This window comes from Numida meleagris, chromosome 14 (assembly GCF_002078875.1).
Source record: "Numida meleagris isolate 19003 breed g44 Domestic line chromosome 14, NumMel1.0, whole genome shotgun sequence".
Lineage (NCBI taxonomy): Eukaryota > Metazoa > Chordata > Aves > Galliformes > Numididae > Numida > Numida meleagris.
The window spans coordinates 999,452-1,071,540 of record NC_034422.1 but is presented as its reverse complement, the minus strand read 5'-3'; the positions used below and the strand labels follow the sequence as shown (position 1 = coordinate 1,071,540).

Genomic DNA, 72,089 nt, shown 5'->3' with positions numbered 1-72,089 from the left:
TCATGTATATCTTTTGTTATTTTTTCTCTGACTGGTTTGCTGCTGCAGCCTGCAACGTGGACAAAGATTGGTTTATTTCAAGTATGGAATGTTTTCTTACCGTGAGAATTGTACCTGCCAGAGAAAATATTAGACAGAAACTGATCAGACATGGTAAAATATCCAGTATTTATCGCACTGTTGTTTACACTTGAATACTCTGGTTTTTAGGATTTGTTCTGGCTTAAAAAGCCACAAAAGAAATACTAAATCCTTTCTCTTCCAAGTGTCCTGATGTTTCTGATCCATGAAAGCTGGGGTGATGCAGTTTGACTGCAGGTGTTTTCAGATCTGCTGGTGTAATTTTTCATCTATGAAATCATCAATAACCATGTATAAAAATACCTCAAGTCAGAATACTGCCTGAATATTGCAACTTCCTTTAGAGGAAGTGGTATCAAAATTTTATATCTGCATGTGAGTGCATGTATACCTGCACCTTCAGAAATTTCTGTTTCATTTCATAGAGGCCTGATGAGAACGATACAGCCAAATTTCCCAGCTGTAAAAGTATTTGCAGTAAATTCGTTTTTTCTAAGATATTTTACTTAGTATTTCAAAACACTGAAATACAGAGCATCTCAGTCTGCAGAGATTTTACTGAGAAACATCCCACCTCTGACTAAACTATAATGTGATGTATGCATGATCTTTTTCCCAGTGATTACTTACTAGTTCATTTTGCTCCCACACATGAAAGCATCGATGTTCACTCATGTGAAAGGGCTTCCCTCCTCTGTCAGAGGAATGCTTCCAGCAGACTGCGTTGTCTGTCTCTACAGACTGATCAATGGAAAGTTTAGTTAATTTCATTCATTGTAAAGCTGGAAATTATTTGGGACAACCAGTGAAGAGATCTCAAGGAAATGTGTTCTGAATACATTCAGTGTTTGAAACTGAGGCCTGTGGGCATCCTTCAAATAGTAGAAGTCTTGGTTTTACAATTGTTATGTGGACTTCGTGAAAATGGATCCTGTATTATGTGCTGCAGCCTGGTTCTACTCCTCATTTAATGGAAAATGTTGCCACCTGAAATAAAACTAAATGTTTATTCATGCCTACATAAACCTAAGGTCAGAATTGACAGCAAGATAGAATAAGGAAAGTAGTGCGATTTGTGCTTTTTTTCCTGAAAGATTCTTTGAGCAACTTTCCAGGATGGTCCTTCTGTTTTTAAAAGCCTGACTGATGTCAGTTGCGATGGGCTGATGTACGCCACGAACCACTGATTATGTGTGGAAGTTAAAAATGATTGTGGGTTTTTTCTCCGGATGCCAGCTGATGACGGCTTGTTTGTCAAACCGCAGCACGGCGCAGACAAGTCTGAGCATTGCTGGGTCCCACATGTATTCTCTGATATTTATTGTGTTGTGAATTAGCAAATTAATAAAGAATGTATTTTTTAGTAAATGTTTTTTGTTGCTGTTAATTTCGTACGTAGCTTCAGCTTATGCGTGTATTTTTTTAATCTTAATGTCGCTGCTTGTGATAGAAGTATATGTAAAGGAAACTAGACTCAGAGCGATTAACAAGGAGACGCTGGTACCTGCCTGCCTCCGGTGCATAAACCAAATAGCCACTGTTCCAGGCTGGGGACCTTCTAAACTATTTTGAATTTAAATTTGAAACAACTCTAGATGAAGTAAGTATGGTTTCAGATACGCTCTCCTGTTAATTGCTGCTAATGAGGTCTAACAGGTATGTTCGCAGTCCGTGTGCGTTGACGTGCTGCGCGAGGACTCATCAAGATGTAACTCGGAAGCTTACTGGAATACAGTGCGGAGTATTATGCAGGGCTAAACGATTCTATATTTAGCTGGTTGGGTTTTAGACTAGAAAATATAGTGGAAAAAATACAGCAAAGCCATCTAGTAGCTGTGGGTATGGTTGATAGGTAAAAATATTTTAAAATTAAGAAATGCTAGCAACGTATGCTTAAAAATTCTGAGAAATTTCTATCAGAAAAGAAGGGAACTACATTGATCGAGTTAATCTCAATTTTATTTCGCTTTATTTGAACATAATGAAATAAAATTGAGATTAACTTTTTTAAACTATCTTTTGATGGGAAGTTCCCATTAAGCTGAGTGATGCTGAGCTTCTGGAACAGGCTGTTTTAACATTACCTCTGTATCCTTCCTGGGTTTCATTTTGGAGAAGAAATATTGACTTAATTGCATTTAAAGTTATTTTTACTCTGTTCTAGTTTCCTGGAATATGTCACTGCAGGTTCTAATTACGATAGCTAGGAACGCTGGCTAGAAAGGGAACAAGGTAAGCATTGCTCTTTATTATTTTTTCCCTCTTTATTTTCATACCCTTTTAATCTTGCTGCCGACAAGAATAACAGACAAGTGTATGGACAATCTTAATAAGTTTATAAAATTGGGAATTGAATATACTGTGTTACTTATAGCTAATAATAGCTTGTTCTTAATGGTAAGTTATTGTCTACAATTAAATTTTGCATTTTCTCATATAAGCATGTACTGTTTTCCGTGAACATCTCTTAGAAAATGTTTCTGCAGTTGTTATTATGACTACAGACAATGGATCTATGTTTTTAACAGAATAACCCTGCTAGAAAAAAAGTGTATTTCTAATGAAAACATTTAAAAATTATGCAGTTTCAAGTTTGAAGACTTCTCTCTTCAGAGGCTCAAGCTTATCCAGCAAAGTCGGCAACTTCGTGCCCATCTACATTGCTGCTTGTCTAAACCCCAGCCGAATCAATGTACTCAATGTTAGCCATTAATTTCAGTGGGTTGCAAGCATATGTCTAAAGTGCTTTGTTAAAGAGGAATCAATATCAGCATATGCCAAAATGTCTTTCATTATTACAGTTGGGGAACAGACTGCAATTACGATTCAAAACATAAAAGATACAATAGACATATATGATTAGGCAATGAAATATGCCTTTAATAAGCATAGCACAGACAGTTTGTTTTTGCAATAAGTAAACTTATATAAAATTCATTGACTTTTTCATTCTTTCAGATCTACATGCTCCATTTTAAGAGAGGTTTTTTAGTTTTATGCACAAAGTTTTCCTGATGTTCTTCCAGCAGAAAGGCTGGAGTTGCATGCATTTATTCTAGTGCCAAACCTGAATTTTACTAGGAAAGGAGGAAGCAGAAGAGCAGACCTTTTTTGTGCTGGGGAGACGGGCGGTGGGGTAGGGCGTTTGTTTTTGTTTTCTGGGGCAGCATGAAGCAGATTTGGTTTAATTACTCTGTCTGGTTTAAAAAAAAAAAAAAAAAAGGAATATTTCTGTCCACTGCATGTCAAAGAGCTAATTATGTTTCTGTTGTGGCACTCAAAGTCAATATTGTCAGCTCTTCTTAGTTCTAATCCTTTACATTGAATTTTGATGGGCCAGGTGAAATATTCCCTTCAGCACCTTATTGCAATTCTTGTCAGTCATCTTGCCATGAAAACACGCTCATTGCAAAGACTTTGGCAACACTGCATCTGATTTCAGTCTTTAATCTTACATGTACCTTAACAAAACACCATCCCAACTGCTGACATTCTGTTTGGGATGTGAATGGGATTCTGTTTGCTATGGGGAAACAAAAGAAAATGATCAAATCTTTAAAGAATAAAATGGGACTCTTAGGCTATTGTAGCATGAAGGCTTAATGTTATACCATTGATCTAGGAAGGATACAATTAGGATGGTGAATTGGTCCACAAATTAAGCAAAAGATTTTGTGTAAGTAAGAAAATGCAGGTGTCTATTCATCACATGGTTGTAAAATGTCTCCTTTCAAGCACTACTGCAGTGAGGAAGGTTGTTCTTTTACCCATAGACTTCCTTTGCAAGGAGCGCTGTATCGTAATGTCCATTTCCAAACATGGTTTATGAGTTATTTGTGTATGCCATTTTGTTTGGTGTCATTTCTTACAGACTAGACCTAGCACACCTAAAATCTTCTGGTTCTACAATGGAAAATTAGCATCATCCTTGAGAAGCTGGAATAGAAACTAATAAGGCACATTTCCAGAATCCGATTGCATCAGTCAGATTGGTATAGGATGAAGAGAAAAGTGAATATTCCCTGGGGGGATTATGTGAAATGGAGACCAGTCTTGTTTGAACAAGGTGCTTTGCATTGTTAGCTAGGTAGAGGTATTGGGAGCTGCAGCCTGTCAGAACCAGCATCTCCAAGGAGGGGGTGGGGGAAATTTTTTCCAGGCAAAAATCTCATCATTTTATGATCGAGCATATCCGATGTATTAATACATTAATTTAGGGAAACCTCAATGCTCCACAAAAGATGAACTGTAAACATACTCACCCTTTCTCATTTTTACCCTCATTTTCTGTCAGAGTACATGAAGACCAGAAGAACTGTTGTGGGATTTTTTCCTATCCTTCTTACCCTTACCATAAAGCAGGGTGGGAATCAGGCTTGTTCTTCCTTGTTTTGGCAGAAAACAGAACAGCAAGATTCTTCTTAAATCTTTTACAAGGGGACTTCTTTTTCCCAAGGCTGCGTTAGGAGTTTGAATTGGATAGATGGTAGCAAATCTAAAAAGGACTGTGGGTACCTGCTCAATCTATGTCTCTTAAAATATCACATAATTCTAGAAACATAAGAAAATACTTAGCTAATATTTTCTAAGATAATGAGGGGAATAAAACAATAGAAAAAAAGACAGCTTTTAGGTTTTAAACTTGGAGGGGGAAAAAAAGAAGAGTGAAAATACCTAAATACTTTCTTTTCTTTGCAGCATCCCTGTGAAACAAGGCTCAAATATATTATTAAACTGTGTACATCTACTGAAACAGAACCAGAACTGAATGTGACCAAACAAGATTTTATTTGCGTAGTGTCAGAGCAGCACGTTATCCAGCACCTTCTAGCTTTATGCAGGAGGTTGAGCTATCTTAAATCACATCATTCCTTGAAGTTTCTAACACAATTAATGAGGCACAGAAACCTTTATCTAAACACTTTTGTTAAATGGGAACAAAAGATTGAGCTTTGGCATTTTTATTAAATCCTGATAATCTTTCTTTGTCTCAGAGGATGAAGAGGAAGTGCATTAATTTTCACATGAAGGCAAGTTGTACAAACACAGCTGAAAACATCAGAAAACCCAAGCATTTTCCTTAAAGAAATGGAATCAACGAGTGTTCTACTGAAAAGAGTCCTAAATAATTGGGAAGATGTTGTTAGGCACAGTAGTGTGGGCAGCATGGCACTCGTACTCTGACAGCACGGTTAAATTTGGCTAGCTTAGGTGAATGAATCCTGATTCCTGTAATGTAGAAAGCAGAGATTACTAACCGTAAGCAATTTAAAGAACGCAGGCTGTTTGGAGTCTTAAGAATTGGATCTCAGATTATCAAAGGATTTATTTAATTTACATCAGACTGGGATCTAATTAAATCATGAGAGGCATTTTGATTTTTGTCTCTTCGGGTTCTCACTGAATTTATTCCTTAGGAATATTTATTCCATTTCCATTTCAAATGCAGGAAAAATAAGGAGAATTTTCTTTACACTTCACTTGCATTGATTCCAAGATTTTGATCTTGTCCTTAATTAGAGTTTTAATTGTGTTCTTCTCTACTCAATTCTTTTAATGTCTGCTTTTCTGCACTAACCTCATTCTATTTTACTTATTTACGTTTTGCCCTGTTTAAGTGTTAAATGAGTGAATTCCCTTTAGCTGGGGTAAGAGTCCAAGGTATTCTTGAAGGAGCGTTTCAGGATTTTCTGCGTGCCTTTTCGTTTAACTCACTTCTTTTTTCCGAATCTGGAAATGCCACAGCATCAGAGAAGGCAGTTCTAAATAAGATTTCTCCTTAGCTGTGGCATAATCTCTACTGAAGAATAAGAGATCAGCCATTTGTGAGTGTTTATGTGGGGCCTTTCTGAAGGGCATCACCTTTCCTTAACCACAAAATACATCGGATTCACAGGTTGTGACAAGAGTGCCTCAGGATTAGCGTGACAGTGGTAGAATGGAGCATCAGATGAAATTTGCTTGTGAAATGCAAGGCTCTCTTCACAGTCACTGTGGTTACTGAGAGCTCTAAGGTCTTGCTCTTTTTGCATAAAGTAGCAAATTTTCAAAGCACGAAAACTACCCTGGACTGTCATAAAATTGTGTTTGGAGCTTAAATGTCCTTGTGACGCCACCTCATTGCCTTGCTTTCTAGTTCTGGAAGTCCTAATATTTCTCAAGTTCATAGCTGGATGCACGTTTGCTTTAAGCTATCGAGTTGATATGTAAGAACAACGGAAGAGGGTGCTCGCTTGGACCTGCATTATTGATTGAAGCGCTCTCCCTCACTGTACTTCAGTGAAGTGTAGCCAAGAACAACAAGATAAGAATTAATAAAAGTGACAAGGGAGTTTCTCAGACTGTGCTGGTGCACATTAGCCTGGATGAAGAGAAAAAGAAGCTGATACTTGAGTCTTTTGAGTCGTGAAGGGTCTGGTCAGTCCTTGAAGGGGAAGTACATGAATGGCCCAGTTGTCATCGCATTTTATTTTTCCTCCAACTTTGACTAATGGTGCATTTCCTCTGGCCTCCCACAGGCTGTCCATGGCTGACTTGCTTTGTCACTCTTCACATCTAGTCCACTGCCTTTACTGTCCACCCTGTTCCCATGGCAGAGACCCAGTGTCCTCTAAAAAAACGCACAGGCACAAAACATCTGTCATTCTTCCCACTCCTCTTTCAAGCGACCACTTCCCATATTGTGTGGCCTTGCAGGCTCAAAGCAGTCTGCCTCCCCTCTTCGTGCCTGGAGTACGTGCTTACTCTCTCCACTTGATAAGGGAGCTCCAGCATGCTGCCTGTAAAAATAGTAATGGGCATCTCCCCGTTGAAAACAGCTCTGCCTTTATTGTGTTCATGGGGTGATAAGTTGTCTGGATCAACAACCAGTTGTCCATTTTACTTCTTTGCAGCCAAAGTCATTAGGGTCAAATTAGGTGTGAGCTGTGAAATTAATCACTACAAGCACAAGCAACATAGTGTGCTATGGACAAAGGAAAAAAAAAGTCGTTTAGAAGTGGAAAATATTGTAGGGCATGAAGAACCAAAGCAGTTGGGAAGGGGAAGAAAAGAACAGCTGGCAATGCTGTACAAGGTTGTTTATCTAAGCCTATAGGCTGGGCTGGATTTGTTCTCCTGCACCTGTGGACCATGAAATCGCAGAACAAGGTTGTTCTTTAATGTCATTTGAGAGTCTCAATTAATCCACACGCAATGTGTCATAGGGAGAGGAAGATACCTGCCTTTTCCTTGCATAAAAGCACTGTTTCTGGTGCATGAATTAGTTGATAGTATTCCTTGCACATCTCCAATGTGACCCCACCAGAAGCATTTCATGGGACTTGTAATAATTATTCACTCTGGGAAAATCTGCATTGCTACTGATGCAGACTGAGTTGTTGCCCAAGCTGCATCTGACAAGTGGGCAACACGCATAGTTTAGTTAGATATACATTTGTTTATGAATACTACCTCAAAATAATAAAGTTCATTTCTGAATGTTTAATAAAAAAAAAAAAAAGGGAGCTATTTTCTTGTTTTTAGGGCCTGGTTTATGGAGATACAATCTGAATCACTAATCTGAATTACATGGATCTAGTTCTCATTGGAAATGAAGTCCAACAGATCTAAGTTACTAGGCGGAATTTCTAAGATGGGAGTCCAGTCCGTTCTTCCGAGGCAGCACTTGACAATTTGCATATAAGCTATACCTAGGAACTGTGTCCTATGAATCATGCTTTTTCCTTAGCAATTGCCCCTCCCTGTAGAGCAGGAATCATGGTGCTGACTGGCAACAAAAGAGATTATGTGGGAGTATGTTACATTTCTTTATTGAATTCTACCAAATTCTACAAAGCCTGACACACTGGGAAAAATAGCATTCAGAGCAGTGATTGCCTTCATCTTTGCCCTAGTACAACCACTGTTAACTGCTTTCTCGAACATTTTTTCAGTCAAGCCTGTATTGAATTCTTGCGTCTCGACCCCATGTAGTTGTGTGCAGGATCATTCCTAAAGACTTCAGCCCCGGTGTAAAGCATCTACAGGAGCTTCTCTGCATTACCAAGTGGAGTCATGCTGCAGCTGGTGTAGGTGGCTGCTGTGTTGTCTGACCCAGGTGTTATACATCAGAGCAGGGGCTGTGCCAAAGAGCGTAGTTCCAGTGTGTTCTCTTGAGCTTTTCGAGACCAGCAAGATTCCACCTAGTTTGCCCAGATAGAACAAAGAGCATAGCTTGGACTCACTGTGTGAGGACACAGCTTCTTAGCTGGGTTGTTGCCAGGGCTGTACACACAGCAGTATTTAAGCAAGTTGATTAGAAGCAAGCAATGTAGATAAACCTTCAGGTTATGTTTCTAAAGAGCACTACTGCCATGATCTTCCTAATCTTGGTTTCTATTTTTCCAGATCTGCTGTCCAAGCTTGGAAGAAGGAGTACGCAGTTCATAGGACAAATGTATGAAAGCAAAGCCTGCTTGATGTACCAAGAGCTCTTTGTAAATTTGATTCTAACTTGAATTTGATTCTAACTTGAGAAGCTATAGAGCTGTGAAGGGGCAAAAGGCAGAGGAGATAGTGCAGCACTCACTGAAACACTTTGATTTTGTCTTTTGAGGTGAGAAGCCTGAACTTTGTATCTAATATATAAGCTGAAGGTGTGCTGGATTTGCTTGGAAATGCTGCAAAGCTATTCTCATTTCCTGTAACTGTTGTAAGACTGGCCTTTTTCCATAGCTAAACCTTGGTTCTTAGCTAGCCAGAATGAAATGGCAAAAGAAATTCCCTCTCTCTTTCATCTTATATTATATCTAGCAAGGCAAGAATCAATACTTTGAACCATTAATTCCTAAGCTTGTGGCTTGATTTCCTGCAGCAGAAACTGTTTTAAGGGTTTTGTCTTCTCTTACCAAAGCTAATTGTTAATTGCATCTTCTTTTCTTTAGCTACTGCCACAAGGAAAGACTGCCTTCTGTGCCGATGACAGATCTGCCCTTCTGTTATCAGACACTGCTCTTTTGCTATCTCAGTTTCATAACAATTACCTCTGCCTGAGAGCTAGTGCATCAGCCACATTGGGCAAAGCAGTCCTCTGAGAAGGAGAATGATGGATGACAGAGCGATTCCCTTCAACATGACTGGGGCGCTGAGGTTGTGTCAATTTTTTCTCTCTCCTTATGTTCCCCCCCCCACCTTTCCTTGCTCTGCATTCTTAACATGAATCACAATACTTCTGCATGAGCAGCATGCACAGATGTCACTTTAAAAAATTTATGGCACCGTTGTGTGTCACTTTTGTTGAAATTATCAGGAAAGTAATGATTGCTACAGGTGGCAGAGGCTGCTGGATGGACATCATAAGGTATATAAGGAGAAAAATTGACTGCCTTTGCCAATTTTCTAGTATTTACACCACCAATACTGCTTCCTTTTTTCCCCACGATGCTCACATGTCATTTGCTACAGCTCATGTACTGGCCTTTCTCATCTGCCCAAAAAGGCAGCAGGCCTGGCGCTCATGCTGTGCTCGACCCTAGGGTTGAGTCTGCAGTGACGCAATTTTACTGGCACAGAACTTGGAAGATGTTGTACCAGAACAAAACAACAGTGTGTCTGGAAGTATCTTGCCCTAAAAAGCATCTGCAGGCAGTACGGATTTCCTCATGGAGATGGGTTCTTGTGACTGGATCTCAGCTGTATTGAGAATCAGCTTTGTATTCGTGTCCTTCCCTGAAATACTCTCTAATAGTTGATTTAAGCAGTCTTTAGCTGAGATCATGTTTCTAGTCTGGGATTCCCTTTATACATCTTTCATTAATGCAGGGATTCTCTGCAATCAGAGACCAGCACCACAGAACAGCTGGATCCATTTTGGCTTGACAAGGGGCATTGGGCATTTTTTTATACACGTATTTATGGCTCTCGTGAATGTTCAGAATGCTTTTTATAAATATTAAAAATAATCAAAGGCTCTGGAAAGAATTCATACTGCATTGCCATCATCTGCAAGAGTTCTTCCATCTTCCTCTAGAATATGTATTGCTAGTTGACACTGGGAACTAACTGGTCCAGTCTGTGAATTTCTAGCTGCAGCTAGAGGAAAGGGAGGCTACAAAGGGAATTGCTATCTCTTGATCATCAGAGAGAGCAAATATAATACAGGCGGCAGTCTGGCTGCCCCTGGAGCAAGTCAGAAGCAAGAAGCTTTCAAACAGGCACCTCCAAAAGTTCCCTGGAGTTTTGCTCTGCCTGCTGCACCCGCTGTGGTTATTTGGTAGGTTACTTGCCCTGCTTGTCTTGAGGTGGCTAGAGTTGAAGCATATGTTTTCTATTTGGAGCTTGGAGGATGCCCAGGTCTGACTTGGCATGCAGTCTGCACTGGGCATCAGCAGTACAGATGTGGAAACCACAAACCCGATTAATATGAGCCTAGGGTAAAAACTCAAATAAGCTTATAAATAAAACCAGACTTGCAGATTATTTGTTTCCATATTAGTCTATAATAGACCCTACTCGATATGTTTGTTTGGTTTGGTTTGGTGACCGACGTAGGTATTTATATTTCCAATAAAAATTTAAATCAGAATAAAACAGACCAAGTAAGCTTAAATTATTTGCGCAGAAGATGATTGCAACTGTCTGAAGCGTGTAATTACTTACATGAAATGTTAGCCTGCTTTGAACAGAGATGTGACAAATTCCTCACTATTTAATTTACCGTTCCTTCATGGCTCCAAGTCCTACGTTTATATATAAAAATGGACTCCTAAACGCAGTCTAATCCTCAGTGAACAATCCTGAGGTGTCAGATAGCTTGGTGGGTCAAATTCTTGATGCAAACACCATCTGTGTGATCTTGGGTGAGTCACTAAGCGATCCCCACATCTTAGCTTGAAGTAGTGATCATGTGTTAATGGCAGAGGGTGTACAAATATCTACTGAAACTGGTGCTGTTTTTAATCCTGCCAGTCTCCTGCTCAGCTCTGGATATGCTAGAGAGAGAACTCCCATTGCTCCATCCTACTGTAAATTCAGCTGCTGCACTGGAGCTAATGAAACTGTTCAAAGAAAAGCGTTCCAGGGAACCATCTGAGAAGGTTCTTCAGAAGTGCTGTGGGTGTTTCACTAAATGGTCCTGGGACCTCCTGGCCATTTATCCAAGGTGAGATCGACTCGATTCACCTCCACTGAAGCATGCTCAGTTGTAAAGAAATATCTGTGGTTTAGCAGCAGCAAGACGTCTGGTGTATTCTGCCTCTGCTAAGGTGCTTAGGATGGGACATCTACCCTAAACATAACAAGTCTTCAAAATGAGACTTGTTGTACCAAGGCTTTGTATGCATCTATGATTGTAGTATCTACCACTGACTGGCTTTCAGACTGTATCAAGAGGATGTAATTGGAATTATGCTTCTGTCTCCCAGACCTCCTTAACAGACATCTGAGGGAAATAAGCACTTCCACATGCTGTTTCGGATCTCACATAGGCTATTGGGGGAGCATGTAGTTCTTGCATCCTAGTCCTGAACCTTGTATAAGTATCTGCAGTGACTTTTTAAAGATAGTATGGCTTTAAGATGAATAAACAGTGCTCTCTTCCCATCTTTGCATTGCAAAAAAATAAGGGGAAAAAACTCTCACACCCTTTTTTAGGTTGTCAGTGCCAGAGAAAAGACACCAGCAGATATTCCATTCAAATGTCCAGTTTTTCTTTCCAATTGTTTTGCTGGATCCCTTTTTATTTTTTCCCTCTTCTACTAGTTGAATGATGGTCTCTTCTTAGGAAACAAGTTTTCAGCTTTACAATGGTCTTGACTTCTCATTGTTTGAAAGTCAAGAGGGTCACTCAAAGTAAACTGTGTTGTGCTAGGTAATGTTTTTCCACGTGGAAATGTTGGAGGGCCACTCTGTGCTGTCTCCCTAGAAAGGCCAGAAGATGCCTTCAGGTTCCCCAGGTGCATCTGTGTTTGTTTTCTAATGTTATTGCACATACAGTATCATTAATATTATGTCTAAACCTCGTCTTTTTAAACAGAGTCAACACATCTAAACTAATAGTCAGCCACGGGGAAAAAAGGAGAGGATTAGTCATTACAGTAAGGAATTAACCCTTTCCGTTGCCCAAAGAAATTAGAGGTGATATCAGCTTCCTAAATTGCAAAAGGACATTATTGGTTTTTTCTCACAAAGAAGTAGAAACCATTTCTATCACTTTGGTAGTCAGAAGTAAAATGCAACAGTCTGTGTCATGTGAGAATCACACAAGACTGTTGGGTGACTTTCAAGGTACGGTTCTCTTTCCTGGAGCACATGCCATTGCAGGGCAGGAAATTTCCCTCCCGGTCACCTTTTTCTTTTTTTAATCTCCTTTTCCCTGTAGGCTGTCTCAGGTACTGTGCTAGGCTTGGCACGTAGACACAACTAGAAATGTAGGCGAGACTTCATGGAGCAAAGTGTCCAAGTGCTGAGTGAGTGCCCAATGGGCCGTAGCAAAATGCACAACCAAGTCAAAGAAAAATGGAAAATATTTCATAAAATTCATCTTTGCATCCCTTTTTCCTCTCTTGATATACGGCCTCTTATTCACAGCTGCCTGGGCCCCGGCTGCGTGTAAATATGTCAGTGCAGCAATGAGACGGAACATGGTCACAGAAATGCCGGCGGCTGCTCCCAGATAAAACACTGAGCTGAAGCCGAGGCGTTTATTGTAAATAAAGATCAAGGCAAAGCAGCAACGTTTCTGTTCGACTTCAGCCTGCCAAGGTTACCAGTCCAACTCCTTTCACGACTACCATATGTCCACATGCATTTCCCCCTCCAGAAGGTGACACGTTACTCTTATGACAGCTCCGTAGCCATTGCAAGTTCCTCGATACTTTCCATGTGTTGTTTTGCAATAACCTGGAAACACTGTTGGCAGATGGGCCAGTGGGTGCATGTGTATGCATGCACAGGAGAGAGAGACTGCCAGCCATTCAAGTCTAATGCTGCTGTACCTTGACAGTAACTTTGCAGGGCCTGGGAAACGTTAATGCCTTTTTTTGTTCTTCTCAGTAGAGGGCACTGGATCCTGCAAGCAGGAATTGGTACAGTGCAGCTCAAAGGGACTAACAGCTTTAGCAGATGGGCTGATTTTTTTTTTTTCTTTTGGATGCTGGTGATGTGGAAGAGAAGTCTGGCTCTGTCTGCTGTACGCCCACTGACTGAGAGACATCCAGTGGTGTGTGTTGGAGGTGATAAACTTGTATATTTTTCTTGTACGTTTTGTTTTAATTAAAGTGGCAGCTAAAAAAATCAGTCACTTGGAAACCAGGCTGGTTAAAGCACTAGCCATCTGGCATCTGTCTGAACTGCAGCACCAGCCAGCTGGCACAGCTGGGGAAGATGCAGGCACCTACAAACTACAGCCCGAAGAGCACAGGCTGGCATGGAAACTGCTTGAATTGTACAGGCTTGTTCCTCCAGTCCATAGTGGAACTGCAGGAGCAGTCTGTGAGGAGCTGGCTTAACCAGGGAGTTCAGCCTTCTACATAGCCCTTGATCCAAAATGCCCACATTTTCAGTATATCATTTCTTCCAACGAATGCTTTGTTCTCAGTGATAGCGAACACGCTGCATTATCAATATGTTCCACCCTCTCCTTTTCATTCCTCTGTGCTGGGGTTTGTATTTTCCGAAATGGTGGCTCAGATGAACTGTAAGCCAAAGTGACTACGAAGAACATTAGAAAACTAGCTTTTTTCAGATGATTTTTTAAAATGGATTTCACACATGTATGTTGTAACATAATTATTTCAATAATGGAAGTTTTAATGCTAATAAAGAATATACATTTAAAAACCTTCCTAAACCTTCATCTGGAATGAGGCTAATATCTTGAAAATTTGGCACAATTAACTCATATAATTCAAGAATAAGAAATAAAAGTTATTCGTTTTCCACACTTAACAGGTACTGACCTATATTCTTGAGCTGATATAGAATGCTTCACTTTAAATGACAGCTCCAAATGCTCTGTTAGGCAAGAAAATTGAATACTGTCACAATACATGCTTTACCTCTGCTGAAGAAAACTGGAAGACCATGATTTTCCCCATAAGGCAGCTAGTTAGTTATTGAGGGGTTTACACTTCTGTAGCTACACATCTCACCACACCCTAGCAATTGCCAGACACAAGCTGGAAGTTAAATGTGCTTGAAAATGTGGCCGTATCTTACAGCATTTAGTGATTCCTGAGCTTAGTGAGACTCAGGCACATCTGGTCTCAGAGCAAGGAGAGAGGGGCAGCTTTTCTTTCCCATACTCTCTCAAGTCTGAGCTTTTGCCCGGGCAATGCAATATGATTTGAGAGCTGCCCGCATGCCAAGGCTGGCCCTTGGCCTGTAGTGCTGTGTGCTGCTGTTCCCACTTAAATCAGGTAGAAGCCATTGATTGCTTAGGGTTCCAGGTTTGTTCTTTTATTAAATAGCAGGCCCTAACAATTGCTAGTGTTCTCCAATCTAGAAGTGTGATGAAAGTCCATATTATGTCAGGCTCTTGTATCTTTTCATCTGTCTTACTTGGTACGGCATGTTCCAGGTGGAGACTGGAAAGATGCTAGTGCTAAAACCTGCCCGCTAGCAGCAACAGAAGTGTCCTAGATCCTCATCCCATGTTCAGATCTCAGCTCCCTTTGACTGCCCTGGAATCTACTGCTCCCATCAAAATCCTTTGATATGTGGATACCTCCTGACTTGGGCACTTCACTATTCTGAGAAGGGAGATCAGCATCTTCTAACTTCTTTATAAATACATGTGCTCTTGAAGTGATTCTTTATAGTCTGTGTTAGGCTAGATCTGTGTTTTGTACCCAACTTCACCTTCTGCTACAGAAGCCTGATACTGCATCTTTATTTCTGGTACTGTAAATCATTATTCCTTAACAAAACAATACAGAAATAGGTAGATGGTAAACTTGGCCATAACTTGGTTCGGTAGCAACTTCCCTTAGCAGTTTTAAAGTGTGATTTTTTTTTTTTCAGGTTAATGGGATACATGGACAGGAGACTTCAGCTTAATCCCCTGGAACCATGACAGTCTGAGGTGTTGCCTGGCTCAGCCCTTAGATGGGAAAGGAAAGAATAGCTTGAACATCCCTCCAGTCGTTTCCTGGTATTTGCTGTTAGAGAACAGAAGTGATTCACTGCAGAAGGGACTGCTGAGTGTTCCCATGTGTCTGATCTACTAAGCAAGGTTGGTAGCACCAGCTCCCCATAAGATTTCCCTCTCCTGAGGAGAGGCTGGTGTCAGCCCCAGCTAACTCTCCGAGGCCTGACATCAAACTGGTTGGAGTTCTGTTAGAAGCCAACTGAAAACGTGTTGCTGTTATTATCTGACACTGGCTGAAACAAAAGCCAAATGTTGATGAATGTCTGATCCTAAAAGTAAACAGTTTGATTTTTTTTTTCTCTTTGCAAGTCAGGGGCCCTCTAGGGTTTTATCTGATTTTGGCAATCTGTTGCACATTTTGGGGCCTGGAGCATGGTTTTAATTGTTACATCACAAAAGTTGCCAAATAATGTTGAATGCTCCTTAAAAACTCTCTCAGTTTTATGGAACTTCTCAACGGCTTGACTAATACAATAATTGCTGGAACTCTGCTATGTTGCCTAGTGGCAAATGGAATTTTTTCATAATGATGCTGTCTGTCATTAATAGCAGGATTTGTTCTTTCTCTCAGTTGGGAGAGAGGCCAGAAACCAGTGGTATCTGTCTTTTTTAATGACAGCCAACAGCAAACGGATAAAATAATCAATTACATCTACAGCTAGGTAGATAAAGTATAATTTATCATGTCAAAAACAAAAATGTTTTTAATTGGGCTGTTAATCATTTTGTAATTTTAACTAAAGAGATGAGGGCACTATTTTATGCTCAGACATCACTAATATTTCATACAATATTAACTGATCTTATTATAGTTTTAATAACAGTGTTTACTACTAACTGCCAAAATAAGAAATACCATTTCTGCTTTCATTAGCTGAAGCCCTTGCAGTTACAAAGGACTGCCATTCTCCTTTATTTTTCTCCCACTGGAAAGATCCAGGAGAAGAAAAGGGTCCAGCTGACTAACTAGCTCTAGCAGTTTCTAAAACACCATGGTGTGTTTGATTAGGAGCGTGCATACTAGTTACCACCAAACACGTTACTGAAATGATAATTATTTTTTTAACAGGAAAGCATAAAAGCAGATTAGTATAACAGCAAAGACTGAAAGCGAGGAGTTTTGATTTCTAGCCACACCTGTGTCGTCGTGTGGGAAGCTGGGCAGATCACTTAATCCCTCCTAACTTGTTCTCCCTGTCTGTAACATAAGTATTAAGTGCTTCATCATGCTTCTGTGGAGTAGGTTAGTGGTGCAAGATTCCTGAAAATTTGATTAAAAAATGGCAAACATCCGGGAAGCTGGCGGCAAAAGGAGCCTCTCCAACACGCTTCGAGGAAGGAGATAGGAAGTTTACAGCTGGAGCTAAATCTTCCCCATATTATAAATGAAAACGTCCTCATGATGCCTACTTTCAGGATCAGTGGGAAATCATCTACCAGAAAAATCTCACAGCACTGCAGTACTTTGGCTGTCTATTCTTTCGTTATTATTCATATCAATTTCATGACTAGCTAACGCTCTTTAGGACAAGATCTCTATTTTACCTATTCACATTTAAAAAATTCCAAACATGCTGTGAAGAGAAATGTGATTCTTGAGAGCCCCTGTGCATGAGATGCATGGCATTACGTCCCTGCTTCAGAAGTGTCTTGCAGGCACTGACTCTTAACTTGATTTCCCTCAGAAAAGCTCAATCTGCCTTAAATCAAGAGTTGTTCTGAGTACCTACATGCATGTAACATTTTCACTTTGTGTTACTTTTTTTGTTGTTATGGGTTTAACTTTATGTCCACAGCATCTCCCAGTGTTGCATGTAACACAGACAGGGGCAGGACTGCCCTTCTGGTAAATGGATCTTCCCTGAGAGTGGGGGGAAATATCAGATATTGAGTGGGCTTTTTACAGGTCTAATGGCAGCACAGAGGCAGTATTTAGACTGGGAAAGAGGGAGGAGAGACTCTGGGGCTGACTTGCCTGAGCATAAATAAATTGGAGGTACATGAACATTCAAAAAATTCCCAGAGAGTCACGTTGCACAACTTAATGGGCCTGGTGCCCTCACCTGTGCCAATTTTATGTGACTCTTAACTCTGGCATTAAACAAAAACGAGACTTGCACTAATGACATCCACAGCCCGTGGTGAAGAAAATATGCTGCTACTTTGATACAGATCCCCTTTTAAGGAGGACACAATAGACAGCTAAGGCTTTTTCCCATCTGTTAGGTGAATATTACAGTTCCCTGCCCAGAAACGTGCTCTCAACAACACCCCTCCACTTTCAGTGTTACACTAGATAATTTTTAATAAGAACGTGGTTATCTGCTGCCCCTGTGTTTGCCACCTTGATTTTACCCTCCTTCTCTCTTACGTGAAAGGAGGGAAAAGGAGGACCTGCGTTGGCTGGGGGAGGGGAGCAAATAGCTTGGGGAGGGTGTTAAACAGACCAGCTGCTACGTGTGAAGTATCTGCTTTCTAATTGCTTCTGTTGGAATTTAGGGGATAAAGGCACTGGCTACACTTAATTAATAAGGCAGGACTCACATAAACTCCAGCTGTGAGCACAGGACTGGTCTTTAAAGGATAAGCTCAGGAGGTGAGGCAGAGAGTTTGATTTTCTTGCATGAAATCCCACCACACGCTGCCAGCACTGTGTGTGTCTGTCCGTCCACTTAAGCCTTTTGGTCTGAACTAGACATGAGCTGTCTGTTGCTGCCGGTGCGCCCCATCCCAAAGAAAACTGATCTGTCCTCAGAAATCAAAGATGTGAGGCTGCGTTTCAAGCTAGGATGAAACTATTGTGCTTTCACCCTAGCTTGGAATCCCCCAAAGTGGAGATGTTTGGATCAAAGGTTTGTTCAGATTTAACAAAAATATGGGCTTTTGCAAATGCACCCAGATGTAGGGTTGCCCTCTGGTCCTCTTTCCTGCCTAGTTGCAGAGGGTCTGGATTTTGCATCCAGAACATCTCTCTTTCTCATCCAGACTCTGCCTTAGGGGTTTTGCTCCAAGGGCTGCTCTGGTGGGGTGGCTGTACAGCTGATGCCTCCGGATCATTTTCCAGTGATCTCTTTGAGGAGCACAATGGTTTTTCTTTTTCGTTCTTTTTTTGGTTTGGGTTTTTGTTGTTGTTGTTGTTTTGAGAAGGGCTCAAAAAGGTCACTGGGAATTTCCCTGAGATATAGACAAGGCCCCTAAAACTCGCATGAAAATGTGAATGCCACACTGTTCATTGTCACTGCCATGGGATGCCCCCGCACCAGTACCAGTGCAAGGCCCTCCCAGATGGATCACAGCAGCACTGGAGTCTGTGCTGAAGCCAAAGGTTTCTTCCACTTCTGTGGGGTGGCACCTCTGAATTTCAAAGCTTATTGTTTAAGTGTGTTACAATAGGAAACAGTGGCATCAGAAACAAAGGTGGAGGGGATGTTCCCATGTAGTTAAGAGCCTGTTTTTCCTCACTGGTTTTCAGGGAAATGAGCTTCCTGCTTAAGGTGAGGTGTCATTTGCTGTCCTGAAACCTTTGCGGCCTGGCTGGCCCACTCCTTTGGGTGCCAGCAGCCAGGGCAGGTCTGTTCCATGTGTGATTGCTCTCCCTCCCAGGCCCCCTCCTTTCCTGCCCTGTGCTCCTCAGATGAGTGCTAGGGTAAGCACAAGAGGGAACATGGCCACGTGGCTGCAAACAGGTTGGAGAAGGAGGAGCGCTCTTTTTGGCATGGAGAGCCCTTGGGTGGGCCCAGCTGCTCGATCTCACGCACCCTGCATCTTTGGACTGGAGCTGCAGTCTCTGATGTTGTCATTCCCCTTTCCCACCCATCTGTTGGGGATCACCCACTGTTTTCCACAAACTCAAAAATGCAAGAACTCTTTAGATTTTTGGTCAGAGCCCTTTGTTGTTTTTGAAAGGTAAAATAATGCAAGGCTCAAGCATCCAGGAGGATGCTGATGTTTCAGTGCTCCTGATTTTAGTGACAGCTAGGCCTGATATGGGACTGATGGCTAAGGCCCCATAGTCCTCTGAGGTAGCTCATGGAGCCAGGCTTCCCACACAGACAGTAAACAGTTGTCAGGGGTTACAGCATGTTTCCAGGCAAGAAAGGTGGGGTCCATCTTTGCACTGCTCTTCAGTGAAAAGCTTCCCCCTGACATCTAATCTAAATCTTCACTCCTTTAGCTTAAAACTATTCCCCCTTGTCCTATCACTGTCTACCTGTGTAAAAAGTTGATTTCCCTCACGTTTATTTTCTGCCTTTAAAGGCTGCAATGAGGTCTCCCCTTAGCCTTCTCTTCTCCAGACTGAACAAGCCCAGTTCCTTCAGCCTGTCTTCACAGGAGAAGTGCTCCAGCTCTCTGCTCATCTTCGTGGCCCTCCTCTGGACCTTCTCCAAGAGCTCCACACCTTTCCTGTGCTGGGGACCCCAGACCTGGTGTCAGCAGCAAACTTGCTGAGGGTGCACTGGATTCCATCATCTGTGCCATTAATAAAGATGCTAAGGAGTACCTGTCCCAAGATGGACGCCTGGGGGACACAGCTCATCACCTGCCACCACCTGGACATAGAGGCATTGACTAAAACCCTCTGGCTGTGACCTTCCAACCAATTCCTTATCCACCAAATAGTGCACCCTTCAGATCCATATCTTCAATTTAGAGATAAGGATGTGGTGGGGGCCCATGTCAAAGGCCTTGCAGAAGTCTCAGTAGATGACATCAGTTGCCTTCCCTTTGTCCACTGATGCCATCACTCCATCACAGAAAGCCACCGGATTGGTCAGGCACGACCTTCCCTTGGTGAAGCCATGCTGGCTGTCTCAGATCACCTGCTTGTCCCTCATGTGCCTTAACATTTCTTCCAGGAGGATCTGTTTCTTGATCTTCCCAGAGGTGAGGCTCACCCCCCTGTAGTTCCCCGGGTCCTCCTTCTTCCCTTTCTTGTAAATGGCAGTGACGTTTCCCTTTTTCCAGTCCCCTGGGACTTAGCCTGACAGCCACGACTTTTCAAATATGATGGAGAGTGGCTCAGCACCCATATCAGCCAGACCCCTTAGGTCCCTGGGATGCATGTCTTCTGGCCCCATGGACTTGTACACATTCAGTCTCATGAAGCGATCTTGGACTTGCTCTGCCCTTTCAGTAGGGGGAATTTGCTCCTCCAGTTCCCCTAGAGGTTCAGGGATGTGAGGTTCAGGGATGTGAGAAATACGAGAATCCTGGCTGCTATCTCATTTAAGGATGAGGAGTGTGTCTTTTTTCTTTTAAGTATGGATCAATCATGTATGAACTCCCACTCAGCCTCCCTTGGTCCCTAATATTTTCATTTCATTCTTCTGCTGCTCGTTATTTTATGGTTTTGTCCTTGACTGGTAACATTTCTCTCTTGTTCTTCCTTACATGCATCATTAAGAATGGGAAGAACTTATATTAAAAGCTCAAGCCTCATGTAGACCTTAAGCTGTAAATAATGTTTTATACAGATTCTAAGATTATTAAATCCTTCCAGTTTGCCTCCCTTCTACTTTTTCAGTTCATTTGATTAGAGTGGAGATATTCTTTTGAAAATTAACTATTTCTGTTTTGATTTTGCAAGCAGCCTTCAGAAGATACAATCTGGCTGTATGCATTGTTAATCAGAAGATTTGCCATGGGAATCCAGAAACACTGCCTTCAAGAGAACTGATTGTTGGCATGGAAAAAAACACCAGAGAAACCCTGGAATTCTGAGATGCAGCTGACTTTCTAAATACAGGCAAGTTGCAATTGAAATACAGTTGTTTGGGAAGATAAATGCACTCAAAATACAGTTCTTTGGAGGGGGCTGGCAGGCACATCATGAGTGAAAGAAATTAGTAATGTGAGGAGATAGTTATGCTCAAGGATTAACTAATTTTGGACAGCTGGAGGAGCCAACCCACTGGGCTCCGTGCATTGCCTCTGTAACTATTTATCCTGCTCATCTTGATACCAGGGCCAGGCATCACAGAGCCAGGCAACTGAAGCTCAGCTTTTCCCTACAAATGCAACCAAACCAGCTGCCACGTTTTGCAGAGATCCTGACACTACAGTGCTGAGCTGCTCTGCATTCCACTTGATGAAATCTGCTCACCTCAGCCTGTGTGTTAGGGGTATGGCCAGTCAGTCAGGCTTTGCTAGTATGGAGCTGAGCAAGGAGAAATATCCTTACTAGAGATATTTATTGAAAAGCTGCTGAAAAGCCTCACAGTAGACAGCCTACACAACGAAACCGTCTCCTCCAATTAGTCCATGGTCATCAATGAGGTAAATGTCTCTGCCTTCTGACCCAGACAGGGTGGAGTTTTAATAACAGACATAAATCTGTTGTGCTTCTCTCCTCATGACTTAACATATGCTGTCAGGGCAATGCATGCCTCAGAGAAGGAGTAGAATTTATGTGTACAATAAAACAATAGAGCTTCAGTGCTATCAGCTGTTTGATGAACTTTAATATACATTTGCTATAAAACAGGCAGCAAGTACCAGAATGCGATACCCAAATAAAAACCCTTGATCCATTTGCATGACAGATCTTCGATTTACTCACATTCACGTGAGAGACACACATAAAAATTATATCCACGCTTAAATTCACATAGAAGCAGTCTGAAATACCCCCCAGTTGCAAGTGATACTGCAGTACTTAGCTAATACTCATGTTTCGATGGCTTTGCCTTCATGATTCTTCCACTGGTTCCTTTATGTTTTCTGGTATTTTGCCAAACACCTGTGAATCGGTGCACAACAAATATTCTTGCCATTTAATTTAGACTTGCACAGAAAGGCTATAGCAGGCCGGCTGCAGACCTAATCCCAAACCTCTAAAGAGGTTTAAGGCACTCTGGTTTCACCTAATCCCGAAACCTAAACCAGAATCACTGAAAACCTCCATAACACCACAGGAATGGGCAAATAAAGGGTTTCCACTATGAAATTATTAAAGGGACACGGTGTATCTTTTGGATTTGAGACCTAAGGCTTTACCTAAGGAGCTTGGGAGTCCACAATACAGCGTTTGTTTTGAAGACAGGACGCTAAAAGCTTTATTGAACTGCGGGCCGGCTCCCTGCTCCCACCCGAAAAGCAGCGGGGCGATCCCGGGGAGCAGCGGAGCACGGGAAGAGGGGGGAGCCGCGAGCAGGGCCGGCCGGGCAGCGCGGCGCGGCACGCGGGGTCCAAGCCGTGCGGGCAGCGCCATCTTGGGCGGCACAGGCAGCGCGCTGCTGCTGCCCCTACGGAGACGGCGCGTCTGAGAGCTCAGAGCGGCGGTGGCACGTAAAAACCTGCACTGGAACGCGACTTTCAGTGGCAAATCGTATCCAACTGCGGTACATTTCATCTGGCATTAATTCGTGTTCAATTAATTGGATTCTGTCGTTCCTGAATTCTGGTAACTGCCCCATCTTGCCACGCACGTTGTTATCTGTGTCGTGACAGGGGTACTCCATGCTCAGGGTGGCTGCCGGGAGCAGGAACTGTACCGTGCTCTAACGAACACCTCCGTAGCAAACCGCGCTGCGCGCCGTGCACGCGGCCTCACCGCCAACTGCGCGGTACCGCTGCGACCGGCTGCAGACGACCCTGCATCGCGAGCAGCTCGGCGCATGCGCGCGGCTCCCCCCCCCCCCACCGGTGCCAAGAGCGGCCCGCGGGCATCACGTGGGTCCGGTCCGCTGCCGCGCGGCGCTCCGCGTGTGCCGGGTCCGCGGGACGCAGCCCTGGGTGCAGCAGGGGAGCGCCGAATCATCGCTGTCTCGCTTCCCCCCCCCACTCCGAGGCGGAGCGGCGCTCGGTGAGAGGCGGCGGGGGGAGGGCGGGGGTGCGCGGAGGCAGCGGCGGGGCGGGCGGGAAGCGCCGCTCACTGGCGGGGTGCCGGCTCGGGGAGAGGGGGAGTGCGCCTGCGCGAGGCGGAACCATGACAACGGCGGAGCGGCGGCGGGGCGGTCCGCGTGCAGCGCTCCGCGTGCAGCAGCGGCCGCCCTCGCGCAGTGCCCGCGCGGCCCTTCCCGCCCGCCCGTCACAGAGGGGTCTGGGGCCGTCCCGGGCCGGGTGCTTCTGTGGCCGCCAGAAATGCGTCTTTTTAAGGCATTTAAAAGGAAGCAGTAGTGAACGAGCTCACGTGAAATCGTGTGCGGACCCAGATGGGGCGCGGAGCTGAATCCCGAATTTCGGGCCCGGTTCTCCCCTCCGCGCAGAGCGCAGCCCCGCGGACGCCCGCCGAGGTAACGCTCCGCGGCGGCAGTGAGCAGCGCGCAGCGTGCCGGTATTTGCCGACACAGAGCGCCGTGAGCAAGCAGCGCCGCGCGTCCCGGCTGCACGGAGCTCTGCGCGTCCCGCCGCGCCGGGCCCCCCCGGGCGCTGCTCCCCCTGGCGGCGGCACCGCGCTGCGCTGCGCGTGTCCGAGCCCGGCCCGTGTCCGAGCCCCGCGCCGTGCGGTTGCCTGCTCTTCTCCTCGGTAGCGGCGGTGGTTGAAACGGTGAAAGTCCTTACGCAGCTCCTTGAGATGCCGCTTTACAGTAGAAAGTCAGCTCATGTCCCGATTCAACACCTTCATTTTGAAATCAGTAAGGGCACGGTGTTTGGTAGCGCTCTGGGAAGAAACGAGGGATGTGAGAGATCGGAGTCAGGGCTGAGTTCCGCGCTGTCCCGGGGCCGTGTGGAGGAGCGCTGCAGTGCGGTTTCTTTGCAGCCTGCCTGCAGCAGAGCCCGGCTCGGGCCGCGCTCCGGGGCCTCGCTGAGCCAGCCGCGTTTCCTCCGCAGTTTGCCCTCCCCGTGGGAGTCGCAGGTTACAGAGAACACGCTTATTGATTTGTGTCTGTATTACCGCGTTTTTTAAGAAACTGCTGTCTTCTTTTTTTTTTTTAAGTATTTTAACCTGTTTGTTAATGATTTCTGTTAAGATTTCAATTGATTTGCAGGCAGGCTGGTTTTGTTACTGTAACAGTGTCCTGTGATCAGGAAATGCAGCCTGGCTTGTTCTGGCTCTATCAGTGATGCTCGTTCTGCAGATGGAAGTTACATTTGTGCACGTGCTGGGGTAGCCGCCAGCTTCTCCCTTCTCCAGCCTGGTTTTGGTTAAAGGGTGCAAAGACTTTGAGCATTAGGATTTAACGTAGTGGAGAGCAGATCTGTTGTCTGCATGCACCACACCTTTCCGGAACCTGCTGGTCTTTTTAGAATACAGCGAGTTTCTTTTTGCAGTGAAGCCCTTAACGACTCGCTCTCCTCTGTTCTTTCATTCTGAAGAGGTGTCTGCTGGCTCTGTGTCACGTACAGCTGCCTGTGCTGTGCTCTGTGTTTGCATGCTTTTATTTTTGGCTTGAGCACTGTTTTTCTGCAAGCTCAGCCCCAAAAACATTTCATTGCAGTAGTGAGAACCGTAAACCAGTCGGTTGTTGCTAATTAGCTGGTGTGGGAATGTAGCACTGAAAATTCTCACTTTCCAGTATGTTACGTGTGAAGCATTGTCTTCGTTGTGGAAACAGCTGCTATGACTGCTCTCAGTAACAAACTGTGCTATTGTAGGTAGGCTGGGTTAGAGATATATGTTACGTTTCTGGGGTTGTAAAGACAAAAAAAAATAGCTTTACTTTTTGAGCATCTTTTCTGAGTTGTAGTACATTACTGTAATTGTAATACATTACAAGCTTGAACCTTGTCACAGTATTGCATGGTTTGAGGATGTCTACACAGAAAAAAGGTGAGTTTCATAGCAGTGGTAGCACTTTGATCCCCAAAAAATCAGTGTGGATGGATTTGTTTTCTTAGTGTGAATGCAGTTTGACTCACTGCAATATGCTTGTTAGTACAAACGACGGGTTTCAAATTAGTAATAGCTTGAAAACTTACTTAGCTACTGTTTTGTGGGGTTTTTTTTGTTGTTGTTTGTTTGTTTTTTAAATACTGGTCTCTGTGGAGCAGTGGAAGTGCTTACAGAGCCATGAGAAAGAGAGACATCTACGAAAATACCTGTGTATTTTTTGCCCAAGCAGAAGAGCTTCCTCTTGAGCCTCGTGCTGGCACCGTTGTATGCTAAAAGGAAGCAGACTCTGCTTTTCCTAAGCAAAATACATGTGTACGCATGTATGTTTCACAACTTCCTATGGCTCATTTTGTTCATGTGCAGCTAATGATGGCATAGCTCATCTTTTCTAATATTGCTTCAGTACCATTTACGGTGTGGTGTACGTGTCCTTCCACTGAGGGGCTGTTTGAAAGAACTGGAGCTTTGTGGGACGTCAGGTTTGCTGTGCTGTGAGAAGCAGCTCATTGAACAGTAGGTGCTAGTTATCAGGAGCAGGCTGCGGGTCATGGTTAGGTGGCAAACCTTACAGGGTCCGCAGATCTGCTTAAAGACAGAGGTATTACTGGGTATTGGTTTAAAAGGCAAGTGTTAGCCTCGGCAGTTTCCAGAGCACTCAGCTGGAGAGTCTGGGCTGTGTCACGGTTCGGAAGCATTTCAAGTATGAGTCCATCTCTTCTGCATCTCAGAAGTGGAAACTGCAGAGCACTGTGTTTCCTATGGACAGGTTTGCTCTCACCGCTCTTCAGAGGGACGTCGAATCGGAACGTCGCGCTGTAAGCAAATGAGGAGTCCTAGGAGTAAAATCCTCCCAGGCTGCAAATTGTCTCTCTCATGATTTCTAAAGGTCAAAATGTGACTGTTACAGTAAAAAAAAAAAAAAAAAAACTAAAGGTCAAAATGTGACTGTTACAGTAAAAAAAAAAAAAAAGTTGTACAGGAATACCTTTCCAGGTGATATTCAGCCCTGACCTCTGCCATTAGGTTTCCCAGAGCTGCTGGGTGACTGCTGGCTGTAAGGTAAAGCTGAGCAGGAGCTATTTGCAAAGAAATGCAGAACGATGGTTTGCCTTTAAATTTTTTTTTATTATTATTTTAAGTTACTCCATGATTTTTTAGTAGAAGTTAAATTTATTTGATTTAGAGGAGGGAAGGGTTCTGCTTGAAAGCATAGCAGGTAGGAATGTTAGGACAGACTTTTTGCACTCGGACAGCTGGAGCAGCTGTGTGTTCCCCACTGAGATGAAAATGCTACACTTCGAGATTTAGAAAGGTAAAAAGTGTGACCGGAGCATTAAGTGGGAGGGCCACATGATACCAAAATTGAGCTCTGTGCTCATTGTAAAGAAAATCCTGGTTGTAGAAGGGAAAAAATGAACTTGTTCCTCCACTTTCTTTTTTTCCTCAGGAGAAAACACAGAATATATCCTAGGTAATAAATCTATTTTATGGCTCACATGAGAAAGGGTGGAGAAACTCCCATTATTTTCTTCCCAGAAATTGAAATGCACATGAGCTAACATGGAGACACTGGGATTTTCATCCAGCGAATGCACAGCTGGCTTCTGCTTTTATTATTTTTCTAAGCCTAATAATTTTTCATTTGATTAGCTGGTGGCTGACAAAGCCATCACTCGCTCAGAGTTTTGTGTATTTAGTAGAGTAGGTGTAATGCAAAAGAGATAGTGTAATACATACTCAGAAGCATAGCTCAAGTTGTTCGTTTGATGAGCAATCTCTACTTCCCTCTCCTTAAAATGCCAGTTTGTATTGTCTTTGTTTTGTCTTTGAGCATCAAAAAAGTAACTGCTTGAGGAGTAGAGGCAGGAGAGCTGTATAAGCATCTAAGAATTTGTTTTGTTATTTGCGTTACGGAATTGTTACAAATTTGCTTGATGCTCTGTGCATATAAAGAGATGGGCAGGACTCGTGTGGAGGTCTGCAGGGCCAGTCTTGCCGTGTGGAGGTGCTGAGAGGGTCTGAGGAAGAAAAGTCCTGGTTCGTGGGAGCTGGTGGGGAGGAAGGGCAGCGTGCATGCTGCGAGGCAGCAAGGATTCTGCACTCGCAGGGAGCGGTGCTGGGTGGGTCAGGGGGTTCTGCAGAGCCATGGATGTGCCATGGGAAAAGAGAAGCATGGTGAGACAAAGCAATGGAGGGAGCACGCGTCCATGGGGATAGCAGAAGGCGTGTGGGAGTGAGCTCCATCAGAGCTGTGGCTGAGCTTGGTGGGTAAGGCCATGGCTTCTGGGTTTGAAATCAGGGAGGAGAATGGCCTGTGTTCAAAACGACATGAAAAATGTTTAACCTTGATGAGTTCGTTAGGAATCTTGACTTCTGCCTAATTTGATGTCAGCTTGGTGCTCTTTTATGCATTGGATGCCTGGGGAAGGAGTGATTTTGTAAGGATTAGTAGAATCTTATCCTTTGTATCTGCATTCTGACCTGAGTCCATTGCACTTGCTGAGTAGTTGCTGAAAGTTCAAGCTCTGGAACTGGAAGGTTATGACTTTGCTAAGTGCCACGAGCCAATGTATTTTCTCAGCTAAGGAAGATGACCTTAATGGAAAAATAGGAGACAAGTAAGGCATTGTGGAAACTCTCTTTGGCTATCTCTCTCCTAGAGACTTCATGTCTGCTGCAGATCAGAGTACCAAGCACTTATGTCTCTGGCATAGGAGGTGCTGCCATGCTCCTGGCTGGGGGATGCTGCTGGCTAGCAGTGGCCCTGGAGCAGGCATGGTCTGCTGTGGTGGCACGCACCTTTTCTGCAGCACAGCACCATGGCCTTTCCTTTGCGCGCTGATCCCTTGTCCCAGGTGCAGAGGGCTGTCTGTCTGTCTGTCTGGCAGTCCTTCATTGAACAGAGGAGAGTCCATAGCGCTGTGTTGCAGAGATGTGTGGTCCTGTGAGATTTGGCAGATCTTCTGCTGGGAGCAGTTAGGCCCGATTGAACAAAACTCTCAAATTTGAGAACAGTTGGGAAAATGTGAAACATTCAAGACTTTGGTGTTTAGTTCTTTTTGTCTAATTGTGTGTTCAGGTCCTCCTCCTTTCACTTCAACAATTGAGGGTGTTGGTTACTTCCTCCCGTTTATGTAAGGCGAGCTTTTTATAGTCCATTTTTCCAGTTGCTGTGTGTGCTTCCTCCACGGCAGCGTAACACGTTATTCTTCCCACCCCTCCACAACCAGTTACACTAATGGAAGACCTGCATCTGTTTTTTTTAATTTGGTTTGTAGTGGATTTTATGTTATTTTTTAAATAATAAGAATGGAGCTATGGGATTGGACACAGTCATTATTCCTGCTTAGAAACGTGTTTTTTGACTAACTGTATTTTGTTCTTAGTAAAGGAAAGGCACATAACGTAGCAAAGAAAAATCAGCCATATTTAGTTACAGGGCATTGTGTTTGAACTGCAGGTTTTCAGCTCGGTTCTTGCTTAGCTGAAGATCCACCTGGAAAAAAAAAAAACGAAAAGAGTTTGTCAAAAACATGGATGGAAATGGGCTGCGTTCTGTTTTTTGACAAAAAAATTTCTTACTGTGATGCCACATGTAAAGAATTTTTCATTATTACCCATTCCAACTTGCGCAGTGGTTGCAGGAGGGGTGAAGGCAGTGTGGGAGCTCCATGCCCACCCGTTATTTTGCCTCGTGTGGGTGGATGTGGCACAGTGCTGGCAGGCTGGGAGCTGTGCTGGAGCCGTGCCTCGAAGCAGCATGTAGAAGGAAGGAGGCATGGCCGCGTCCCTGCGCTGGCTGAGATACGCAGCGCTGCCTCTGCTTTGTGAGGCTTTATTCTGGCATGCAGCTCTTGTTCACTGCTGTTGAAAATGCACAACTAATAGTGGTGACTGTTGAAAAATAGTGCTTGGTGGCTGAGAATTTGCTCTGTCAGGCAGTGTTGTTGTGCTCTTTTTTATCTGTTTCCATGGAAATAAATGGAAGGCATCACTGTTGGAGTGACCTACATAAATTTAATGCGAGGTGGGCTGAACTGCCTAACTACTTTGGATCTTTACGATGTTTAGTCTCCGTGTAGGCCGTTGCTTTTCCAAGTGACTAGTTTTAAGGTGACACTGGAATTCTGAACCAGTTAGGACAGGAATTCACTCTTGTCTTTTGCCATAAACTGACCACCAGCTGCACTACAAACTTGCAGCAACAGCAACCAAAAGTAGATCTGAATGCAGAGCGTGGACCTGAGGGTCCTTGCACCTTGCATCCCGTGGCCCCGCTGGGGCGTTTGATGGCCTGGCTGGTCGTTTCCCTCTCTTGCATTATCTGATTACTCTTTGGAAATAACATTTTAAAGGTACTGGTTTATTTTATTGCTCCATTGCTAAATTATTATAATCAACAGTTAGCATTTAATTGTTGTAATTTTATGCTGTAAATATTGTGTAGTGGCTGATGATGTAATTGGACACTTAATAGTATCCTTAATTTAAAAGTGAAAAGGGAGAATCTCTGAAATGAATGCCTTTGTGCTCGTGCCCGTTAAGCACGGTTATCATTATCTGGTGGCAAGGTATGATCTTCCAAGCTAGAATTCTCTTCTGTTTCATACTGATGCTGTCTTCATGCTAGATCATTCCTGTCCTAGAAGCACCTCGGGGTGGGGGTGGGAAAGGAACGTGTCCCATAGGGCCTCCTTAGACGACAGGTTTGGCCATGGGGGGAGGGCCAGCGGCAAGGATTGGAGCCCGGCCCTGCAGCCTGCTTCCTTCTCTCGCCCCGAGCAGCGCCAGCAGGCGGGCACAGGGCCGTGCGTTTGTAGCTGGGAGTCACGTGGGAGCGCGTCCATGGGGAATGGGGTGACATTATTTGTTGTCCCATGCGGGAGGAAGGGAGCCAGGCAGGAATTGTGGCTGAGTCACCCGCTCTTCCTGGAGCGCGTCCTGGGGCGGTGCCGCCGCGTGCAGCCTGGTACAAGACTGAGCCTGAAGGCTTCACCTCGCTGACTGCGTGTTCTGCAGAAGTCTTGCTTTCTGATAATGACTTTAATATGATTCAGTGTTTTCTCTTTTGCCTGATCTTGTTGATGAGCCTTCGTGCCTGATCCTTCCCTGCTGTCGTGGGAGCAGGACAAGCCTTCCCATGCCAGCGGTGCCATTCCTGCTCGGGTTCAGTGGCAGGGGCTAGGCGTGTTTTGAAGCACTGCTGGCAGTGTTGCTGTTTAATAGAGTGGACCAACACTGTGACCTTGTAGAAAGATGACTGATCCTGGAGCTGCTCTTGCGAGGCCTTTGTAACTCCTAAGCTCACCCAGGCAATGTGGGTAGAGCAGTTTGCAGAACTGGGGTCCTGGTACTGTTTGCCAGTTCGCATTCATTGTGATTGCCTGAAATTAGAGCTCCTGAGGCAAGTGTGTGTGAACCGAGCCCGAAGCACCCAGTCTTGAATGGGCGTATGGAGAATGGCTGGGATTTAGGTTCCTGTGGGTCACTGACAGTACTTACTAGAGACTACTAATAATAGCAAACAGACTCATTCCATTCCCGCATCTCTAGGGTTTTAAAAATCCAGCAGAACCAGCAAAATACCTAAAGCACAGCCAGTGAAATCCAGCCAAATTTTGTAAAGATTACAGTGCTAGTTTCAATTAAATATAAATTGTGAACTTAAAACGTACAGTTTGCTTAAAAGGAGGTACTTTGCCAAACTGTAACTGTACCAATTACTAAACTAAGAAATAGCACTTTAAGAAATCTGCGTTTATAAGGCTTACGAAAAAAACCTTTCAGATATTTTTTATTGCTTTTATTTAACCATGTGATTCATGTTTAATCCCGGTTAGACTTAATTCATACATACATATCTTTATAGCAGGCTGTGCACTTCTTATGCAAGTGCCTGCTCCGTGTTACCACAATTGTTCAGTGAGGGGTGGAGGGGGAGATAGGGAGAGTACAACTCAGTCACGTCATCTTTTGCATATATGAGAAGTCTGGCTCACATTATACCTACAAGAAATACATGGGTGCTCATAATTCATATTATCCCATAAAATTTAGAAGAGCGTTCTGAGACTGTAAATGAAGGTAATTTATGTACAAAACCTCATCTGTGAAGAATTTATTGCTATAGTAGGTATAATGTGCTTTGGCAATCCTCTTCCCTGAAACGAGGAGTTGCAGATTTGAAAAAGGAACTTACCTTGCAGGCTGAATTATACCTGGTTTTATAGAAAACACATTATTGTGAAGACTTTTGTGTTTGAGAGAGATGAAGACAGCTGCTAGGTTAGTGTTACTTGGCTGCTGCTCACAGATGTGCGTGAACATCTTCACTGTGTGAGCAGTCTCCTTAAAATCTGTGTTACTTTAGTGGTGCTGCTCTTGTGTAAAATTACTGATGTATTTTGGACCTTAGTGGGAACTATTTTACCACTGAGGAAACTGCAGAAGTCTGTCTGCAGTTACAGAATTTTCTAAAGTGTGGTATCTAAAAGTGAACATTCTGCTTTGCAGGGGTGGTTTGCTAGCAATTCCATGAAATCCGGCTCTCATTTCCTCATTCAAGGACTTCACTGGGAGCATGTGGCCTCATCCTGCCCTCTGTACTTGTGCAGAACTACTAGAGAAGGACCACGGGATCCATCCATCTCATTGCCTTTAAGACAAAGGCATTTCTGGGTGACAGCGGGGAGATGTGGCTGCTGTGTCCCGGCAGATTTTGGATGGAGGCGTTGGCGTGTGGTGGTGGAAGTGAGTCTGGAGCAGGGCAGGGCTGGTGACTGATGAGAAATAGCATGGTGTAGCTGAGAATGTGCTCCATCAAATTACTGCGTGCTTTGTTGTAGTTTTGATGGAAATGAATTGCAGGTGTTACTTTTGGAGCAAACGGTGCATTTCGTTTTGTTTCTTGTGGTGGAATGTGACCTCTTTATTCTGTTAAAATTATGTTGTGCATACATGCTTTTATAATTGTTGCCTCTTTTTGACCTGAACACTTCACTTCCATTAAAATTAATTGTATGAGATGAAAATTGAGGGGAAAAAAAGCAAACGGTTGCTACTCCCGTTTTTACACATAGCGCAAAGTTACATTGAAGTAGGGAATTATCTAGTTAACTGTAAAATATGCCACTTAAATGCATGCAGCTGGGAATGAAGAGAAAGAGCTGGTAGTGTAATGTTAGAGGGGCTCTGGTCCTGGGCGTTACTGGAGGCTGTAGAGCTTATCACTGCAGAAGTGAACCAAAGCTCTCGAGGGTTGATATGGAGCAGGTAGGACCTTTGCGTTCTTCAGCTGTGTAGGGAAGCAGTCTGCTCGGCTGAGATGGACAGGGAACTGTATCGCTTCCCCTGGGATTTTAACTAGCAGTTCTAGGAAGTGTAGGTGTTTTGGGAAGTGCTATGAAAAATGTTGTGCTATTTCTTCCGGATGTGGATCCTTGGACAGTGCACTCACTCTCAGCCACTTCTCTGTTGGCTTGCCCTACAGCAGCAATCCTAAACCACTGAGAGCAAAGACAGCTTCCTTTGCCAAGTGTGTTAGCTCAAATTATATCTACAGGAGAATGAAGTGACTTCCCTCTTGAAAGTCGCGTGATTTTTGAGGTCAGTGAAGATTTATCCCAACAAGAGTGTCACCTGGCTGCAGCGCAAAGCCTCGGAGGGCGTGAGTCTGAAGTACTGCTTTCAGTTCTCTGCTTTCCCAGATGGGTTTAGTGCAGTTAGAGATGGGACTGAAAATGACAATTGAAACAATTGGGGGAAGTGGGACAAGTGTCATCAGAGGAGAAGTTAGAAAGGCTGGTACTCCTCAGGTCAGAGGGAGAGACTTATCTCTGGGATTTAAAAAGTCGTGACGGTGGTGGAAAAGCTGAATGTGAAACCTCCAAGTCCTGCAGTGCAAAAGCTATAGGGCACTCAACGGAGCTGGATGGAGACAGGGTTTAAAACAGGTAAAATAAAATGCTCTTTCCTCTTCTGAAACGTCAGGTAGTGAACTTGCTCCCACAGGAGGAAGTGAAGGCAGTGATATCAGTGGGTTCGAAAGGGATTAAGGCAATTTCATGGACAGCAGGACCACAAATGGATAGTGAAATTACAGTGCCTTGTAACGCCATTAATATAGCAATTGTGTGTGGGTAAGCCTGGTGGGAATGGACTGCAAAAGCAGTCAGGCTTCTGTCTCTCTACACAGCCTCTGTAAATAGCCCTCCACTGCTGGAAATGGGATACTGTGCTACATGGACCGCTCGCCTGACCTGCTGGGCGTGTCATATGCAGTGCTAGCAGCATACAATGCTTTCCTTTGAAAAGATCTGGTTGTTAATGTGCTGAATTCTTGTAAGGATAATCAAGAAATAATTGGTAGCAAGCGTGTTAATACTGTTGATACTGGAAGTATTGATACTGTTGATACTGGAAGTATTTTAATGTTTCAAAATCTGATCCATTGATAGTCAAATGCCTGCCTGCTACCACGCATGTTACTAACATGACATTTATTTGGAAAACGTACAGATTGGGAAGCAAATTTTGTATGCGTGTTTACTGATTTTTCTTGGCGATGAGCGCTGAAGTGAGGAGCCAGCTGCCGCATGGTGCCATGAAGGTGCGTGTGACAGCTCTGCAGGAAGCAGGTCCTGGTTAGGAGCTGCTTCTTCGTGCTGCAGTACCGCCTGAGATGGCCTTGTGCTCATTTGAAGTCGGCCAAGTGGAGAGGAGGAGGCAGCAGGGGGACTCCAGGCTGTGCGCACCCACAGGTCAGGGCCCAGGGCTCGGGGTTTGGTGCCTGTGTGCGCTCTGGGCTCCGGTGACACCAGGCAGCGGCGGTGGCCTTCCCGTGGGCTGGGGCATCCCCACACAGCGCCTGCTGCCTGCCCAGCCCCCGCCACCCGCACAAACCCTGTGTACATAGGGCACTGCTTTGTGTACGGTACACAGCCCTTTTATTATTTACATCAAGGTTTCTGTAAACTTATTTAGATGTCGTTTTGTTATCAACCTTTGTAGCATTCAGAGGGGACCTGCAAAGAGGGGAAAAAAAACACTAAACCACTTCAGTATAGTAAACAGAAAAGTTCTTTAAAATGTCCGTGTGTGTTGTATTTTGGGAAACAAAAATATGCCATATTAATTAGAGGAGGTGTTTTTTTTTTTTTCATATGGAGTTTTGCATGCTTGTACTGCTCCTCTGCACGCAGGCTTTCGGTGCAGGCCCTTCCATGCGCCGTACTGGCGCAGCTCAGGCTGGGTCACTGGGCCTGAGGAAACCGGAGTGGACGGGAAATCCAGCATCGAGAAACCCTTGCTGGTGGTGTGGGCTCAGAGGCACTGCTGGGAAACAAGTTTGGTTTTGAGTTGAATGAATCAGAGGCCTAGTTCTTAGGAGTATTTCCTCGTGGCATTTCAGTTCAATACACGTTAACGCAGAACTGTCTGACCAGAGCCCGGGCCTCACTCCTGTGAGCGTTCTGGTGCCATCGTGCTCCTGTTTTCCAGGGAAGCACTTCAGCTGTAGGGCAAAAATAAGCACAGTCTTTTAAGTCTTTGCACCTAAATATGTTCCTACCTATTTTTAGACACTATTTACTTTTTGCAAATTTATCTTGATGTGAGGAAAAAAAAGTTTCAGATGTATTGTTCCGTTAACAAAGATTTGACCCTCGTCTTTATAGACAGGGTTTCACTATTTTTCCTCCCGGCCTTTAGTTCAAAGGCGTGCTTGAGGCACGCAGGCAACAAAACAGTGCCGTTGTATAAAGCAGAGATGTGTGTTTTATATCACGGGAGTTTAGAGAACAATGCGAAGGTCAATTGTGTTGCTTGCTCTCCTGTCACACGGTGTGGGTGTGTACATGAATGCATCCCTGGAATTCCACTGTGGGATTTGCATCTTTGAAGCTGCTGCTAAAATTACTGCCGAGGCTCTTCCAAAGGCGGATACTGATAGAAGATTCAATGAAATCGAAGGTCGCCAGCCTGGTAGGCGCTGAAAGATACCTGGCTATGATACTATTTCTGATTTAATAATGCGAATGGGAGGCTAGCCCTTTGTAATAATTAGGACTAATTACTGAAGAGGTGTTGACAGATGGGCTAAGAGGAAACAAACTGCCTTTATCCAATGGCTTAGAGTCAGATTACTAGTCTTGTGTTATCTGTTTCTCAGAAAGTAGAAGCTTCAATCATTCACTAAGTCTTCAAAGGGGAAAGGGATCCTAACAATATACAGGATTTGGGATGAAGCTATGAAATACGTCTTTGACTCAAAATGGCTAAATTAATCTCCTTTCCGTAAATTATCATACTTCTAAAGTTTGAGTTACAGACGGAGCACCTGATTATCGTCCTGAGAAATAAGTGAAGCCAATATGACGGCTGGCCTGTGGTTTGTTAGCGCTGCTCCCACTCGTGGGTTAGCCTGCACTCAGTTCCCTGCTCTGTTCGTAATGGAACGATTTCTTTGTTTTCATCTCACGCCATGCTTGTTATCCACCTGAGAAGGAGACAAGGGAAAATATGCAGCAATCTCCCACACAGTGTTTTGTGCAGATTTCATTTTTGCTTACGAGCAGAAAATACATCTGCCAAAAGACTGCAGTTACTTACCTCTTTAGGAGACGTGATCACGGGCATTTTAGGAAGACGAAAATGGTAGTTGGGTTTACCGAAGAATTACTCACTGATGTAGCATTTCCTTGAAATATTTCCCCTCTCCTTTTGGAGGCGGTGGCCATGCAGTACGACTGCATGAAGTGGGTACGGTCGTGTGATGGGAACGGAGCCAGCAGAGATGCACGGGGTTCAGCTGTTGTCACGCCAAGGGGTGCTCGGGGCGGCTTCCTGCAGGCAGGGATTTAGGAGCCTCGCAGCCCCCCCCAAGCCCCGTTTCTTCTGAGAAGAGTGAGATAAATACAATTGCATTTAATAGCATTTATCAGAAGAGGTAGCTTTCAATTATTTATTTACTTCTTAACAAAGGAGGCCTTTTAATTAGTGTTTAAATATTTATACCAGTTTTATTGTGCTGTAAAATCGTTATACTTTGATCTAGATTTTCTGGTTGGAGATAATAGGGCTGGTAAAAGTTTTCCTATTGGATTTGGTCAGAAGATGACATGATGTGATCACCTGGTGAAGGATTGACGCCTCAGTTCTGCCAGCGCGGTGCAGCGGGGGCTGCTGGCGCAGTCGGGGAGTTGAAGCTGAGGCGCTGCGGAATTGTTTAGAGCTCCCCACGAGGCAGTGATGCAGTTGTGCATCCCGCTAGATTTTCGCCAGGAATAGTTTACTGCAGGTGACAGGAGTGAAGTTTGAAGTCACTTGTGTAAACTGTGGAACTGTGTTCTGGAACTTTGGCTTCTTTCCATTTGTAGATGTTAATTAGCATTATTCCCTAGAACAGATCAACTAGTCAGTCAGAACGTCGCAGATGCAGGAAACAGGGCCAGGAACCGAGAGCTGAGTGTCGTCAGCATTCAGCTGCTGCTCAGCTTGGGAGCAGCGTCATTAATGTCCCTCACATCCAGTAACGCAACTGTTCAGTATGGGGCTGGGCTCAGAGCGCTGGACATGAGAGCAGGTTTAATGAATGCGCCCTACACGCTCTTTCAAAATGGATGTAGCCTGGTTTGATGAAACTGGCATGGAAGAACAGTTGTGGGTTTGTATCTCAAGTTTACACTTAAGAAAAGAGCTTAGGTTAAACTGTTCAACTTGTTTTATGTTCAGGTAATATTTGCCTTGTAAATGTCAGTCCTGTGTGCACAGTGATTCTCATTAGATTTCTTGGACTAATTTGCTCTCCAATAGCTTGGCTTCTCCAGATGACATTTGTTTATACTTCATTGGTATCCTAATAGACAAATTATTAATTAGGCCTGAATTCTGGGAGGTGTTTCGTAGCGTAAGAGTACTTTATAACCTGTAACTCTGACATATACTTAAACATGACGTAGGTAACGCTGTTTCCTTTCTCTGAACATACTGGAAGGGTTCTTGGAAAAGATGAGGTGCGTGCGCCCCGTGGTGCGCTCTGTGCTGCGGCACAGCTGCCTCTGACCTCAGGTCTATGTGGAAGGAGCGGATGCAGCTTACAGTACTGTCCTCACTGCCTTACTGCTCAAACCATGACGTGGCAGGGAGGTCTCGCTGGCAGTGGGAAGGATGGCGTGTGCCTGCACGGAGAAGGCAGAGCCCCAGTTCTGCTGACTGCGCCGTGCTGGGCAGTGCCCTGCTGTCCTGCTCCGCTCCTCCAGCGGCAGAGATGGGCCCGTGCAGCGCTCAGAGCTGTGCTGTGGCTTGCGATGCTCTGTGGGTACTGCTGCAATGAGCCAGTCCTGCAAACTGCCTTCAATGGAGCAGTGCAGCCAGCACCGCCTGGCAGCTCGGGGAGGTGTCAATTGTGTGCAAAATGTGGAATTTGGAACTCGAGCTGGACACAAATAGGAATTGCCTTTGGTTGTTCGCATTCCTTCTATGTTTATTTTAGTTTATTCCATTAATCAATTGCAATTTCAGAGTATGTTCTTTATCTGTTTAAAAGACATCTGTGAAACAAATCTTGAGAGTGACACAAAGGGGAGGGGCTGTGTGAACGGTTACCATATTTCACTATAAATGCACTTCCCACTGTGATAATTCTGATCAAGTATTTAGCCTGTTCAGGTAGGGGCGTAATCTTTTTTTCTTCCTTTAATGAGTGTGCGTGTTGTGAGCACGGTGAGTTCTCTTCTCTTTCGTTCTGTGTAATCTAGTGATTACCTGGAGCTCAGCTCGCGGTGCTGTTATCGCCGCTGCTCACCTGGCGCTCAGCGCAGCACGGAACTCGCACCACCCATGGGAGAAGTGGTTGCAAGTCCCCGGCGCTCATTGCGTCGCTGCGTCTTCGCGAGGCGCTGCTCGGTGCCTCCTCCCACGCAGAGCTGTGATTCAGGGACATCCATGCTCAAAGGAACTTCAGGGCTTTGTTCTCTAAGTGGCAGGAATCTTTATTCCAAGTGCGGCCAAAGCAAAATAAAATACTCTACTCAATATCCGTATACATCTCCGTTTTAACGTAGTTAGGCCGCTTATAGAGTGAGAAAAGTTTTAGTTACGCTTACGGACACCGGATGTAAAATTAAAACGCGGGGTCTTGTAAAACTCACTGAAATATTAAAATCAACGTGACTTGAAGATGAGCGTAAAAATGAGTTTTGGCCTCTCCCCTCCCCCCCCCCCCATTGGCTGTAGGGGCCGGATCCTGAGCAGGGTTCCACCTCAGTGGAACTGCTCCATTTCTGGCAGCTCCGGGCTTGGTCCTGTGCATCAGGAACCGAGTGCTCAGTTATGGTGTGATGTATTTCAGAGTATAAGTTAATTTCCTATAGGTTGTTCTTTATTACATGGTATCGTGTTACATGTACATTTCCTTAATTCCACAGACTCTTCAGTTATATTTCACACTTTGAAGAAAAAATATAGAAGACAAAATGGCATCCGCTGTGTATTGTGTTTCCTATGCCCTGTGGGAGGAAAAGAAAAGTAATAGAGCAGACAAATAAATAAAAGCGGTGTTGAAACTGGCATGACAGTTTCTGCTCTTGCGCCACGGAACTGCAATCAATTTCTTTGTCTTCATTGGTCAGATGCCAGAATAACAGCATAATATTATACAAGAGTAGATTAATTAAAGTAATTATAACAGAATAAATTAATCATAAAAGTTTGTCATGGGAAAAATATGTGTTTAGAATTAATTAGTTTTCAAATAAAGCGATACTTTAATTGTGCAGAGTTACAGAATCCTTAATTGCAGACACACAATTCCGGCTCAAATAACTGCAGTTGCTGTAACAACTTGATACATTTCTTCTCTGTCAATTCTTTTTAATAGTTTGTTACTAAACAAGATTATTGCAGGAAATGTTTGCTAAAACGTCTGGAGGTTTAATTAAGCCCATGCTATCTGAGGTCGTTATTAGCCCTTGGAAGCAGCGGGCTGGTGCTGCCCCAGGCGGCGCTGCTGGTTCGGGGGGCGGGCAGGGCCGGGCTGTGCTGCTCACAGCGCTCATGGAGCGTGCCACCTGAACCTCGGTGAGCTCTGGGCTCTGCTGCAGTGAGGAGGCTGCGTAAATTCTTCCTTTCGCTGCCGTTCTGCATGTTCATGTTCTCCAGAGTTTCTAGGAGGTGTGGCAGCGTGGGGTGTCCTTCCTCATCTGCAGCGTGAACCTGTCGATGAAACACCAGAACTTCGTCTATTTCAGCTGTATTTCCACGCTGTATTTTAGGCTCTCCTTACTGAAAGCCAGGGTGCTGACATCACGAGGGAGGGGTCTCCCATCTTCAGCCCCCGTGTATTTAGTGTGAGTGTCACCGCGATATTTGGCTGCCTTCAAATGCTGGCTTTGGTAAGACGTGCAGTGCCCCAAAGGTGTAACTGTGCTGGAAGAGGCGGCGAATCTGTCAGAATAAGAGCTGGAAAAAAATTATCAGTCTGACGCAGTGGGAGTACTGGGATGATTAATGTTTATGTTAATGTATGGCTTTTACATAGTGATTAATAGCTTTTTGTTGCAGTGACCAAAATGTGTAAGTGGCAATGAGATCCATATGCTAACTCGGTGTCTTTCAGATAATCATTGTAGTTCTTAGTTTTGTTCCCATGCTGACTCTGTGTTTTCATGTGGAAAGTAATTGTTACCCAGCGTCTTAAAGCTGCAGGTGGAAGCGTTTGAAGGAGAGCATTGAGGCACGGCACGGGGCTGGGTGCTGCTGGAGGTAACGCACTGACACGTCTATGCATTTTTCTTGCAAACTTTGTTGCTTAAAATCATAACGTACTCTGCTTTAGTGTCTTCCTGTTGTGGAACACTGAGATACAATAAAGGCGCTAACGCCATGAGGAGCCGTTACCGGAGTGCAAGCCATGAGGGCTTGTTGTGTTGCATGATGGTTGCTCGGCTTCCTTCCTGCTCCCATTCGATTCTTTGGCGTTCTTCCAGCTGCTGGTCAGCACTTTTGTTTGCCGCCGATCCGTGGTTGGCTGTTAGAATGGAAACGTGGAGGCTTCCGTGGTCCGCTGTGTAGGTGCGAGGAGACGGGGCAGTCTGGGCTTCCCCCGCTGTCCCGCGGACGCGGCCTGGTGACACGCAGCCGCAGCGGAGGCAGCGCGGTGCTTGCCGCCTGCAGGGAGCAGGGCTCGTGTCGTCGTGCAGCAGGGTTCTGGTGTGGGCAGGAGATTGCCCGGCCAGGCAGTACCAGCCATTGCCTTCTCCTGGCGTTGGAGCGTCTCTAGCAAGTTTGATGAGCTGAAGCGTTCCGCCTGGAATTCTGTCCAGACGCTGCATTGCTGGTGCCAGCGCGCTGCTGGGCGCCGCTAGTCCCTCGCTGCGATTGGTGTGATTGGTTTTTTATTGTGTGGGGGGAAGGGCGAAGTTTAAGGGCAAATATCAAATATGAATACACCTCACTGTGCTTAATTTGTACCTCGGTTGTCACTGGTAATATGGAAAATAACCAGTTTTAATAGCATGCATTGGTTATCCTTACGTCTAAACATTGACCGCTTTATCAATACGCTTTGCTAGTTCAATCAGAAATCTTGCCTCTGCTTGACATCGATTTCTTGATTCAAAGGTTCCTACTGATTTCTAATTTAAAATTGAAATTCGTTTTTTTAAAAATAGCTTCAAAGAAATCCCAAGAGTACAGTACAGGTTGATATCTACATTTAGCACCGAAGGCTGCAACTGGAGCTTCAGTCTGAAGGGGTAACGGCGCGGTGTTGGCGGGCTGCTGAGTGAATTCCCCGGTGTTGTGAGGCTCTGCGCCGTGCAGCACGCTGTGCGGGGCTCCCACACCTCCCGGCCGTGCAGGCCGTGGCTGTGCAAGCTTTCCTTCTGCTCTGCTCTCACCAGAGCGTGTTCCTGTCGCTGCACACGGCGGACATACCGTGTGTCAGGGGTCTGGAGTAAGAATGCTGGAATCAGGCTGCCTGGCTTTTAACGTGGGGTTTAAATCCAAGTCGCTTCTTCATTCTTCCCTGAGCGTTTTATGCACGCTGATTTGCTGCTGAATGCAGAAAGGCTTTTCTTTGTGCAGTTATTTTTCACCCAGGTGCAAACAGATTTCTGTATAAGGTTGCCTCACGACATCTCTTTAGTGCTGACTTTGCTGTTTCACTGTATTGTCATTTATTTCATTTCTATATGCACCAAGAAAAGCTGGGCTTAAAAAGCAGCCACAGCGCATCTAACAGTCACTGGTGTACAAACCACGCACCGGCTTCCAGACCTTCTGCTGTCAGAAACACGTAACTCGCCTCTGCTGAGGTGAACTTTAACTCATTCGCCTTGTGCACATTTGCCTGGCATCTGATTTAATCACGCGCAGCGATGCTACCCTTCAGTGGGCCCTGCAGCCCCGCGTTGTCGTTGTCCCGTCTGGAAGAGCCGTGGAGCCGGGTGCCCGCGGCCTCAGCCAGGCTGGGCTTCCTGCAGCCCCGCAGCGTGGCCCCGCGGCTCCGGGCTGTGCTGGGGCTGTGCCGCCGCGGGGAAGCACGGGTAAGCGGTGTGAGGGGAGCGGGCGCTGCCCGGGCTGCCTGCTGTGTTTTAACACTGGGGATTGTACGCGGAATGGAATGAGCGACGCTGTTTGCCGCAGTCCTTCCTTTCCACCGACTTCCCCTGCCATGCGGCGGCAACGCGCTGCAGCGCAGCAGTGTCACCGCGCAGCGCGGGCAGGTACGGACGGCAGGGCGGGCTGAGAAGGGGCCTCGTGCGGAAGGGAAAGAAGCTGTGGAAGGAGGAGGATCGCTTCCCTCACGTCTTTCCCAGCTCAGCTCATTGTTTGCTGGGGTTCTTCCTGTGGGAGGGTGGCACCTGGCAGACGAGGAATTAAAAAAAATAACAGGGATTTCTTGTAGCTGGTGGTGAGCACACCTGGATGTGCTGAATTTTTGCAGCAGTAATTATGTCTGCACACCTGCTGGTTTCGGTCCCCAGTCAGTTTGCCAGACGTGCCTAGAGAGATTTATTTCACCTGTAGCTGAAAAAGTTCTCTTGCAATGGAGCTTCTACTGCGAGCGAGCGTAAGGGGAAGGAGAGCATCTCTTCCTGGTCTTTGTTTGAGCCGTTGGTATCTCAAGCAGAACTGTGGGCTTTGTAGGGGGAGGAGCGTGTTTGGATGATATTTTAATAGCAATTTGTTTTTGCTTCCATGTGTGATAGAAATACAAGTGACAGGAGTGGGAACAGGAGAGTTGCTGAATTCTGCTGGAATTTTTCCTGTGGGAATCTGTTAATGTTTTTAATTCTCGGAGAGATTTTTCTAAGGTAATCCTTTTGACATTTACATATTTTAAATGACTCTCATAAAATAAAAGCTTAACTTTTTTTTTAATATATATATATATATATATATACACACATATATAAAATGTGGAAGTGATGATACTGGAATACCACTGCACAGAATTCAAATGGCTAGAAGAGTATTCCATAGCCTATTCAGAATCAGCTTTGTGTAGGAGATTAATAGAGAATTGTTCTTTAAAATTATGAAACTTTGGAGGAAATCCAGTTGTTGTTGCGGCCCTTAGCAGAAGCGTATTTTGCTAGGCACAATCCTTTCTTGTACCTACGTAGCCATTTGCTAATTGAAACACATGTGAACAGCTGAGTTTTCCACTTGTTGCTCACATGGGGATTTAATCAGGAGCCCAGGGGCTTGCAGCACGCCCTGTGAAATGCCTCTGCTTGGTTGTGTTGCACTGAGGTGCAGCTCGGGTTCTAAGAGAGATGCTACTGCGAGCACAGGGAAGCCAGAAGAAATAGCAAGTGGAACATCTTGTAAAAATAAGACGAGGAAGTGGTGGTGAGGAGCTTCACCTCTAACTGGTGATTTCCTCCTACAACTAAATAATGCCGTAAGCAAAGCAATATATTTTAATGTCATTTCATAGCTGGCAGGAGTGAGAGCATGAGGATGTCTCAGAGGTGAACATAAGATGCTTTCATATGAACTTACGCAGCTTGCTTCTTCAAGCCCCTGAGCCAGATTTTGATCTCAGACCAGCCTAAACGCTAAGCAAATCATTTAATTAAATTTGCTGCAGCTATCCCCAGTTAACAAGAACAGATTGGTCTCCCTGGGGCTAAGTGGAGTTAACGATAAAATAAATGTTGTGCTAATTAGAGAGCTCATTTTCTGACACCTGGGGTGAAACTTTAAGAGGTCCTAGAGATTTCGGACAGCGCGTCCACTTGGCAATGAGCCTTCTGCTTGCACATCACGTGGGCACTCAGCAAACTGTGCCCGGGGGGTTAGGAGCACACAGGCCTCGTGTGCAGCGTGGCAGAAGCGCCGTGCAGCAGCGTGCTGCTGTGTGTGACGGGGCCGGGGCTGCTGAGCTGCGCGGTGCTGCGGGATCTCAGAGGATGCTGGTGTGAGCTGGCTGCGTCCTGGGGGCTTTTCAGGCAGCACAAAATGTCGATCCATTTAAGTTCTCGTGGGACTTTTTGCTGGCTTAGGTACCTAAGAACTTTTGATAAGTTCTTGCTGTTAAGTGATTTGTCCAAGCTTATGGGTATAGAAGACAGCACAGATGCATTTTTATAGTTCAGCCTTGCAGAAAGCTAAATGAGACACTTAACGCTGTCCTACCACTGTTGGCTTGGTGACTCATGATAGGAAGCAATAACAAGTCATTTCAGATGCTCAGTAAAAAAACCAATATAGGTTTAATATTAAGCCCAATTTCAAAATTCACATACCTGAATTGTAAAAATAAATAAAAAGAGCAAAGAACGTGGCTCCAAAGAGCAAAAAGACACTTCCTGTGCTTGTAAATTGAAGTTATGTTTTTACAATGATTGTTGGTTTGGTTTTTGTTTTCCTGTAGCCAGTCTGAAGATTTTTCTGAAGCGCTGCCCTTGTAAAGACATGCACTGGTAGTGTCTGCCTGACACCAGATAAAACCCTTTCCGTAGCCAGGCGCACGGTTGCGGTCTGTCAGTAATTGGAGAAATGCGATTAAAAACCTGCCTTGTAATCCCAATCTGCTTCGTCTGCCTTGCTCAGTGCGCTGAGCCAGTGCTGCTCCTCGGTGCAGAAGGGCCCTGCTGCCCGGACCAGCCGCCTCGCTGCTGTCTGTGCTCCCACACAGCGCTGCTGTGCTGCCTCGCGGTGACCTGCAGCAGGTCAGGACTAGAGCACAGCCGCAGCGTGTTCCTGACCACGTCTGGGAGCCGGGCCCCGCCGTGCCAACCCCTTGGACCAGAGTGTTGAACACAGGATTGCAGTTAGCGTGAAATAATGCGTTTCTTTTTTCAAGTAACCGTGCTTGGAGCCAGGAGCTGAAGCACTCGGGAGTAATGGCAGTCTTGTGTGAAAATGATCGTAGCTCAGATCTCCTCTGAAATTCTTTTCACTTGACACACATACTGCAGTGCTTCTCTGTAAATGGTTGTGGTTAGGAAGCACACAGCGTTAGATGGTGAAGAAAGGGAAAGACTTTCCACGGGGCTAAGTGGAATGGTAATTGTTTGCCCACTGAACTTCTGGGCATCCAGTTTCTTGTATCCGCTCCTTTTTGCAGCAGGGAGAACAGCTGAGCAGTTGGGTATTTACAAGGAGGTGTGTGCACGTGGCCAGCTCGGCAACCACCGCGCTTCAAAGGAAACCACTGCCTAACGTCAGCGTGCAGGTTTGGTGGATGCTTGATCACTCAAAGTTAAGAGGCATTACTTTCAAGGAACTGCACGTCAAATGGCCAGCGCTGGATGTTATTTCTAAGAAGAGCTGATGTCTTGATCCAAAAATACTTACAGCTGTAACTTCACTTCAGGCTGCCTTGCCCTCCATGGTGTCCGTGCCGCCCTGCTCCCAGTTCCCTGCATGGCTCGGCCGCCTCCGGACCCGCAGTTTGTGCTGAGAGGAAGCGGTGCCGCTGTCCACGCGCTGCATTTTGCCTGCGCAGGTGAAGAACCTGATGTCCCCGTTCTCTTCTCTGGGTAAGGAAATCAGGATTTCTGACTAGGCTGAGCAATGTACGGACATTTCCTTTTAAAGTAAAGCATGTTATTTAGATAAACAACAAAATGCGTGGCTGGTGAATGATGGGACTGTTGCCTTTGTGCATGTAACTTCAGTTTGGGGGAAGAAGGGGAGGAAGTATCGGACTGTCTTATCAGATTGCATGCAGTGTTCACACTAAAAGCGTCTGTTATTGCTGCCAGGTCTGAGAATGGGTTTATCCATGTCTGGAACCTGAAAACTCACAGAGTGGATGCAGCCCTGGATGGCCACGGAAGAAAATCGGTGTGCTGGTTGGAAACGATGGATGGTAAAGACAAGCTCCTCAGGTTAGCGAGGCAGACAAAAGGAGTGGGAATTATTTTTGTTCCTGTTATATATCTGAGTTTAAAAACGAAACCATAAAGAATGGGAATCTCTTCTTTCTGGAGTCACTGAAAGCCTCTGCAACACATACAGAAAATGCACAGCAGTACAAATACCCAGAGTTACTATGATCAGCTCATTTCTTTGTGATTCACATGTGACTGCATGTGTATCATAAGAAATCAATGGTACCATTTTTCATCCTAATTTCATAGTGTCCTTATCACTGCACTGAGATCAGGTGACATTTCTGCTTAGAGGAAATGGGTTGGAAGTTAGGCGCTTCACAGCTGGTTCTCAGGGAAGATGAAATCAGGTCCGGTACATCAGGTGAGAGAAGGAGAAAAGGGGAAGGAAGAGAAGAGCCAGAGATGGGAGAGTGGTGCGAGATGAGCAGGAATGCTGAGCTGCACGCCCATGTTGCAAAATGCCCTTGTGTTCTCATTTAGGAAGGGGAGGTTGGGAAGATCTGTGTACCTTGGATTAGACAGGTGATCTGGAGTGGAGTGGATGCCAAAGTGTCTGTATGACTGGGAGCTGTTCTGACACGTTTATCTAGAGAAGACATCTCTTATAATATACAGTGGAACTCATTAGCATTTATATTTGTTATCTGCTTAAGTACAATTATCAACACTCTCCCCCATAAAATCCTATTGAATGAGTATTGTTTGTATAATTATAGAGCTTTTCATTACCTCTATTTTTGGTGTATGTTTATAACAGTTCACATGGCAGTGCAGTTGTAGGACAGCGTTTACCTGTACTTTTTGTTCTGCTGTTCTAAATCACAGCAATTTTGTGCAGTCCCACCACATTTTTGTACTCCTGGCGCTGTGTTTTCATAGTCTGTTGTTCAGCTGAACAGCAGATGGGAGTTTCTGTATTGATGTTGAAGAAGCCCTAAATTGGTCAGGTTTGCATCTACCTCTGTTTTATTTATTGAGTTCTGTCAAGCAATACTGCTAATCCAAATAAGAAACGGATGAGGAATTTTTTATGACCCCTTCTGCAGGCAGTAACAGGACAGGTATCCTGTGCTGCTGGAGTTTGACTCCAAACACTGCAGCTTCTCCGCAGCAATGCTTTGTTCCAGAGCAACTGGAGCTGGTAAATACGTAGCAACCAACGCTGCGTGGTCTGCCTGGCCTCCTTGGCCTTACAGTGTGGGACCACACGGGCTTGTCCCTGGGATGAGGTGCATGTGAGTCTGCTTCTGCACATGGCTGTGGGAAGCTGACCGCTGAGGAACCGTCGCCCTTATTTACCTTTGTGGTCCTTCTTGTCTTGCTCTTTGTCTTTCAGCTGCTGACAAACCTGATCGCTCTATTTCATTGTTACAGTGAAAGAGTGTTAAATGTGCTGATGTGTAGTATTCTTGTTATGAAAATGTTCAAATACTCATAAAAAAAATCATGAGTAGTCGCACATATAAATAGCATAACTGTGTTTGATGGAGTCTGTCTTGGTGAGGACGCGCGGCTGACGGTGAGCGCGCTGTCTGACCCGCAGGTCCTGTCTCCTCCCGGCAGCTTCTGAAGCTGTTGGCCAGTTTTGCAGCCAGTAAAAGGGCAGAGGTCCTGGCAATACTGAGGTAGCAGGCATTTCATGAAAGAACCTACTAATACCCCCACAGAAGCTGCACTAAGCTCAGTCCTTATTACCTATTGAAGTCCCAACTTTGAGATACTAACTCCAGGAAGGCGGGTTTCCTCAGTCCTACTGCTCACAGAACAACTTGCTTTATTGTAAAAGTCAAGGTCGCGACCAGAGGATCTGCCTGTGGGACTTAGCAGAGGGACGGGCTTCAGTGACGGATTCTGTCTGCACGGAGCACGTGGGATTCTGCAGATGTTCTCTGTTAAAGGTGGCACCGGGACGCTGGCTAATGGCCATGGCAGCCAAGGCCCTGGAGGAGGTAGGAAATGCTTCTTTATCCGGTGCTTGGAACATTGCTTTTGTTTCTTAAATAACAAAGTTTGGAAGGAGAAACATCATTGCTTTCAAGTACGCTGCTCAAGAGAGGGCGGCACGAGGAACCTCATGGGCTTCTAATCACCATTACCTGCCAGAAGCACGACTGAGTTATGTAACTCGTGCTCCAGTAACAAGGATACCACCCCGAGTTTTGTGTGACGTTTAAGTATTTGCAGCTGCTGATGGTCTTTCATGTGCAGAGATTTGAAAGCTCCTGTGGTGCTGCTGCTGAATACTGTTAAAAGGGGAAAAGAGCCCTTGTGGGGAAGGAGCAGTCAGGCAGTCTGTCATCAGGTGGCGGTGCTCATCCTCCACCTCTGGCTGGGAGTTGTGCGTGGTGAGAGGAGGGGAGGTGCAGGTGATCTGTAATGTGATCCGTGGTCTCTCACCTCAGGCTAATTCTTTAACGGGTACTTTGGCTGGAAATAGTTGAATTACTATTAGCAGCAAGAGGTTTGCTCTGCTTGAAATAATTGCAGGGTTCATTTCGGTTCCTACTGTAAAAACCCACATTTCATACCCATTATCACAGCAGTCACTGACTGACGGCTTTGTTGGCATTTTCCACTTCTGTTTGGTATAAATTGTGCTTTTGCTTTTTCTGAACGACTACTTGAGGACATGACACAAAAATAAACTGATTGAGACGCTTGGCATTAAAATACCAGAAGTATGGAAAAAACCAAGAGGTGGTATGAGTAAATAAAGAAATATTGGAGCTAATGGCAAGTTGTTTATGAGCACAGAAGATCACGAGCGTACCTGGGCTACAGGATGCATATCTTGAAACAGAAAGTTGCATTTTCTGTGCACTAAGTAATGGTGGGAATGGTGCCTGTGTTGCGAGGAGATGTGGGCTCGCTATTGCTCCAAGTGAGGATTGGTGGAAGCACCTTGCTGGCTCACGGCCAGTGTCCAGCAGAACTGAGCGGAGTACAGCTGTAGAAACAACCACTGCACCACAAAGAAAACCATTCTCGGGCACAATCATTGCTCTGATCAAACAGAGAACTACTTCCATTTTACAGAAGTGCTCAGTAATATTGAACATAAAACTGAAAAGTGCTTTCTTGTATCAGGTGGAGAAGAACTTGTCTCAGGCAAAGTGTACACACACGTTCTGCTCGTGAAGAATTAAGCATCCATCCAGAGAGGAGCTGCTTTACCCCGGTGTCTCTTGCAATTCATCTCTGGTTTACTTTCATTTGTTTGCTTGGGCTTTGCAAGCTGGTAATGATTTGCTGTCTCCTGAGGTAGGAGTTCCTCTCTGTGTGTGAACTTGACATTGGAGCTATGTCAGTTTTCAATACATGCACATACATACGCTCCCATAGTACATAGTGCTTCCAAATAGGCAGCACTGTGAGACACAGTACATTTGCAGCTTATGATTAAAATTAAGACTTAATAAGTGTTTATGCTTGGCTGGTGCCCAAAGAAGAGTAATTTTGTCTTAAAGCAGGTTCAGTCCATAAATAATGAGATCTGAACAGGCATTTATTTGTTCATGATTGCATTTAAATCACCAATTATGAGTTACATGCACTTTTCTTGCCAATTTGCCAGAAACATGTTAAAAGCTTTATTAATGTGGAAAAGAAAAAGGGTGTGTTTCCTTGTGGCCAGTTTTAGCCACCCAGGAACACTATTAACCTCAGGCGAAGGAAAATCTTTCTCCTATTAAGCAAAACCAATATAAACACAGAACTTCAAGTTTTAGGTTACAGATGTCAAAATATATGAAATAGCATTTATTTCTAAGGCTCGGTTGTCTCTAATGCAGGCAATCTCAGGAACTCGCTCTAGCACAGGCAGCTCACGCCTGGCTGCCTTCTGCAGAAAAAAGCCCTCTTCTCTGTTTTCCTTTGTCCTTTGCAAGCTCAGCCATAGCCCTTGTACCAAGTCTTTCCTTTTGAATCAAGATAAAAGTAAAGGAGTGGCTTTTTAACAATTATTTTTAACCTGCAGAAGTGCATTTATCCCAGTGCATTTATCTTTCCTTGTTAACTCCAAGTTACAGTCCTGGTTTTCTTGTGGTCTAAAAGGCAGTGCCCTTTGGGGAGCCAGTGATGAAAGGCACAAGATGAAAGCGGGTCACCTTCGTATTTACAGCTGGTTTCCTGCAATAGCTAACTTGGTCATTCTATTGATAGCGAGAATGTTGCCAAGAGAAAAGAATCTTCTGTTAAGAGCATAGCTCCAAAGAAGCAGAATTCCCAGGTGCTCAAACTGTGGTCTGTACACTGCATGGCTCTCTGCTGTAGCCTCCATCTGTCAAATCTGGAGGATAGTTTCCTGCTCCAGTGCTAACTGGCTTTACAAGATGCTCTGTACATTGTGTTTAGTGCATGCTGACTTGCAGCCCTAGAGCGCAGCTGGCTTTGGCAGGCTGGCTGACAATCTCTGGAAATAGGAAGATGTTCTGGCAAGCTTTGAACTAAAGGTATGGGATTGGAAAGCCATTGCAGCTGCCGCAGTCTTGATTGATGGCTCCCAGAGGAGCCATATTTGTTTAATACCTCATCTCGGATGCTTAAGGAAATTCACATGTCTTGGGCTGTCCAACAGCACTGTTGGGCCTTCGCACGTTCTGAAATAATCCAGAGTGGCTGGTGATGCTGGATTTATCAAATATTTGAAGTCCTTTATTTTTTTGAGATAACGTAGACTGTCACTTATTTAATTAAAATAAAAGATCACCTCAGTGATTAAGTATGTGTCTGAGAAAGAGCAATATAAAAAAATAAAAGGTATCAAAAACTTGCTTCCAGGAACGTGAGATCTTTCTCCATAGTTCCAAGCCCAAGAATCAGCCCAGAGACCAAAAACCTTCCAGTGCTGAACTGCAAAGGCAGGCTCCGCAGTCTTGCCTGCCATCATCCTGAGGTGGAAATGAGCTACTTCTCTGGCAGAAGAAAGACTTTTGCCCCAGTTCTTTCTTTTTTTTGTAAGACAGACCCATAATTCATTACCATCAGTACAAACAAAAGTAGGGGCTGCTATGTAGACAGAGAGCAGGTGTTAAGCACAGTATTACCTGACCCTATTCAAAGCAGGGTCAGACAACACTGTGGTAAAAATGCCGGTATGCTGTCAGTGCTCCAGCCTGCACTGAGCAGATGATCTGGGGGCTTCACGTTTCGCTAGCGCAGTCGACCGGTAAATAAAAAATGCACTTAAGATACATACAGTGGCTGTATATCCACAGAAGCTCTGTGTGACTGTGCCAGAACAGAAGAGACAACAGAAGTGTCCACAACTGAATATAACAAAAAACTTAGCAAATAGGATGGAGAAAGTGGAAAGGGAGAGGAAGCAGGGAAGTGTTTTCAGACTAAGCGGTCTGCATTCGTACCTGCTGTAGTGCACATCATCTACTCCAAGCAAAGAAGTCAGAAGAGATAATAGAACAGTGGAAGATGATGATGTTACATTCTAGCAGTTCTGTCTGAGCAGTTTTATGAAAGCATGTATTCCCCAGTTTCCTCCTGACGGCTTTTACTGGGAATACTTACACTGGCCTTAATCACCTTAGAAGACTTGCGTTTTTAGCAGCAGAATTTTGACCTGGAGCATGACCAAATACTCTTGTTTTCCTGATGTCAGGTTCAGGTTTTGGAGCTGCCATCCAAGACGTCAGTCTGTACCTTGAAGCCAGAGGTGGGTGCCAAGCTGGGCATGCCCATGTGTCTGAAGTTATGGCAGGTAAGGCAAGAGCGCCTGCTAATTGTGAAATGTTTTCCCTGTGATTCATTTTATATGAAGCACATGAATCTTTCTTCACTTGGATTTTGATTTATTATCAAACCAATCAAGTAATTATACTATTAAAGGGGGGAAAGATTTGTGAACATCGTTAATGTAACTTTCGGAGCTCTCCAAGCTTTAATGGAAGATTTGCAAATACTTAGGGAAAGCTTCATATCCTTAGGATAGATACAGTTTTTGCATCAATCAAGAGGAAAAATGAGTGACTTGCTGAAGCTGGTTGTTTGATATGGCTTCTCGCTGTATTAAGAACGATGAGAAATGATTGGGTTACTTAAAAACAGTGATTTTAATGGTAGGTTACATTCACTTCAATGCCCTCGGGATAAGGAAGCACTCTATGAACATTTCTGTTACCGGCATACAATAGGAACAAATATTTATGGTTGTACTGGCTTTGAACTAGAAGGTAAATAAAACCAGCTAATTAAAACAACAACAAAACAAAAACCAACCAAGGAAAAAACCTCATTTGCAGAGCACTTAGCCAATGGTGCTTATGGGATGTCAACAGTGAAAGGCAATTAGCACAAGAAGGCGGCAGTAGAGAGAAGAAGGAGTTCAGGTGCTTGGTGTTAAATCCCCAAAGATTCCCTGAGCACAGACGGCGCGGGTCTGCCCGTCTACCATCTGAGCTGATTTCAACTATGTGATTCCCTTCAGTTTCATCTGAAGACTTGTATTGGTTTCTGCTGCAGAAAGTGCTGGCCAGCTGTGCATCTCAGGCATTAGTGTCTTTGCTCAAGGCCCTGAACTGAGCCAACTCCAGAGGAATTTGGTTGCTGGTTTCAGGGAAAAGTAGGAGAGGGCACAGTTCAAGTCCCATGGTGTAATAGCTAGGGGAAAAAAACGCAAATTAAATAGATAAATTAGGTTTTTATTAAACAAAGTTTATTCCAAAAAGGCAATCAGTACTCAAGGAAACAAATGTGGCTTTCTGTGGCCTGGGCATATTTTACTAAGATGAAGATAACGGAGGAAATGTACAGTGTTTAAAATGTTGTTGCCTCTTTCTTGCCACGTTTCCCACATGCGCTAATACTGCTGCTCCTCCAGGAAGCAGAGCAGCTGCAGAGTCTTGTTTGTAAGTAAGTTTTTAGTTCTATTGTCAGTAGGGATAAAGGGGAAGACTGGGAACTGGGAGAGGTATATTACCCCATGCAAATTGTAACTTTGGTAAGTTAGCACAACTTCCTAGACTGCAACAGGCAAGGACAGACCACCCCTTACAGTCTCACAGCTGTATTTATTCTTTTACAAAAGTGTTCAACTCAGTTTAAAGGCATGGGGGAGGAGGATACTCTTTAAGGACAAATAATTATCGTGGTATCCCAAAGTGCTGCTCTGTGTTCTGCTCTGTGCTTTCACTAAGTGGGTCGCTGAGTGACCCTGTATCCATAAAAGCAGAACACCAGCTAACCCAGCTGCTCCCCTTCCCGAATAGAGGCAGTTCAGGATTTCTTTGTACATCACGGCATTGGGCAATGCAGACAGACCCAGGAGATGAGCACTCCCCAGCCTATCGCTTATGGGCAACATGTTGCCTAAGAGACTATTTGATGTTGTTCATGGCACAGCAAATGAACAAGCTGAAGCACAGACTGATATGGAGAAAGCCACATAATGGTGTGTAGGTTGTTGTTCAACAAGAGCTCGGGGTCTGGCAGAGCCATGGATTGTATTTTTCTGCTTTCCATTTTTATCAGGGAAACAACGCACCTTACTAGAAGTAGTATGAGGAACTCTCCTGTATACACAGCGGACTTAAGCTGAAGCTTGTGCTAGGCTTGTGGATCAAGCCACACTGGCTTCTTCTAAGCAATTAAAAAGATCCCAGCGTTTTGTTTTGTTGTTCTGAAGCTTCTTCTTTCCTCTCATTTGACTCTAGGCCTGTCCTTAATGTGCTCATTCATTTTTTCCTTTTTTCTTTTGAAGGCTCATAATCTTAAATACATTGTTCCTTCAGCTTCACACCTTTCTGCTATTACTAATTGGGTGGGGTAAGGATTTGCAGGAGTAAATAGAGTCTTCCCTTAAATGTTTTGTACTCTTTGGGGAAGGCATCATGTTGCGTAACAGTGCAAACAGAATAATTCAACAGGAACAATACATGTAGAAACTGGAAATGCAGAGTTATTACTTTATATAAACTATAGCAATTATTCTTGTTGAGCTGACAGCAGATCACCTTCTCTTCCTTCCTTGACAGTTATCCAAATGCAGCAACAAACTGCTCTGTTTAGGAAGAAGGATGATTTATAATTTAAACTTCCCACTGAAACCAGAACATGACTGGCAGAGACATTTCTCCATAAGTGTCCATTAATAGCATCTGAAATAAGTGGGCTGTTGTGGAGCACTGCTTGGTAAGTCCAGGCATCAGACTGAGAGCTTCCCCGATCTTTCAATAGCTGTTATTAAGTTCAAGTATATGTAGTCATTAAAACGTTACACGCTTGAGCATGTTAGGAAGGAGAAGTATAGGAGGCCTTGATTTCACAGAAAACAACACTTTGTTTTTAAAACAGACTGATCTTAGATCTCACCTGCATATTCTGTTTTTCAGATTAAGCTGAGATACCTGCAGCAGAAAAAGAAATGCTTCTGCTTGGCATTTGCCAAGATGCTAGAGCACCCACCCAGCACTCTTACCTCAGTGAGGGCTGGTAGGTGATGAGCACCCATCATGCTTGGCCATCCTGTTTTGAGGCAGAAGACCCAACCCTGCCCATCCTTATCTTATCTTGTTCTGCTAGATAATTAAGTCCACCATCCACAAAGCCCCAAGTTTCAGGAAGAGGAATGTGCTCACAGAAGAGCAGTACAATAATAGTTTTTTCAGTTTTTCTGCCCAAACTGGGGGCTTTTTTAAACTTAATTGAAGTACCTATGAAATACTTCACTTTTTGAATTAAAGTTCATTTAATTCAGATTTTTATTCTTATTTTTCCCCAATATTTAGAAAAAAGCACTCTCCATCCAAAATACCTAATGATATAACATTCTGAACTTGCATGTATTTGACAGTTTTCATGGCTCTGATGTTATTTTAACAAATAAAATAACAGAGAGATTGTGCCCACTTCTGGCCAAAGCAAGGTCCCTGCCTTCTCAAAAGAAATGGAGCCTTAAGTAAGGAATGAGGCTCCTGCAGGATTTGAGGTGTGGGCAGACCTGCTTGGAAAGATGAAGATTTCCCTCTGTTTCCTTATTTTAAGGGGCAGTTTTGTTCCCTGCACTGTGAGATTTATTCCTCATTTAAACGGTTCTTTGGGCTGAATAAATCTGAGAAAGAACGCAGTGCTTTTACTCAGCAGACTTATTACCTAGACCACCCATCTCTTGTTAGTTTAATTCCCCCTAGGACAAATAACCCATGGGAGAACAGACTGGAGCATTAATAGAGATGGTGAGCCCTTGGTCGGTGCAGGCTTGTATCATGCCGCTGACAGCAGTCCATTTGAAGAACCTCATTCAATCTTGTGATGCCAATAAAAACTTTTTCTAAACATCCTTTAACTTGAGTTTGCTTTCAGTACAAAACAACAGAATCCTGTAGGATCAGGCCGGGTTTGGAAATAACTGAACAAGCTATTGGATGCATTTCTTAGGTTGTGGTGTCCCTGCAGGAGGTGGTCGTAATCCCAGTGTCTATTTTGGTGGGTTGTCTTTCCCCTATTAAATAAATACCTGGCAACAGATGCTTGTTATTTAGTTGCTTTTCATTAGGGATTTGCATCTTCACTCACATAGCCAGTTACTGCTTACAGGGTCATTAGTCTTTTGGCTGGAGCAATGATGAATATTTTCCTTAAGTGTGACATGTAATCCAGTAATGTTCCCCTCTTTGAGTTATTTCAGAGGCTTAAATAAATTAGGTGTCTGCCCAGGGTGCCATGCCCTTTGGCCTGTGACATCATTAATCAAAATAGCCTTCAGTTGGTTACAGTGGGACTGGGGCGCCTGTTAACCCCTTGGTGCCTCACGCAGCGATCCCTGCAGGACGGCTCGGTGTTCACCTTCACGCGCTGCCGTGCCCGTTAGTGAGCAACCCACGTGTGTAACCCTGCTCCTGGCCACGTGCAGCTGCACTCCTGCACGGGGCGCTCCTTTGGTGTCCGCATGGTTCTGTACAGCTTGTTGCTAAGCCTGTTGCTCTATTTTTTATTTTATTTTTTAAAAAAAATGCAATGAACTTTAGGCCATGAATTAAAGCTTCAGAAACTTCAGGCAGTCTTTTTGCAAGTGATATACAGGGCTGTAGACTGGACTTTCAGTAATCTTCTGTGTATATGTACGTGCATGTGTTATATAGATATACTGTGTGCATCAAATATAAAGTGTTATATGTTGATACAGAAGCTGCAAGTGCTTGTCAGCAGTTAGATGTAACACTTTTAGTAAAAGTGGATGAAACACCAAGATGTGTCCTTACTGGCAGCACTGACTTGTACACTCTTCACTATTACACCTGTCAGCATTTTCATTTATTTTCTCAATGCTGGAACTAAAACCAAGTTGGAGGTGATAATTTTACGAACAGGCTACTCACTTTTGAAACAATTTTATTTTTCTCTGGATCAGGTCAACTGTGGTTCACAGCCGTCGCTTCTGGCTGGCTATGAAGATGGATCAGTGCTCCTTTGGAATTTGTCAACAGGAAAAGTGTTAAGCCAACTTATTTGCCACCAGGAGCCGGTGATGAGCCTTGACTTTGACTCGGAGAAGGCCAAAGGGATCTCGGGCTCATCCGAAAAGGTGCTTAGCATCTGGAGCCTCAATGAGCAACAGAACCTGCAGGTCAGCGCCACTGGCCCCCCAGTGTCATTTATCCCACTTTGCACTAACAGTTTGATAGACTAAAAAATTATTTAGTCATGGAGAGGAGTTGTTGCAGATCTCTAGCTAATTAATCACAGACTGGTTAGAATGCTTGTGCTATTTGACTGGACTTAACAAAGGATGGTGAGGATTTAAAAAAAAAAAAAACAAAACAAAAAACGACCAAAAAATGCTCTCACATGTTTCTGGTTTTACCAATCTTGCAGCAGGCGCACAGGCCCAGCATTTCTCAAACCATTGCCTCCATGTCTTCATTTATCACGTTAGTCATATCCAGCTCTCAGAATGTCTTAAACATTATAAATGACTTATAAAAATGAGAAACAAAGGGTTGCTTTTCCTGAGGTTCTGCTTGAATGGATAGAGCTTTCCTTTTGCTGCGGAGAAAGACAGACTGTTCCACAAAATACCTGACAAACAGAAAGAGTAGGCATAGCCTGGCTAGCACCAAGGGGACATGAGTTGTAGGCAACTAGCTTCCCTTTGCACTTCTAGGACAGAGCTGGAGACAAGGATAAAATAAGTTAATTGAATGGATCAGTTTACGTCTGAGCAATACGCACCTGGAGTGGCAGGTTTAGGAGTAGGTCTCGTAATCACCACCAGTTCAGTCTGTGCTCGTGAACGGCAATAAATATTGCTTAATCTAGACAACTTAAGCAAGTGTTCCAACAGTGCCGAAGGGTTAAGGAGGTTTTAACTAGGTGTGGAAATAAATTGTGTAAATAAAGGCTCTTGAAAGTGAAAATGGCCTATCCACTGCCCCTCCGCTGCTGAGTGCTTTAATTTTTTTTTTAAGTGGCAATTGTTCCCTGAACACGCATTGCCTCTGTGTGCCCCTGCGTTGTTCTGAAGAGAGCTTTTGGATGTACAAATTCACGGAAGAAAACAATTGCTCTTACAGCTTGCAGCTGTCGTGGAGATTTTTCTAGGTAGCATGGTGAGTTAATGCCATTTTCTGAACAGTTATAAGAAGAAAAGCGATTCCTTGGGCATTTGACAGGGACATCACTTGGAGAGACAGTGGAGAGCTATGATCTGTTAGGCATCACCACAAAAGTGGCACTTACAGATCAGCATGGCGCTAGGCTTCCAGTACATGCTTTATAAATACATCCACTGAGATGAAGTTTGGAGGCCACAGAGCTCACTAACTGCTAGGGAGAAAGCCAACTTTAATATGTAGTTAGCCATGAAATAAGAGAGGCGCTCTAGATTCCAAATAAGAAGCAATGAAGTACCAAGTGAATGCAATGAAAGATTGAGTTCAACAAGTCTGGTGCGTAGTTGTCGTAGCTGGGTTTTGTCATGTTTGCCCCAGTACCCCCTGCCCTTACTGTCACTGCTGGCTCACACCCACACCTGGAGTCTGTTGCTCAGGGAAGCTGAAGGAAAATGAGCAGGTAAGCCTCAGTAAGAAACCTGGTATTGAGACTGGTTTGCTAGAAATCTGATACCATGACGTGTTTCTTAAAGATTCAGATACTTGATGTTGGAAAGGCAGTTGTTCCTTCATATTAATTCTAGCATGGCGTTCAAAGAAAATCCTGTTCTTCACAGCGCATTACACTTATGAGTTAATTGTAATGCAGGGTAGGACTCACAGGAGAATAACAAGTTGTTCACCTGAAGTATTCCAGTTGTCGTTTTCCACCGGGTGCTCACGCTCCCAGGAGGCATGTGCTCAGTTCCACCTCCAGCACGGCACACTGAGAAGAGCCATTTTTCTCAGAAGAAATGTAAATGCCAAATGTTATAACCCGTAAGTAATGTTTCAGTGCTTCATGTGTAGTGTGAATTCCCTAATAAAATGCATCTTTTTCATAGGAGCACTATAGACTGTCAAGGACATAGATTGTGGGTTTTTTTTTTTTCTACTATTACATTAATAATAAAAACCAGATGGGGCTTTTCTTTTTTGGCATTCCAGTTACCTGAGGTAATGGTAGATGGTGGAAAGCCACTCAGTGGCACATTATTTTTATTCTAAAAGGTTTTAATAAGTAAACGTGGTGCACAGCTATCTGCTGTTGGAGAAATAATGATGCAATGATGGTACTTCAGCTCTGTTGTAAGTGGCAGTGTTCCAGTGTCAGTGAATAGATGATGAAGGTACTTCATCGTTTATCGCTATGGGGAAAGTGGTTCATTGTCTTCTACAAGAAAATTGCTGAAATCATCTCTGTCAGCAAATGACTGGATTGGTTCTGAGCCTTCTGATTTTGCTGAGATAGAATAATTAAGTGATTACCTCTGTGATAGAAAGTAAGAGGCAAACAACTCCTACAGGTGAATAAACGAAGCAGAACTAAAATCCAATCATCAAAGAAGCACCCTACTATTTATAGGGCAAGAAAGAAAACTCTATAAAAGCTGTAATAAAAGTAAGCATGCAAGTTCTGTTGGTTGGGTTACTGAGGTTTTTCTCTCAAACGCTGAAGTTGAAGTTGCTGCTGTATCAGCTACTTTTGTAAGAACAGGGCTGAAAAACCTCATTTGGGTGTAGGAGAGGCAGAGTTTAAGAAAAATCATAGCTGGCATGTGTTGAGGAAAGGAGAGGGGGCTGTTGGTCTCAGCACAGCATAATTTCTTAATGCATCTGCTAGCAGATACAAGCGTCCTTGGTCATGACTGGCTGAAAGTAGCTCACCTGTTTGTGCCTTTGTTCACTTAATTCCAAGTTAGCTTTCTGATTAGGAAACAATGTTGGTATGTATTTGGCTACAGTATTTGCCTGTTACTGAAGGGATGGCCAAATCCTAGCAACAGGATTTCACCCCGCTGCAAAAATCTTGAGCAAGTTGTTCTTTGTTTTTCCTCTCTCACCTCCTGTATTTGCAAATCATGCACAAATGCCCGCTGTTCCCTCATGTTCCATAGCCAAAAGGCATCTCCATTATAGGCTTCATTTTCAAGTTGTAGCGTGCTGCTGACATGCAATTTCACCCAGTCGTCCTGATTTTGCTGTATGGATCTTACCTACATAATTGACAGTAATGATGGGAAGCACCACACCCAGGACTGGCTATAGCCATTAGCTAATAATCTCAGTTACAGAGTAAGACCCATCTTACTTCCAGCTGCCAAGCTGGTGATGTAACAGCTCCTCCCCTTCCAGTATACAGATGCCAACAAAAATCCCACTGAAGCTATGAGACATGACTGCAACTTGGGATTTTGGAAGAAGAGTACCCATCAGCAAAAAGCACAACTTTTGCAGTAGCAGCTGCAAGGAGGCCCACATGCAGCCTCCTACTGCTGAACAGGCTTAGCAAAACTTGCTGTCCTCTGTTGTGAACTGGTTCAAGACACACTTGTCAAGTCTTGTTTAGAAAGAGGACTGCGTGTCCTGTTTCATTTGGCCTTTTTCTCAGTGAGCCTGCGTGTCTTGCTGTTTGAGCCAGGCAGTTGTTGTGTCATTGAGCAATAACCGCTTCTAGCTTTGGTCCTGAAAAATGCCAAGATGTGCTCAGGTGCATCTGAAAGGAACTCTGAGCAGGGGGTCTGGAGTTTCAGTGTTCTGAATTCAGTAGTGTAGTTAACACAACCTGCAATTAATATATGCTCTATAATCCTGTACTACAGTCCTGTAACATCATGGAATGCATCATGAAGGGAAGTTACTCAGACAGAAACGTGCTTTTCACTCCCATCTCTTTTCATTAACAGTAGACAACATGCACTGTATTGCATTAAGCTTTGCTTCCAGTCGGGTAGTTACACATTTAGTCTTAAGTAGACAGTAGCACGAATGTGTCATTTCCAAATGTCATCTCCAGTTGCGCTTACAAATAACCACACATCAGCATACGCTTACCTAAAAGGTGTCTTCCCCACTGTGGCAAAGCTAGGCTATTTCAACACATGCTGCCTGTGTTTCAGGGACAGCGCTGAATAAAGTAAAGTTATCTGAGGTGAGAACGCCACAACGGTATTGCGGGGGTTTTCTGGTGTTCCAGGGGAAGTTCATGACAGTGAAGCGAACTTTTCTTTTCAAGAGCTGTGCCCAGTGCGTCAAGCTCAGTACCTTCCCATTTAACTGTGCCCTTCAGAAACTTGTGCTGCAGTCGTCTGCAAGCAGAAACAAAAGGCATCCAGGGTGGAAATCAATAACTTGTTTGCAATCCCCTTCTTGGAATTTGCTGTAAATAAGTCCCTTGGGAAGAGGCGCTAGAACTACAGATTTCCTGACACTGTAACGTAATTCCTGGAAGCATTCCTTTCTCAAGACTCTGGTAAATACTACCACAGCTTACTGGGGCTTTTATGAGGGGCTACAGTAGTAGAAATAAGTAAGTAGCGGGTAGTTTGAATGTCAGTTCAGAATCTCAGCATGGGAATACTGCAAGAGAGGGGAAAATATTTGGCCGGGGCTCTGAACACTGCTGCTCAAGCAAGAAGAGCTGGAAGCACAAAGCTGCGCAGCCTGATTCTCAGTCTCAGACCCTTGACTCAGAGCTTCACTTGTGACCAAATATAAATAGCTTTAAACGCGATACAAATTAAAGACATGCAAGGAAATTTTAGGGAACGGTGCTGGAGATAGTTAACCTCAAGTTAAGTTAATTGTTCTCACTAATGTATTATCTGCCATGTGGCGAATAGCATCCGTGTGATACCAGTATATATATGGGTGGCTACTCTTACCTTCTAAAATCCCAGAAAGTTCCATTTTCTTCCGCTTTTTTTTTTTTATACAGTTAGTGCTCACCTATAACTTTCTCCCACAGGTTCAAAAAACGCACAGCCTTGTCAACGCTGGCATATCTGATATCACCATCCGTCCAGACAAGAAGATTTTAGCAACGGCCGGGTGGGATCATCGCGTCAGGATCTTCGGCTGGAAAAAACTGAAGCCCTTAGCAGTGCTTAACTACCACACAGCAACTGTCCATTGCGTGTCCTTCTCAGACCACAAAAACCCCAGTGAGAGACTGCTGGCAGCTGGTGCAAAAGATCACCGCGTCAGTATCTGGTCCATATATACTCAGACGTGATACGTTCTGCGCTGTCATGCACTAGGAAAGTAGGATCGATGAAGCAATTCCTCACACTGTAATTCAAACCCGGATCTGGGGAAGTAGTAGAATGTTTTTCCAGGCTGAGGTGAGTCCCTGGAAATGGCTAGATTAAATTTTTTTATGCTGCTTGTTCATGTGGAAAGTTCTGTCTCCCAGAGAGGGGAGTTGACTTCTAAAATTTATAACAAGTGGAGCAAGGCCAGTCGTGAACAAAGACAGAGGACAAGTTCTGCTGCAGGTTTTGCAACAGCTTTTCTTTGGCATGTTGCTAAAATAACTTGGGCCAATTTCTGGAAAAAGAACTGGAATCTCTCAGACTTCTGTGGGGGCAGAACATCTCTGTTCATAAGAGCCTGTATCAGTGTAAAATATCACTCTTCTGTGAGAACTTACACCCATTAAAGCACCTCCAGTGGTTTTTCATTGTCAGTTACTTTTTCTTCCCTGTAAGTGAAAGGCTATCAGAGCAGCCTTGATTTGTTCGCACTTCTGTCAGTTTCTAACTTAAACCAACAGCCAGGAATGTGACTAGGGACGGCCTTTGGCATTTATGAATTTCATTATGTCTCCTGTCACCTCAGGTCTCACAATTAATCACAAGAAGAAAAGGGGAAAAATAACCTTCCCCTGCACTGCACTGCAAAGCTATGTAAAGCCTTTTACAGAGCCAGTGCTAAATCCTTTCCATGGACTGACTAGCTGAAGGATTTAAACTCAGCAATCCAATTAGCGCCTTCTCCTTGGAGAGTTAGGGTAAGTTTCAGCATGGCAAGTCCGGGATTCAGCTACACAACTCACATGAACATTTAGGGGAATTTCATGGACAAATCCTTATCCACACGGTGCAAATGGATCCATTAACTTGTCATCTCTGTGGTCACAGAAACTGAAATTCTTTCATGAAGGAGAGTTTTCTTGAATCCTGAAGCATTCGCATTCTTTGACTACAACAAGAAGCTACCTACAAACAGACTGTCCTATGGCTAGCATGTTTTAAGTCACACATTTTAACTGCAGCTGCCCCACTGAAGCACTGAGCTGCTGCCAGGTTGTTGAGGACGTAATTTTAAAAGGGAGGTAGTCCTAAAGACTATAAGAACAGCTTTACAAACTGAAGAGTCTTGTGTCCCCGAGGTTGTGGGCTATTGGTATTTTATTGGAAATGTTTTTTCTGCCCTGCTACAAGGTTGATATCAGAGAAAACATTACCAGAACTGCAGTGAATAGCAACATCAAAAGATTCCAGAAATAAAAGACTTATTAAGCACCAAGCCTGATGTTCTTGCTATCACATAAACAGCACGCTGTTTTACCAGCTTTTCTATAGAAAATTTGGTCTTGCACCTTTTGGAGTGTGACAGCACTTGTAAAAATTCATTTCTTTGAGTATTTCTTTACTATTAGGCAGCTGCACAGATGATCACACTGCAGTAAAAAGGTAAATCCTCATTTTGAGTGATCCTGAGTCAATGGGTGGTGCTGGTGTTCGTTCCATCTATCCAGCAGGGTTGCATAGATGATAATGGCTCTATCTCCACACATCACCTCCCACACAAAGGAGGGGTTGCCTTGCCATACAAGAGTCTCTAGGCCGGGAGCCATATGGAGGAGGACAGGGTCCTTCTGCACAGACCTGCTGCTAGAAGAACCCCCTCAAGACTGTTGTCTCTTCCATTTCAGGTGTACTCTGTAAAAAGAACTCACAGGAATTCTGCTGTATGAGAACAATTTCACAATCAATTTTTAAAAGGACACAGTCCAGGTGTAAGCGCTTGGGTTTTAGTCTCCACTTAAGATTGTAAGTCAATCACCTTAAATAAGTGGTAGCAGCCAAGTCCCCATCCGCCCCGTGCTTCAGCCTGTAGAATCACAGCACCTTTTTGTCAGCAAGCTTGATGTGAGAGATGAAGGTCTACGCCTTGGAACTGCTGTCAAGCTGGTGGGTGGGCACTGTCCTGGAAGGTGACAAGACAGCTCTGCATCTTCTCATGCACAGGCTCTAGGTGTCCCATGTCCAAAAGCAGCACTCCACACACACCTCTTCATGCCCTCCACCGCCCGTGGTAGAGGAAGAGCTGCTACAGTCATTCTGCGTGGTGCTTGATCAACGCCAGAGTGCTGCCTCGAGATGCCCGGCACAACAGGCATGGGACCACTCAGTGCTGGAGCCCAGCGCTGGTGTTCAAGAGGCATTTGGATAAAATGCCTCCAGTAATATGCTTTAACTTTGGTTGCTGCAGGAAGTGAGAATGGCCAAACCTGCTCCCAGTAGAGAAGAAGAAAACCACTCTATCCTATCAGTCTTTTGACGAGAAAAAGGCAGTTCTGCCACCAGCGTACTTGAGGCAGCAGGAAAACAATTTCAAGATGAGTGGGTGTTAAGATGCAAACCTCCCCCACATTCCAGGGGACCTCCATGCCCAGGACATTCCCCTTGGTCCTAAGGCCAGCTACGAGCATCTCATGCACCAGCATGAGCCCCAAGGCACTGACACAGCTGGCTTCCGCTGGCATAGCCGCCCCGAAGGAGTGCCTCACCTCGTGTTCTAGACCCAGGTCTCAAAGCAGTATGCAAAGTGTGGTTTTAATGAAGGACCTTACAGCCACAGTTGTAAATAACTTGATGCAAATATCGGCACAGAGGCAGCACCCACTCACTGCAGAAGTGCTATTAGCTCACAGACACAGTTAGAAACTCTTGAGTATATTCTTCCCTAAGAAAATGCCACTTGCTGTCAAGGTTGGTCTAAATCAACTATGGAGATTCACAAGGGACACAAAGATTTACTAACAGGTCTTTCAGAACATACGCTGTGTGCCACTGCATCAAAATAAGTACCTTTTGCTAGGGGTTACATATTGATATTTATCTGACTAGACAGACAAAATTAAACTCCATCATGCAAACACAAATTGAAAATGAGAGCACGAGCTGCATCTGTATTCTTACTAGCAGACAGAAGAAGAGGTGAAGAGTTTCATCAGCTTCAAGAGGATGCACACAGATCCACTTGCAAGAATAGATCCATCCTATGCTTAGTTCCTTTTGCCTTACCAAAGCACTATCCACATGGCACTTCACCACTGTAGATCACCGTTAGATTTTTGAACAGTAAAGGGAATTTTGATTTTCTTTTTTTTCCACATTACAGTTTCCTTGAAATGAGCAACCAGACTCCATTAGTTTGGTTTAGAGCTGAGCCTAAATGCCACAGTTTGAACTTGAATTACAGTTTTCTAAAAGTTTATTTGCTTTAGGAGCAGACCTGGACTTTCCCAAAGCTGAATAATTTCCAGCAAGAAGGACAGACTATGTTTATGTAGGCTGTAAAATGCAGTTATCTGATAACATCTAGAAAAGTAAAATACTTTCAGAGGAGAGGGGGGAAAATATTGCTAAAGCTCTTTACAGCTGTAACACGAGCATGGTTATCTGTCGACATTTCGGCTGACTCGCTAGCAGGACGACTGTGAGTGAAGAGCCACCTTAAGCTGCTGGAATTAGCTCTGGAATATCAGCGGCCAGAAAGGACTAGGGCTAGCCTGTACCTGGCCTGAAGGATTCAGCAGTGAAGGTGATGACAGCTACATTATTACAAAAGGCTTCCTCCTGAGAATCACTGTCTTTGCACTATGAGAGGAAAGAAAGCAACCAGCATTCATAAACTAATAGAAATAAATCCCAAACACTAACATTTGTTCAGCAATTACATGGAATATTTATCACCACTGGAATGAATGGTGATCTCTGACCCCCCCCCAACATTTTCTGCAAATGAATCCATTAGTTGCAACCCCTTTCTCTTATCAGCACATGGGCCATAAAGCTTTGCAGTCTTAGGTGTAGATGAGAAAGGGAAGAGGAGATTAACTGTATTTCTAATAACGAGTGAAAAAGGAAGTAGGCTGAGAGCCTGCATCAAGACAGTTGTTAAATTCAGCCCTGTACAATGCATTGTGTGAGTAAACCGAGACATTACTCTGTCCCGCTTGACTTGGATTGTATTTTAAGGAGCAGATTTTTATAGTTAAGACAATATTGGTTTCTGAACTGCTTTGGTTTTTCGCTTACTTAAGATGCACCTACAAAGCCAACTTCTTAAAAATTAATAAATCTTTCCTTTAATTCAGTCTGCCAAGAACAAAGATTGAATGCGGACTACTGCAGGAGACACCGTAGTGATGCAAACCAAAGGGCTAGGGATTAAACAAGGATTACTGAGCACTAAATCAATGTGTTTCCCTTTCTGGCAGTGTGTCTGCGATGTAAAAGTGTGGATGATTACATAAAACACGGCCCACAACTACCTGGATTAACACTAGACCATGTTAAAGCAGGGCTGAGACAGAAGGTTTGATATTTAAGCATAACCATTCTGTGGGCGTGTGCTACCAAAAAAATGATGGCATGAATGAAGAAGAAGGAACAGCTTTTTCTTTGTAGTAGTCTGAAATTCCAGCCTGGATCCCCATGCTAGAGTAATTTTACAAGCAGGCCTGGCTCCGTTTAATCCATGCACTGGAGGTTTATTTTATAACGTGAAGAAAACTAACAAGAATTAAGATCACAGTGGTTTTTGGCAGTTCATTTGAGGATCTCACAGTATGAAATTAAACACAACAAAAAACATGCTGCCCTATCAGATACAGCAGACAGAAATGTAACATTTTCAACAGACTTAAATTGAAGCCCACTTGTTATAAGACTTGCCAACAATTCCACATTAAGCACAGAGCAAGTGGCCAAATTCTTTGTCCCCTGACCACACCACGTACCCCCAACCTTTTTGGTCGAGACGCAGCCAGCATCCTGACTCTGGCTTGGTTAAGCATGCAACTGTTGCCCTGTCGGGCTTTACTACCACCAGCCCTTACCAAACAACACGCATAAACAGCTTTGTTTGGGTGGAACCATCTTCTCCCCTATTCATTTGGAAAAAATATCAGCTTTGTTTACTCAGCCTATTAAGATTTCTTTTTCCCATAATAGTGACATTTAGTAGCAACTCACATCCCCAGTACATTTCATGCTCATGTCTGAAGAGGTAAATGTTAAGTTTCAGTTATCAGTGGTTTATTCTCCTTCAATACAATCTCACAAAAACGTTGATGCTATAATGTATTATTAAACGACATAGTTGGGACCACAGCAACGTAATTCCTCAGCTGTGAACAGTCTGCTCATCTGATTAATAAAATATATCTGTATGTTCTATCAACATTACTGTATACTGCCTTATTCTGACTTACCACAGAGGAATTTGACGTGCAGTTCAGAATCATAAGAGGAGGAGAAAGAGGGAGAGGGCACAAAACTCAAATGGAAGCAGCAGCCTGCCCCTATAAAGGTTTGGTTCTCCAGAGAACAAAGACCCCCTGAAGCCAAGCAGCTCCAGCAAGGTGCCAGATACCCTGCAGGAAAAGGACGGCACAGAAGAGTACCTAGACTGAGCAGGAGGTGAAGTGACAGCTCTATCTTTTAGAACTTGTACGCCAGCTTCAGAAGTACTTCTATTGTGGCCCACCATCCTTGTTTATAGGGTTTGGACCATCAGGAAATCCTGTAAACCACCACCTGCACCCACAAATAAGCCTGTGCTCACCCAGAGAAGCACTCAACTTACTGCTCTAGTTACCACACCACTGCTGATAGCAGCAGGAAGGTCTGGGCTCTGGAAGCAGCCACACGCACTGCAGCAGGACCAGCCCAGAGCTGCACTAACTCGGTGCAGCAGGGTGATGCAGTAATGCAAATATTTATTCTGACAATTGTCTACTTCAATTAGAAATTCTAATTTAAAAAAGATGGTACATCAAACTGAGATTGCAGCTGGAATGCTATTTCTTCTTGGTTTTTATTCAGAGTGCATAAATTAGAACATAAAAAAAACAGCAAACAAATCCTGTGGCACTTTCCAGACAGCCACTCTCTTTCCTACCAGCTGTGGGGATGATGGATCCTGATCACATCTGGAACAGGGAATACAGGGAGGATCTTGAAATGCTGAGCAAGACCTGCTCTCCAGCTCTGACATCTCATGCACACAACTTCCAGGCCCCCACAGTGCCACTCACTATGAACAAGCTCTGACACAGGTAGGAGGAATGTGAGCACACTGAGACTACGTAATAACTTCCAATATGGCAGACATCAGACGTGGTATTTGTGTTGCTGGTTAACTTAAAAAAAAATGCTGAAATGAAATCTCTGTGAATCACAGATCCGTTGTGTTCACAGAAAAGCAGGCAGACTGCTTTTACCGCAATGCTCACGGTAAGCGTTGTCTTTTCAGGTATTTTTTGCTCAGATAGTTTGATGGCATGCGGACTCGGCATCGTGCTGAACAGAGACATTGAGTCTCTACAGCATTATCACCTGAGCCCATCTGGTTTGAAGTAAGTAAAGACAACAAGCAGGAAAAGGAATAGCATGAAAGACTCGTTTCGTGTTTGCAGAAATAAACACGTGAAGCAGTGCTCAAGTAAAATCAGACTCAGAGGAGAGCTGCTGTGCTCCCTCACCATCCTGCCCTGCCCTTTAAGATGTTCCCTTTAAGATGGGAAGGTTTTGCCTGCACCCCCCACCCTGGGTACCAGCACCAAGTGCCCACCTGGGGCGCAGCGAGGGGAAGCAGCTGCCCAGCAGCGTGAGGGACAATGAGAGCACTGCACAAGCAGAATAAAGAAAGCAGAACTAAGGCAGAGCCCTTGTCCACCAGCCAAATTACAGCCACTGGAACAGCTACTAGAGCAAGGACCTCAGATGAACATGCTTCGGTAAGTTCTACATGTTTATTCCATTTTTAACTTCCTTTTCCATTTCAGACACGGCCTAGGGACTTTAGTCCACATTTGTGCGAGCACCCAATTGCCAGAAGCATCGGCAGCACGCCGCCCTGCCTACTGCAACAAGCAGGGCTGAGTCACCGCAGCTACCCTCACAGCGCTCTGTTGAGCTGCAAAAACCCATGCCCCTTCCTTCCCCGGTGACCAACACCCACTCAGTGCTGTTCAAACAGAAATTACCAGACACCCTAACTAGAACTCTGGCTAGATGGGACAGAGAAGGGCACTTGCTTTCTCAGTGAGGTGAACTACATGTAATGCCCACCCTCTGAAGGAGTTGACTGAAGCTCTCCTCTATCAGCCACAGAAGCACGACCTGAGCTTAAGCTGCAAGCTGGCATTCAAGCTTCTGTGATTTTACACCATGGAGCCTTAAGAAGGCATACATCCTCTTTACCGTTACAATGCTCGCTATCCTCTTATAATTAGGTCCTAAATGTGACTTTTGTGGCTTTTGTTCTTTTTCACTTTGTTACTAGCTCAAAATTATAATTTTAATCTGAATCAAAGTGACTGATTTATTGTAATTATTTTGTATAGGCTGCTCTTCATAACTTTTTTTTTAATCTGGAAAAACATTTAATTTCCCATATGGAAAGAACACATTTATCATACTTTACTTGGATATACTTGGCCGACCATTGCACATATATGCAAAACATATGTGACATATTCAAGGCTGAATTTCATAAAACAGAAATGCTATGAAATGCGATATAATAAATATATTACACAGACATATGTGGCCAATTTATAAAACTATAGTATCTTTGGTAAATTCACAATAGGTCATTTCCATTAATGGTGGGAGTGAATGTATTTTTCCAGCATATGCATTACACGCAGTACTTCACATGCGTTTCCTGATGGGAGGTGGACCTCTGAAAAGCAGCATTTTACACTTACACATACAGCACATGTGGGGCACATCCATATTTTTCAAAAGTAATGTATACCTTCAAAACCAGCTCCTGCTTTTCACCTCGATCCCGTGTACAACACACTGGGCAAAAGATGAAGCACAAAATGCTGCACGTGGAGATGAGCAAGCCTCAGGTACACCAGTGAGATTCCCACAGGCAGTGGGCGCCTGCTGCTTTAATTGAGAGCACATGACAGAAGCACAAGCCGAATTTATGGTAATGGCCATTCATAGCAGTCTTAGGGCATGGTTGCTTTAATCTGGGGTCAAACACTCTTGTAAATTAAATATCTTACTAATCAAGGGAATTAGAATAATTAATGGAAAAAAATCCTATGTTTAAAAAACCATTACATACCTACTAGCCTACATACTTTTTTGGCTGGGCATCTCATAGCAGAGGCTTACAGCAACAGCTGAGGTACTGCTGGCTATCCTCACATGCTAACCCACAGGTTACGACACTTCCTTATTTGTGCCTGTGTGCTTTAAAGTTCACATCTCAGGTTTCTAAGCCAAATCTGTATTTTTCTCTCAGATTGTATATTTGCAAGTTCAGGCAAAAGTTTTCTGAAGGGCTCGTTTTCCAGGTGCTAATCCTCTTGGTGTGATGTGCAGCTCTTCCCTCTGGAGGGAGCTTGCTCTTCGGGCACAGCCAGCGGCCCAGCAGCGCTGCAGGGATGCCCCAACACTGCAGCAGCACCCGGGGCAGCCCAGCCAGGCACCACCAAACTGCCCCCGCTGAGGTACCCCTGAGGCACACAGACCCATGAGCACTGGTGCGGGGGAGCACCAGGAAGCCCCTAGCTCGGGCAGACCCTCCCTGTCCTCCAGGACACCTGCCCTGGGTGGAGGGAACCTGTCATGGAGGAACTTTGTGGGGAACATCACAGCAGCAATCCAGAAATGTTTACCTGCTAAAGGCATGGAATCCGGGTCGCTTTGCACAGCTCCTCTGGGCCTTGGGCTGTCCCTTGCTGTCCACACAGGGGGCTGCTGCTGGAAGCGGTCCCACAGCATTGCCGCCACCCCCCAAATTCCCTCCCTGGCGGAGCATGGCACAGAAGAACCCAACACTGCACTGAGGGCACAAAGAAACTGGAACTGCAACGCTGCAACTGCCAGTGCCCCACCGGCAGGCTACGATCCCTCAGCTCGGTGGGGAGAATGCCTGCCACTGCTTGTGCTGTTGTTCATTTGTCACTTCTTTATCTAGGGGGAACGAAGCAGAGATGGGGGAACACAGACCCCTGTTCAAGTCCACCAAGGCTGCTGCATTCCCAATACTGTGTGTGTGTGGGGGGGGGGGGGGGGGGGGGGGGGGGGGGGGGGGAGCTGGGCTTCTTGGCAAAGTCCTGCAACATGACAGAAATAAGAGATCCAGCAAGAGCTGTGACCAGCTACATGTCCAGAGGTCTGGTGGGGGGGGGGGGGGGGGGGGGGGCTGCTCTGCTCACAGGGAGCAGACGTCTGGACATAAATACCCCTTCCCCCCCCACCAGAATCCTACTGCACACAAAGATGATTTTGCAGGTGAATATTTGCTCTTTGTGACCACAGAGGTGGATCACAGCCATCAGACCAGGCTGAGAAAAAACCAACAGGGCTTAACAGCTGTACAGAGCAAGCAGTGACCAAGGCAAATGCAAACAATTTCCTGCACAGCCCAGCCCGGTGGCTGCAATATGACTTCTACTCCTACTGCAGTCCTCAGGTCATTCTGCACAGAGCACAGCATGAAGGACACCAATGCACTCATTCTTCAGGCAACAGCTGTGCATGTGGGCACTTGAGATGACTGAGATCCCAGCTCCCCCAGGTGCTGATGGGCACCTCCTGGTGACTCCCTTCAGTTCCACCTGAGAATCACCTGGCTGCCCATGAGCAGAAAGAAGAATTAAAAAAAACCAATAAAGTGTGTAAACAGCATTCATGAACACAAAGTACTATTAAGTCTCATCCTATGCTCCTATCATTACACTGAATTTAGTCAGATCCTCCAGCAAGGAAAAACAACAAAACAAGCTCCCAGGAGCCTGGAGTATCCCCCGTGGTGGGTAACCAATCAAGCAAAGACCTCTCTTGTTTCACCTGTGAGTGCCTAATTCTCTATTTACCCACTGGAGCAAGCAATGTGTTCTTCAGACCTTTGGAGCAATCAGTAAACTCAGTCTGTACCTCTGGAAAACGGAACCACGTGGCTAATTTATTCTCTAGTACTCTTTGGGAGAGACAAAGGATGCTTGTACCCCTGGTGCTCAGGCCTGTTTTACCAGCAGCTTTTAAATACACAGTGTAACGTGTGACTTGAGGCAACCGTAAGTAGAAGTATTGTCTGGAAATGCTGCAGGTTTCTCTCAGGTACCTGCCATGAGTCTCTCAGTGACAGCAGGTACTGAGTGAAGTTTAAACATACATGTAATCAAATCATACAAAGTCATTTTTCAAATGAAACTGTAACACGTACAATAAGGCACAGTCTGTGCATGATACATCTTGACTAACTGGCTGACAGATAACATGAAATTAAAGTGTCACGGCTTTTCTCTAATTTTCAAATGGTTTCCACTGCTCCAAGTACAATGTTATGAACTTCTTCATGTTTGCTCATTTTAAGTCAATTTGCTGTTGTGACAAAAAATAATCGTTCATATTTCTTGTATCTGGAGAAATCCAGCAAGATGGGAACATCTCGCGAGGAGGAAACGCTGGTGGAAGCCCTCAGGCAGCCTGCTGTAAGGGTTAAACATGACGCGAAATGGACTGCTAGGGAGCCTAATACTAACATGGGAAAGTACCTTGCAAACCGATAGCTTAAAAGCCAACAATGGGAGGGTGGAAACACCATTTTAACATTTAAAACCATAGGCTTGATACAGTTTCATGTTCTCTCCTTCCCATTCAGGAGTAGGACTCCCTGCTCCTGCAGGACAGGGCAGAGGACAGCCTAGTGACCCTCGGGGCCCAGTGCCCACAGCCATAGGTGGAAGTTCCGTGATTTTCTTCTAAAGGAGATAAATCACGCTCCCTACAGACAAGGCAAGGACCTGAAGTCGCTTTCTGCAAGAGCACAGTTTAGTCCTGATGTCTTGTGTCATTCAGTCCTCTTTGCTTGGGAAGCAAAATGCATCTGCAAAAGCGTGTGCCCAGTCTGCAGTGAGAGCCAGCAGCACCTCTTGCTGCACTCTCTGTATGTTGAAAGGAAACAGGTGCTAACAAACAAAGAGAAGCGTACCACATCCATTTCAACGTAAGACCCCAACCCTGCAAGCTTCTGCATAATGGAAGACCACCAGCAACACAGGAGACAAAAGGGAGGGGGCAACCACCTATGAAGATCCACTGTTT

At 44.5% G+C, this 72,089-nt stretch overlaps 2 protein-coding genes across 3 annotated transcripts in view; both read left to right on the top strand.

Annotated features, from left to right (window-relative positions):
* Nucleotides 1-1,449, top strand: part of TXNRD2 (thioredoxin reductase 2) — a 35,255-nt gene extending 33,806 nt beyond the window's left edge. For both annotated transcript variants that reach the window (XM_021413336.1, XM_021413334.1), the window contains exon 17: nt 1-1,449. This exon is cut by the window's left edge and continues 1,154 nt beyond it. The gene's annotated coding sequence lies outside the window, so the exon portion shown is untranslated.
* On the top strand, nt 22,825-61,396 carry GNB1L (G protein subunit beta 1 like). Its single transcript, XM_021413349.1, is given in 8 exon segments — nt 22,825-23,012; nt 44,812-44,841; nt 44,843-44,977; nt 45,203-45,328; nt 47,121-47,283; nt 50,949-51,047; nt 55,695-55,910; nt 60,683-61,396. Coding segments are annotated over 8 exon segments (1,224 nt in total). The 3' UTR covers nt 60,950-61,396.